The 56,149-nt window shown below is 37.9% G+C and overlaps 5 protein-coding genes across 5 annotated transcripts in view; 3 read left to right on the top strand and 2 right to left on the bottom strand.

Moving 5' to 3' along the window:
- The first annotated feature begins 6,351 nt into the window (after positions 1–6,351).
- On the top strand, positions 6,352–7,646 carry LOC144715148 (zinc finger protein CONSTANS-LIKE 3-like). The gene is made up of 2 exons (XM_078590050.1): positions 6,352–6,733; positions 7,314–7,646. Exons 1-2 carry the CDS (start codon positions 6,530–6,532, stop codon positions 7,536–7,538), a joined length of 429 nt encoding a protein of 142 aa, XP_078446176.1. The 5' UTR covers positions 6,352–6,529; the 3' UTR covers positions 7,539–7,646.
- A 780-nt stretch (positions 7,647–8,426) lies between these two features.
- LOC144716732 (Uncharacterized conserved protein (UCP012943)) lies at positions 8,427–10,581 on the top strand. Its single transcript, XM_078591968.1, has 4 exons — positions 8,427–8,832; positions 9,407–9,629; positions 10,078–10,171; positions 10,245–10,581. Exons 1-4 carry the CDS (start codon positions 8,465–8,467, stop codon positions 10,487–10,489), a joined length of 930 nt encoding a protein of 309 aa, XP_078448094.1. The 5' UTR covers positions 8,427–8,464; the 3' UTR covers positions 10,490–10,581.
- A 2,699-nt stretch (positions 10,582–13,280) lies between these two features.
- Positions 13,281–16,655, bottom strand: LOC144716731 (hsp70-Hsp90 organizing protein 2-like). The gene is made up of 7 exons (XM_078591967.1): positions 15,688–16,655; positions 15,288–15,576; positions 15,108–15,193; positions 14,800–15,023; positions 13,990–14,056; positions 13,750–13,809; positions 13,281–13,548 (listed from the first exon to the last, which is right to left on the bottom strand). Exons 1-7 carry the CDS (start codon positions 16,552–16,554, stop codon positions 13,435–13,437), a joined length of 1,707 nt encoding a protein of 568 aa, XP_078448093.1. The 5' UTR covers positions 16,555–16,655; the 3' UTR covers positions 13,281–13,434.
- Positions 16,656–34,415: 17,760 nt separating this feature from the next.
- On the top strand, positions 34,416–48,849 carry TTN1 (ARM repeat superfamily protein). The gene is made up of 17 exons (XM_078591966.1): positions 34,416–34,653; positions 34,951–35,498; positions 37,068–37,170; positions 37,913–38,089; positions 38,500–38,694; positions 44,920–45,036; positions 45,128–45,232; positions 45,629–45,799; positions 45,864–46,079; positions 46,156–46,354; positions 46,452–46,657; positions 46,746–46,970; positions 47,037–47,546; positions 47,613–47,861; positions 48,004–48,048; positions 48,155–48,340; positions 48,482–48,849. The coding sequence occupies exons 1-17, from the start codon at positions 34,471–34,473 to the stop codon at positions 48,773–48,775; spliced, it is 3,729 nt and encodes a 1,242-aa protein (XP_078448092.1). The 5' UTR covers positions 34,416–34,470; the 3' UTR covers positions 48,776–48,849.
- Positions 48,850–54,140: 5,291 nt separating this feature from the next.
- Positions 54,141–56,149, bottom strand: part of LOC144716058 (Plant invertase/pectin methylesterase inhibitor superfamily) — a 2,654-nt gene continuing 645 nt past the window's right edge. Inside the window, exons 2-4 of the mRNA XM_078591073.1 lie at positions 55,332–55,655; positions 54,564–54,903; positions 54,141–54,492 (exon numbers count right to left, since the gene is read on the bottom strand). Coding sequence (XP_078447199.1) covers positions 54,141–54,492; positions 54,564–54,903; positions 55,332–55,655 — 1,016 coding nt within the window. The remainder of the gene's footprint in view (positions 54,493–54,563; positions 54,904–55,331; positions 55,656–56,149) is intronic.

Here is a 56,149-nt window from a genome sequence, read left to right as displayed (position 1 = left end):
GAACATTTATTAAAATATTATTATATGATTTAATGTATATTCTACCTCATTTAATATATACAGCAAAATCTTTCTATTTTCTTCCATATGGGATGACACGATTTCGAGTTTATATTAAACTTAGAATCCTGTCATCCCATATGGAAGAAAATAGAAATCTTGCGCTGTATATATCAACCAAGGTTGAAAATATATCAAAAGCATACGGCGTTGATGTACATAAATCATTGAATGTAATGATGAAAAGTATTTTTTTCTGTCGGGACCAGATATCAATATCCGGATACCGGTTCTGATAACCGGATATCGAGATCCGGTATCTGATACCTGTTTCGTCCCCCCCCCCCCCCCCCAATATCCGTCTAGACCTAAAGGACAGATGTCGCCTGATATCCGATATCCGATATCAGACATTGTCCCGCTTTTTTTCAGATATCGGATATCAGTTGTCTGATAGCAGATATCGGACAGATATCGGTTGGACAATCCCTACTTTGCTGGTTACCGGATCTAGTGTCCTGTATTAAAGATAGCCTGAAATCATACCATAACCCCATACATCCTATTCTCCCATCCCAAATGCCTATGTTTGTCGCAGTATTGGATGTCAACATTGCATATCAGTTGCTTTAGTAGTGGTATTGAATATCGATACCCATTCTGATATCAGCATCTGCTTGCATCTTGAGGTTTGAATGTTCTCCAATTTAAAAATTATTTTTATTATATTTTCATAATATCCAATGCATTTTTTTTTATTAATAGTATCAACGTAAGGTTACGAAACTTTATAAGAGACTCCCCCTTCTCTCTCTAACTACTTATCTATCTCTATGTATCACTCTACCCATTGAAGTTGCTTCAGCCCCATCCCAGCATTGATAATCACAAGTAGTAATTTCATGTAGTTAACCTGTTTATTTTCATTGGTATGATAACTACTGAAAGTTATTTAAGCTTACATTATGTAATTGTATCTTTCCAGTGAAATTCTGATTTCCCTCAATTTTCTGATATTTTTCAAAATTTTATGACATTACATTCATAAGGAAAATAATTTACATGTTAGAAAATATAATTTTGGATTTATTTAAATATTTTAGAGCATTTTTTATTATTTTAGAATGATATTATGGTTTTCTTGATTTTGTGGTATTTTATGGATTTTTTACTTTCAATTTGTAAAGAATATAAGCTTTTATCTTTTAAATGGTTTATGAGATTTGATATACAATTTTATTTGATTTATCTTCTAGGCATCGCAATCAGATTCATTTGGATTGTCGCCTATGATTGATGTTGGTCAATCATTGGATAGGAAAGATTATTAAGCCCAGGTTAATAACTGACATCGACCAATGATTATGACTTGTTTTTATATAAGGTTGTTTGGACTCTTGTGATTAGGGCCTAATTTGTCTTAGTCAAAACACTGTCTATATACAACATGTCCTTGCTTTTTCCAATATAAAGACACCTTACACAATTGTGACTTGAATTGACCTCATTCAAAATGATGTATAAACTATATAAGTACTTTCAATATTAATTCATAAAAATTTACCCCTTAGGAGTACCAATTATCTATCTTGTGTATATACATGAATGGTTATGAGATCAAATATGTTCTTATAGATCTTATATGACTGTTAAGCCAATCCTGTCATCTTAATTTATGTATAAATATATATATATATATATATATATATATATATATCATTATTTTTGTATGATGTTTATAATGAAATTGTCGATTATATGTAATGAATTATGATGTTCACATATATAGTGATTAGTAATATTAAAACACCTATTGTAAATATTCAAATTCAAAGCCAACTTAAAATAGATGTCAAAATATCTCAAAAGACGTTGCACTATCTAATCCTACTTGCAATTAAAAAGGGAAAAAATAAATAATAATAATTAGGGGGTTTTTTATTTTGGAAGCATGTATTGTTTAAGGAAGTGTTCATCATCGCATTTATCATCCCTTGCATAGGTGGACACAAGTTATATTATCCATCATTTTGAAGAGGATTTTATGTCCTCATTAAAAATTATCTACCCTTATACTTTATTTTGAGTCATCTACAATTATCTTCCTTCCTTACCTATACTTCAATAAGAGCCTCGTCACCATGTTTCATTGGTAAACATTTGATATTATCTGCTTGAGCAGGATGACACAAATGTCAATATTTACCTTCAGCTAGTAGGAAGGTTAGTGGGGAATCCCAAATGCAAAGTACCAAGAAAAGGCAAAATGAGAGAGAACCTCCTGGATTATAATATAATATCCTTTGAGAAGTAGGCTTCACTCATTGTTATTTCCAAAACTATAAGGGAGTTTATTATGGATGTCCTAGTATTTTACGAGATATTAGTACTCAGAGGTGCACTTAATACTTTTTCACACGTCATGCTCATGGTTCTAGATTCTGAAGTGAATAGATAATCCAAAAAAAATCAAATAGCATTTCAAACGCAATGATCTAAGTTGGGGCGATCTGATAAAATGACTAATTGGTAGAATGTTACCCGTAGAGACAACCCTTGCTCTTCATTACAAACGCAAATACTACCCTAACTTTGAGTTCATTAGGGGACACTCATTTGAAGTGCCCATGTAAGCTAGGCTCCGCCGGCCACCACCTTCTTCTCTCCCTATCAAAATTCAATTCCTAGTGTTGTTGGATGGGGAGAATATCGCCAGATCTTTGAGAAGGGGTAAATATATTCAAAAGGAGATCCATTATTCAAGAGATCGTGTTGATACATCTTGAGGACAGCCACATGAAATGCTTGAAAGGACACATGATGTTCCTCATTAGTTGATTTAATAATAATCTAATCAATAGCTTGTTGGGTTCTAGAGGCTTAGATCTGGATGAAGAAATCAAAACGACATGCAGGAGAAGACTTGTGCAAAATCAAATGAATTACCTTTGTATGGATTGCATCCATGATTTCTTGGATCCTAGAGCGAGACAAGTCAATCTGCTCAAGTGTGCAGCCTCTAGACATATCCACACGATCCTCGCCGCATTGAATCTCCCCCTCGTTGACGAGCCCTGTTCAATCTCCGTCGTCGTCTTTATGTTGTCCCAATCGCATCGGGAGTGGAGAGAAGTCGTGTAGAGAGGGGAGAAGATGGAGAAGGCCGTTGAACAATTCTGGCGTGGTGAATTTTGTTCAGGGCCTTCCCTCATTTATACTAAGTGATTATTTTTCATAAAAAAACCCAAAACGTAAGTATCCTCCTAAAGGAAATATATGTGGTCATCTAAAAGACCATTTGTGTGACCCTCTAGGCCCTTGTATTACTCTTGTTAATGACTCCACTGGTCCAATAACCTTTATTGGCCGTCCAAACTAATAAACTCTATCATCTTATAAATTTAATTAATGTCAGATCGATTTAACCCAATCGATAGGTCTAGTCTCCAACACGTGGAGTGTCAAGCTACTGTTGGGTTCTATAGGCCTTGACATGGATGAATAAATCAAAACGATTTGCAGTGGAGGCCTTGAACGAATCGAACGACATCAACACAAACATTAAACGAAGTACCTTTCCACGAATCTCATTCATGATTTCTTCGATCACGGAGCGAGACGAGTCGAGATCCTTAAGTGTGCAGCCTCTAGATGTATCCACGCGGTCCTCGGCATGTCAGATTCCCTCCTTCTCTTTGAAGAGCCCCATTCTTTCTCCGTCGGCGTCGTTACGTTGTCTCGATCATATCGGGGAGGGAGAGGGGGTGTTGGGAGATGGGAGAAGAAGGGGAAAGGCCCATGAACAATTCTGGCATGGGTGAATTTTGCTCAAGGCCTTCCCCTATTTATTCTGGCCTAGGTGAATTTCGTTCAAGGTCTTCCCCTATTTCATAAAAACCCCCAAAACTTAAGTATATCTTGTGACGCTCAAAAGACCATTTGCGTGTGACCCTCTAGGCCCATGTATCAGTCTTGTTAATGACTCTAGGGGCCTAGTCACCTTTATTGGCCTTCCAAATTAATTAACTATATCATCATATAGATTAATTAACGTCGGATCAATTTAACCCAATCGATAGGTTGAGTCTCCAACACGTGGGGTGCCAATCTACACCTCGTGTTCTAGAAGACACAAAGGAGTGTGTATCGACTCACTCATGGAACCAATTTGTCATTGGTTACCGTGTAAGTATAATTCCTCATCCACTTGACCCTCCTTGGATGACTTAGGGCATGGTCAATTGTCAAACCCTAATCAGTCATCCGATTTCGTATTTATGCATTCAGAAACCCTAATCCTCCGACATTTAACTACTTTGGCCAAGGACTTCATTGCATCATCATCCGTGAGTTGTCACCTCTTATATCGAGGATGGACGATCCCATCTTGACCACTCAATCGTCTTCGTGAACTTCTTGATGTACCCAAACTAAGACCATTCAGACTCCCATGATTAGATATTCGTTGGCTATCGCCAAAGTACAACCGTCTGTCCACAAGACGTCTTTAGTGTCTCAGGTCTAAGGACCACTTACAAAATCGTGACGTGAATCAACCTGATAGACAATTTTATATAATACCATTCAGTGATTCGTACGGATCAATTCATTGAACTCTTTCCACCAAAGAGCACCCACTATCTATCCTTAGTGTCTCCACACGAATGGCTACGGGACCGGCCATACTCATCATATGAGTGAGGCTAGATAGTTCTATTTTATCCGGATACTTCGATGTCCTTCTCGTGTATCCTTTGAATAGGAATGTTTCAAATACATGCTTAAAGACTAGTGATCTCCGTATTATGATCTCATCATAATTTACAAAGTCCGATCATGTATTCATGGACTTCATTATAAGCATCACATGTGCACTATAATGATTAATGAACATGGAATGAGATGTGGATTGTGTGATTGGTTTGCCGGCCACATATATTTATATCATAGCTTAAATCTGATTTGACTTCTCCATTATGCAAAAAACTTGATCATTTTGGAAAGGTAACTAAGTACAAAGAACACAAAGCTCATCATACAAACAAGCATGGACAATGTTATCTGTCTAGTTATTTTTATTTTTGTTTTTAAAATCTTACGAATAGTAATATTAAATATATTCTCCACAAGTTGATCACCATTAGAGGAAAGACCAAATGGCCAACCATGGTAGGATACCAAGGGGGCGTAAAAAACTATTCAGGGCTGAAGGCACAGGAGCATAGATTGTCATTTAAGTGGTTGATTAGCGAAGATGTTGGAACAAGAGTATGAGTTAATGTCCTCCTTATCATGTGCCTCATCCTTTGGTGACACCACAGCTTAGTTAAATAAATTAATTTTATAATTTTTTTGTTGAACCTTATTCGCCTCCTTCTTAGTCATACCTCATCCACATATACCAACAATTTTCTAGTGACACAATAAATGAAACCATTAATGAGAAAATAAGCATTTGGTTCCTCAAATGTAGTAAAAATTTATCAGATCATGGTTAATGTGCAACAAAATCTTACTGTACAATAGGCACATGCATGAGAATGGTTGTGTCGAATGGTTGATAAATAAGAAAATAATCATGTCTCCTATAAATCCACAATTTGAAAACTTATATTTTGAAATTTTATTGCTGCATGATTTTCCTTAAGTTCTTAGAATAAATCATATCTCAATTTTAATAGAAATTTAGTGATGCTTTCTTCTATTGCAGGTCAATAGGGTTTGGAGAGTTCAACATTAACCAACCACTTGAGCATGATCATGAATATTGTTTATAGCTTTGGAGTAAATTGATAGTGTGGTATAATGTGCTAAAAGGTACAATATGTGATATCCTTTTTTATCTTTCTACTAGAAGTAAAGGAGATGATCCACACCAACGTTATAGAACTGTCCTTGATAATGGTGAGGGACCGAATATTCCGAAAAGGGAATAGCTGATTGGCAAAAAAAATTGGGAATTGAACCTTGGTTCTTCAAAGTTTGATTCAAGCTCTCTTAGATATAAAATTAAAATGCAATAAAAATGATTGAATATTAGTCCTGCTTAGGAGGTTTGTGGTCGAAATTGATCAAAATCTTTCTTACTTGAATATGAATTGAAGTTTTTAACGTGGAATGGTAAAAATTTACAGGAATTACTATTATCTACAGCCATTTAAATATCACCACCTGCCATAATGACATTGAATAGGACAATATTATCGCCTAATCATTATAACAATTACCGATGGTACGGCATTACAACTGGTGAGATAACTTATAATAGATTAGACGAAACTGGTGGCTCACAGTCCGCTGAGAAGGCTTTCATCGTCGACTGACCGACGACCCGCATCAAAATTTCGGCCGAGAAGGTGTCTGTGGATCCCACGATTGCGCTTTCAGCAAGCTCAGAGCTCTAATTATGGCGAGAGATCTTCCACGTTGGAACTCGTCCATCGCTCGTATAATCTGCTCCATCTAAGTCTCCAAGAACTGCCCTCGCCAGCACATCCTTCCTTTTTTCTCTCTCGCACAAAGCCCGGCGATGGCGTGGCTTGAGAGCAGCGGCAGCTTCTTCCATTCAACTGCAGACGACGGTTTCCCTGTACACGATGATGGGGTTTGGCCCCTTGACGAGAGGAAGTCCTTGGACTGGTTCTCCTTTACTTTTAGCTCTCCGTCGCCCGCTCTGGAGAGCTTGCAAGAGGAAGCTCCCATGGCGTCCTCTCAACCACCTCTCGGCTCTACCGTGAGTCTTTCGATTGAGTTTGATTGATTTTTATCGTTTATTCGTTTGATATGGGAAGAAATCTGTCAACCATTTCTGCACTCACCAGAGAGGATGATTTCTTTGTGCTCATTTGTAGATTCAGTTGAGAAGCGATGATACTCAATATCATGTATCATTACGTGAACATTTTTTTATTTTTTTATTCTTTTCATTGTGTAACGTGACTTATGTTTGTTTATGCGTATTCCGGCTTTTGATTTGTTTACTTGATTTGGGCAGAACGGTATAATACAGATTTGTAGACAACAAAGAGAATTATTTCTTTGTACTGTCCTTGAGGCATTAAAATTCAGTATCATTTATCATAGTGTAACATCACATGTGAGCACTTATTTCGAACTTTGTATCTTGAATAGTGCCTGAGAAGGGTTCCCCGATTCATTTCCATTAGCCATTAATTTCGGTATTCATATATCATAACGAAACATAAAATATGTGCAATAACTTTCGGACTTTTCCTACAACACTACCATTCAAAGTGGGACGATTTTGTTGATGGGATAATTGAAAATTGAGCGGTTGTTCTTTCTCTGTGAAGATTGGAGACGTGGCGATGAGCTTCCCGGGGACGAGTACGGAGAGGGAGGCGAGGGTGATGCGATACAGAGAGAAAAAGAAGAGGAGAAAGTTTGAGAAGAAGATACGCTACGCTTCGAGGAAGGCGTACGCTGACACAAGGCCAAGAATCAAGGGAAGGTTTGCCAAGGGGTCCGGAGAACGACAGCTGGCGTCGTCTCCCCAACTCAGCGGCTGGTTCTCGTAATGATCACAGCTTGATTATCGTATTTCATCATAAGTTCATGGGTGGAATCTATTATGTAATACCTCTGATCGAACATAGCAGAAAGAAGTGATTTTACGTTAGTTAGAATGGTCTCATTTCCCATGCTCCGGGGGCCTCTTATCATTGGCATGGGCAGGTTCTTGTTGAGATCACAGCTTGATTATCATATTTCATGACTATTTCATTGATCCAGGGAAGACTAAGACTAAGACTAAGACTATAAGGCAACTTATAAAATTAACCAAAAATCAATAAGATAAATTCTAACTTTTAAATCCGGAGAAAATGATGATGAAGAGTGGTGCTTTCTTACAACCACGGCGGTAAATCAAGAACGCGCAGGAAAACACTGGATAAAATAATGCGGGTCACCAAAGAGAGAAGAGTGAACCAAAGAGGGAGAATAACATTCTAATTGTCAAATCTGCATAGTTTACTTTGTAAACTCAGATCGAGCGGACAGCAACAAGAACAATAATTATGTATTCAATACCTCGGTTCAAAACATATCAGGAAGAAGTAAACTTCCTCCTGATGCAAACACGGTTACTCCCCACCACGAACAGGAATTCGAACCGTTCTATTCTCAATTCACAAAAAAGATCTATTCTCGTGAAATATTTCCTTCCCATCGCGATTCGTACAGACTACATAAAACGAAGAATAAAAAGATATTATCCGAAACTCCTGATTCAGACAGGACGGTAAAGTCCTAAAATTTTATCGTTATCCCACGAGTGCAGTCTCACGTTAACACGTACGTCAGGTCTCGCAGAGCAGAAAGTTGTGGCTACAAAATTTCTTCCATGACCCACGTCGGGGAGATATTTTCGAGTGGATAAGTTATAAAAGTATTTCTCTACGCGAAGCAAAGCAGTGGAACAGAGTTTCACCAGCGACGACCGATGAAGGGGCCGGCGCGCATGGGCGGTGGCAGGATGTTTCGCGCCGCCGGCAGGGTCATAGGCCCGAGCGCTGCCACCGCCGCTGCCGCGGCGGTCTCAGCGAGCGGGCCGGCGCGGCACGCTAAGTCCGTGGGTGTCGTCTCCGTCACTTCATCTTCCTCATCTTCCAGTTCTCCGGCTTTCGTTGCGTCTCTCAGCGAAAGAACCAGCTTTCCTTCACAGACTTACTTCTATGAAGAGGACGGGTGGGAACCCATTGGAGAAGATGACATGGCTGAGGCTGGCAACGTCGGTTTAAGCAGGCGGCTGTTCTTCGGCCCCCCGCCGTCCTCGGAGGAGGTCGGTGACGCCGTCTCCGTCATTCAGCAGTGAGTTTACCGTCTCCTTGTGTGGATTCTGAACAGAACGGGGTGTCCTATCTAGCTTGGAATGGAGAACGGAACGATACCCATTTCACATTCATGTTCCTCCCGACAAGATGACTCCGATCTTGTTCAATTCGATTGGCCCCTTCTGCTCGGATAGCGAAGATAGCTCGGAAATTTTTGATCTTGTTCAATTGGATTGGCCCCATCTGCTCAGATAGCTAGGATATCTCGGAATTTTGCATTCTTGTTCAATTAGATTGGCCCCGTCTGCTCAGATAACTAAGATATCTCTGAAATTTGAGATCTTGTTCAATTATATCTGCCTCGTCTGCTCAGATGACTAAGATGACAGGGAAATTGGCGATTTTATCAAAGTAGAACGGACCCATCTACTCAGATCACAAGATATCTCGGAAATATCCAATCCTGTTCAATTTACCTCATCTACTCGGATAACTAAGATATCTATGAAATTTGTGATCTTGTTCATTAGATTGGTCCCATCTGCTCAGATAACGTAGATATCTCTGAAATCTGCTATCTTGTTCAATTAGATTTGAGTCCCTTTTTGCAGGACTTTTGCGCCGTTTGTGATGGCCCAGGACTTGGAAAATCATTTTTCCCCGGAGAAGAAGGTTCTGATGGTGGATTCGCCGCTTGTAATTTCTTCCTCCGAGTCTGAGTCGGACTGGGTCGAGCCTACTCTTTACTTCAGCCGCCATTCTGGAACCGACGCCATGGCCCACGAGAAAGTGGCCAGCGCTTTCAGATTATTGCAGACCAATCCCTCTATCAAGGTTTCTTCTCATCTCATCTCCTTCTTCGAAGATCCGACTATTAACGATATAAAAACATCATAATTTTTTCTCGCCAAGGGATAAAAACCAATATGGACTTTATTCTTTATCGTTAAAATGTTACGTTTTTATCTGTGTTATGTTTGTATAATTTTAACACTGACTTCTACTTCCATAATTTTCCCTGGAATGGAAGCATTATTCGGTGATTTGGTGTCTCGCAGAAGGCTTTGGTTCCATTAATCTTCGTTTTATTTGTTTATCGTTAACATTGATTTCTACTTCCATTGTTCTTCCCTGAAATGAAGACATTATTTCAGTAATTTGGGTGCCATGCAGAGGGCTGTTGTTTCTCTCTCTGAACTCTATGTTTGATTATTTAGCGATATAACTGTCGATTTATTCCCTTAAACGGAAATATTACATCTTTGTTCTGGATTCTTTACAGAGGGCCGTGGTTTCTCTCTCATCGGACAGAGCAGTATGGGAGGCTGTGATGAGGAACGAGGCCGTGCAAGAACTGAGAGAAGCCTTCCGCGCAGGTGAAAATCCTTCTCCACTGTCATGGTGTATAAAAAAATCCAATAAACTCTCCATTTTTTCGTTTTCTCGCAGCTGAGAGCGAAGGGAAGGACGACGGAGAGCAGAATCTGTCGGCAAAGATTTATAAGGTTTTCCAGAGCATGAAAGATAAAATGGTGGAGCTCGTGGAGAAGATCGCCGAGGTCGTCGGCGGTCTATTCTGGGCTCAGAACAAGAACAAAGAGACGGATCCCTTCGACGACGCGCTTAGATCTTCTTTCATGCTATCTGTGGTCGTCTTTATCGTCGTGATCATCTCTCGTACGCTCAGATCATGATGCATTCATCAAACCGCTCTTAAAAAACTCGTCGACCTTCCTCCTCCCCTGTAAGAACATGAATTTGGAAATAAACAAGTTATTTTCTAGAAGAGATTGTCTTGAATGAGTTTGAGCGAGCTCTGAAGCAAGCTTTAGTGTTTTGCGCAGCAAAATATCCATGGTTTTAGTGTAATTGAATATCAAGGGTGTAAGATGATAATGGAAATAAAAAAAGCTATATTTTGGAAGAGATTACCTTAAATGAGTAAGAGCGAGCTCTGAAGCAATCTCTATTATTTGCACAGAAAATAACAGCTGGGGTAACCGAACTAACGGTTGGCGTTACGGAACGGAACAGTCGTTTTCAAATTCATTTTTTAATATTTTCTTTTTTCTTGAATAAAGGCACATGGAAAAGTGTATAAGAGCCCTGTCTCTTGATGTAGACAATGGTGAATTTTGAATTGATAGGTTTTCATCTTCACCCTGGGAATTGCCTATGGATCGCCGCCAAGACAGCCACCAGCATGATGCCTGCCTGTAGCCAGCTCGTGTCTACTCTGCACATGCTCGCCTGTAGTGAGTACGTATCTTCAGCTCTATTGTCCAATAGGATGGCCGCATGAGTACATAGATAAAGAATGAGTATCTGTAGATAAGACTATACAGAGGAAGCCATCTCCAGAGTAAGTGAAGATTAAGGGTCGAATACCTGCCAGAAGATATACTAACAAATCCTTTTGCAAAAATGAATCCATCTTCTTGAGACTTATTTGTTTTTGGAAGCAGTCAAATAAAGGCCTTAGACACCCCAACTAGGGAATGTTGGTTTCTATTGAGAAAAACTATTTTCAAGGACTTTTCCATTGTATGGTGGAGATTTTTCATCTGCGAGAATATGGAAGTTGCATATATCATGGAAAATCTTAATCTGATTGATGTGGAAGTTATGCTAAGTTGGGTGTAATAGGTTTTGGTGCTCTGATTTATGTTGATTCATTTTTATGGCATCATAAGGACTATTTTCTTATAATTGTATTGGGTGAACTCACATTAATTATTGTATTCACATATCCATTTGCCTATTATATTTCATGAGATATGGCTATTTTCTCCTTCAAATGATTCCTAATTACTAATTATTAAGAAAAATACTTTTATTTCAACTCAACATCTAATTTTAAAAAGATATAACAAGGCATCCATGTCATAGCAGACATCAAATTGTACATCCATAATATTATAATCACGTTACTGCATTTGTGTTTTTGGAACTTGCATTATTTTTAATATTAAAATTAAGCAAAATCATATTTAAATATTTATACTAATGCCTAAATGCTTTTAAGCTTTTATTTCATTATTATTAAGAATATTCAATTAATTACATTAATTTAATTATAGTAATGCCTAAATGCTTTTAAGCTTTTATTTCATTATTATTAAGAATATTTAATTAATATTACTTCCTCCTTTTAATCCTCTCAGAAAACTCTTAAAAGAGAAAGACTTGCAGACAAAAAAATTTTAAATACGAGTATATTCTGCACAAAAGGTATCTTTAGAACCTCTGTTAGAGTGGTCGCGGATAATATAAAAGCCGAAACATTAATTCAGAGTCAAAGCCATTAGTTCTATAATTATTCACCCATTTATATATGAAATTTGACTGTAATGGTCCAACTTGAGGGTGGACTTTTCCCACCAAATTAAGTAGAAACTTACTATTTGAAGATGTCTTTCAAATTTCATCAAAATCTTTTGAGTTGAAATAATGGATGTTTAAGAAACCATTGTACACTTCATGAGAATCTACAACAACGCAATAGACTCGCGGATAAAAAAAACACAGATAGTGAAAGCCAATACTATAAGATCACACACAAAGCCTATCCATTTATAAAATTTAGTAAAATCAAGCCGTTTGAGCTTTAGTATGGCATTTGCCAAAGATGTGGAGTCCCATTTGAATAATTTCATGACCATTGAGAGTACCAAATGGTTTGACATTTTTTAGGCATATTTATTTATACGAATAACGCAATATCAAAGTTCAGATGTCTCGCATTATGTGAGTAGATCTGTCCATATTGACTGGGTGTGTGAGATGTTCCAAAGTAAAAGGTTCTAGGAATTTCCTGCTAGACATTTGAACTTTCAACCGGTACTTAGCTGTGATATGTTCTATAATTGGAATATTCAGAAAGAGGAATAATTTTCCTGGAACAAGACTAGGGATTATTCTAATGCAAGTTTTGAAATTGTATCTCTTTTCTAATTTTCCACCTACAATTTAGTCATTGGTTTTTTGCTCAATTAAATTAGTGCCTACTTAGAATGTTTCATTCGACTTCACGAAAATTGCGAGTGTGTTTAAGCCTAAGTAACCCTTTCTAAGGTTTGGTATATGTTGACCACAGTCATGAATTGAGGTACATCACCTCAATTATCTCATAGGTGTCACATAATCATGACTGATTAAAAGTATACTCTACAAGATCGTATACAAAACATCCCTAGAAATTGTTTCGTACCTGAATATAAGGACACTATTTTCGTGAATAAAACCGACATTTGAATACAAGGTCAATTGTTCACAGTTTTAAGGTAATCTTTAGAGAATTCCAAACTAGTCCATTGTTTAATTTAATTGAAAATTAATTGATTTGAGGAATCGTGTGATCCGATTTCTCATCCAAATTCCATTTAAATTCAACGTTGGGTAATGTTCCAGAAGTAATATTATCATGCCGATTTCATCTTCTCACGTCATGCAGGTTGACACAGTCAGAGATTATATGGGCATGGATTAAACAAAGCAAGAAGCCCCTCGTTCAAAATGGCAATCTAGGGGAGAGTGCACACATTCCATACATCTATGAAAGTAAATGTAAATAGAAAGAAACGTGCAGTCAAAACAAGAGCAGGATGATCAAAAAGACCTTTCAACGGCTGAGATCCCATCATCGCATCTGCACAATTCCGGCGCTGACCAGCTTCTGGATCTTCTGCATTACGTGCTGGTTCTTCAAATGTTCCTGCGCCGCACGTGGATTCTCTTGGAAGTCCGTCAACACCTGATGCCCAACCAATTAAAAAATTAACATTAATAACTATGCAATTGACTATATGATTACACTGCAGGCGCTTGGACGGGACAAATGTACTAAATCTCTGTTTAATGATTCTTTTCTCAAATTTCCCAAACGGGGCAGGTCTTAACCGCGCACAATATTTAATATGATTATATGTGAAGAGCAAAGTTCTGAAGATTATACCTGCCGCATGATGGGGTCGGAGAGAATTGTCTGAATCTCTGGATCTTGCATGGCCTTCGCCTGGTAGAAAATCAAAGTGAGTTAATGAAATTGAAAGAAATTTAGTTTAAAAAGATGAAATCGGCCGATATCATGGCGATGCTAGGTAGGATAGATGTTACTACGGGAGTTGGTTTATCGTCGAGATTATAATTTAAGGAAACTACGGAATTTTTCAAAGAAATTTAGGGAAAGGCTCACCTGTCGCTCCTTCAGCTCATCCGCGCTAATCTCCCCGCGGTTAGTCTTATTGATTTGCTCCACGCACCTGGAGTACATCAGCCAGTGTTGGGCGTTAGAGACGCGGAGATAAATCTTTATAAGAATAGAAAAACCGGTAGAAAGAGAAATAGGGTAGACAGATGAGTAGATGGATGAGTAGAGAGATAGTTAGGAGAGACAGATGAGTACATCAGAGAAATTCAAAACATGGAAAGAAAGTGTGAAAAATAACTGGATATACAGAGAGATTAGAGTGATAGATGGGTACATAAAGAGAGAGATAGGACAGGAACAGTTTAAGATATATAGATAATTAGGTATAGAGAGAGATTCGATAAATAGACAAACAGATCAAAATGGATAACTAGATAGAGCGAGAGAGAGAGATTAGATACATCGCTATGTATCTCTTATGGTTAGACAGGAATACAAACGGAGAGATAGATAACAAGAAAGAGAAAGACATACAGATAGAGAGAGAGGGATAGATAACTAGATACAAAGAGAGATTCAAAACTAGATAGAGAGATAGTGAAAAATGGGTTAATATATCCAGTTATCTGTCAGAATAACTAGATATATTAAGAGATTTGATAAAGAGAGGGGTCGACAACCGGATAAATAGAGATCAGATTGACAGATAGAGAGAGAATGAGAGTTTTTAAGGCACAATGAAATATAGATTGATAGATGGATCGGCAACGACAAGGAGAGATGAGATAAACAGACGGACTGAAATGAAATGTACAGATAGATGGGTAGATAAAGAGATATTGATATGGGACATGCCTTCGGACTCCATCAATAAGCTCGGTGTTGTTGGCATCATGCTTCAAGCCCTCTTGGTACGTCTCCAAAGCCTTGTCATATTCCTTCATGAAGAACTGAATCGCACCTTTCCTGGTATAACCCTTTGCAAAAGACGGGTCCAGCTCGATGCACTTCTCTGCGTCCTTCAATCCCTCTGGCAAAGCCCCCAGTTTCGTATAGCATGCCGCACGGTTGCTATACACCTACAAATCAGCAAAAAAATTAAACTTTTATGAATCCCCTGTATCATAAACAGATAAAAGAGGGTTTTCAGAAGCAAATCATACTCTTGGATCCTTAGGATTTCTTCTAAGAGCCTCCGTGTAGTGCTTCACCGCCTCTGGATACTTCTGTTGCTTGAACATATCATTACCTGGATGATATAGATATAACAAAGAATGAGTAATCAGATCAATGCTCGAGGGGAAATACAAGAAGATATTGAAAATAGTGAGATACAAACATACCCTTCTCGCGTTCTTCATCGGCAAGCTTCGGATCGTACTGTTCTTGTTGTTCTAGTTCTTTCTTGGATCTCTCAGCTTCGTTAAGTTTTTTCAAGGTATCGGGATTTCGGTGCTCCGTCAGCGCTTTTTGGAAAGTTTCGATGGCGATATCATAGTCTTTGGAGGACTTGGCGAGTTTCACAAACGCAGTTCCTTTCCTTGTGAGAGCCCTTGCAATCATCTTGAAGTCGGACCGCAGCTCTCTTCCCCTTTCAACAGCCTTGTCACAGTCCTTAATGCAGTCCTCATACTGCAAAAATCCCAAATATCCACAAAAATCACCTCAGAAAACGGTGATGAAGATTAAAGCTCAATCGATCAAATCAAATATATGAACTTCTGCTCCGATCAGATAACTTACATTGCCCGTTTCCAAGTAGACAGCGGCTCTGTTCGTGAGAAACGAGATGTCTTCATCGTCGAGCTCCAACGCCTTCGTGTAATGCTGGATCGCCGTTTCAAAATCCTTCTTCTTGTAAGCGGCATTCCCCGCTTCCTTCTCCTTCTGGGCTTCCGCCTTCCTCTTCTTCGAATCGTCTTCCTCTTCGGGCAATTCCATCGGCTCCAGCTCAGCTCTCGGCGGCTCTTCTTCGGGCGACTTCGATCGAGACCCCGATTCCGCAGCCTCCGCCTCCATATCATCCGCCGTCCTCATCTTCACGTTGAGCAACACGCCAAGAGTCTGCATCATCCGCTGATCCGACACATACAAGTTCAAATTCTTCGGATTTCTCTGAATATCCTGAATCATGGACACGAAATCCGGCTGCTGCAGGAACCCCCTGGTGGTGGGATCGGCGGTGAGCTTCGCCCACATCTCCGGGCCTTGGAAGATGTTCCCAAACGGCGACGAAGGCTGAGGCCGGCTGGCGCGAGCAGCGGAGGCCTGCGCATCGGCGAGACCGGCTTTCAAGCCCTCGTTCGAGGGCTCGATCGCGAGCCCCTTCTTGTAGGCATCGACCGCGTCGTCGAAGGAGCCAAGACCGACGTAGGCGGCGCCAAGGCGACTGTAGCCCTTGGCCCAGTCGGGCTTCAGCTCCACGGTCTTCTGGGCGTCGTTCAGGGCTTCATTGTAGCGATGAAGAGAGGCGTAGGAAGCGGATCGATTGGAGAAGAGGACGTGGTTGGAAGGGGCGAGAGCGATGGCGTCGGAGAAGTGGGAGATGGCTTCTTCGAATCGGCCGGAGGAGAAGGCGGCGTTGCCCTTGGCCTTCGCTTCCTCCGCCATGATTGTCCTCGCCGGAACCCTAATTCCTCGCCGGCGATCCGCCGGAGATGGTCGGAGAAGCCGCTCTCGCTGTTTATATACGGCTCGAAGCTTCCAGAACTGTCTGGAGAATCTACGCTTCTGGAAGCTTCTTCGAAGTATATGTATTTATATAGATCACCGGCCCGTTATCGTCGGCCCAGTAGACAGACCCATTCGTAAGTAATTATTCGATGATGAATTCAATAATTCAAAATATCCACATAGAGTCATTATTCGATGATGAATTTAACTCGATGATGAATTCAATAATTGAAAATATCCACATATAGTCATTATTCGATGATGAATTTAATTCGGTGATGATTCAATAATTAAAAATATCCACATATAGTCATTATTCGATGATGAATTTAACTCCATGATGAATTCAGTTATTAAAAATATCAACATATAGTCATTATTCGATGATGAATTTAACTCGGTGATGAATTCAATAATTAAAAATGTCTACATATAGTCATTATTTTATGATGAATTTTAACTCGGTGGTGAATTCAATAATTAAAAATGTCTACATATAGTCATTATTCGATGATGAATTTAGCTCGATGATGATTTCAATAATTAAAAATATCCCCATATAGTCATTATTCGATGATGAATTTAACTCGATGATGAGTTCAATAATTAAAAATATCTACTCATAGTCATTATTCGATGATGAATTTAGCTCGATGATGATTTCAACAATTAAAAATATCCACATATAGTCTATACTCGATGAATTTAACTCGATGATGAATTCAATTATTACAAATATCAACATATAGTCATTATTCGATGATGAATTTAACTCGGTGATGAATTCAATAATTAAAAATGTCTACATATAGTCATTATTCGATGATGAATTTAACTCGGTGATGATTCAATAATTAAAAATATCCACATATAGTCATTATTCGATGATGAATTTAACTCCATGATGAATTCAATAATTAATAATATCTACATATAGTCATTATTCGATGATGAATTTAACTCGGTGATGAATTCAATAATTAAAAATGTCTACATATAGTCATTATTTTATGATGAATTTTAACTCGGTGGTGAATTCAATAATTAAAAATGTCTACATATAGTCATTATTCGATGATGAATTTAGCTCGATGATGATTTCAATAATTAAAAATATCCCCATATAGTCATTATTCGATGATGAATTTAACTCGATGATGAGTTCAATAATTAAAAATATCTACTCATAGTCATTATTCGATGATGAATTTAGCTCGATGATGATTTCAACAATTAAAAATATCCACATATAGTCTATACTCGATGATGAATTTAACTCGATGATGAATTCAATTATTACAAATATCAACATATAGTCATTATTCGATGATGAATTTAACTCGGTGATGAATTCAATAATTAAAAATGTCTACATATAGTCATTATTCGATGATGAATTTAACTCGGTGATGATTCAATAATTAAAAATATCCACATATAGTCATTATTCGATGATGAATTTAACTCCATGATGAATTCAATAATTAATAATATCTACATATAGTCATTATTCGATGATGAATTTAACTCGGTGATGAATTCAATAATTAAAAATGTCTACATATAGTCATTATTTTATGATGAATTTTAACTCGGTGGTGAATTCAATAATTAAAAATGTCTACATATAGTCATTATTCGATGATGAATTTAACTCGATGATGAATTCAATTATTAAAAATATCTACATATAGTCATTATTCGATGATGGATGTAACTCGATGATGCATTCAATAATTAAAAATGTCTACATATAGTCATTATTCGATGATGAATTTAACTCGGTGATGAATTCAATAATTAAAAATATCTACATATAGTCATTATTCGATGATGAATTTAACTCGGTGATGAATTCAATAATTAAAAATATCTACATATAGTCATTATTCGATGATGAATTTAACTCGGTGATGAATTTAACTCGGTGATGAATTCAATAATTAAAAATATCTACATATAGTCATTATTCGATGATGGATGTAACTCGATGATGCATTCAATAATTAAAAATGTCTACATATAGTCATTATTCGATGATGAATTTAACTCGGTGATGAATTCAATAATTAAAAATATCTACATATAGTCATTATTCGATGATGAATTTAACTCGGTGATGAATTCAATAATTAAAAATATCTACATATAGTCATTATTCGATGATGAATTTAACTCGATGATGAATTCAATAATTAAAAATATCAACATATAGTCATTATTCGATGATGGATGTAACTCGATGATGCATTCAATAATTAAAAATGTCTACATATAGTCATTATTCGATGATGAATTTAACTCGATAGGTCTGGGTAGTTTCAACAGATTGGACATGATCGTCTATGTTTTCCGTTCAGTTATTAGTCTTAATATTCATCTTCATGTTGTGTCATCTTGAGGACTCGATGCAAAATCAAATACATAATGAAAAACTAAAGCGAAGGGGAATTTCAAGTTAAAAAACGTAGACGGTTGCATCACCTTTACACAGATCAAATCCATAATTTTCGTAGGTTCATTGGATGAGTCTATTTGAGCTATCAAGATTTTAGCCTTTAAATGTATGTTCTAATCTTCATAGATCTAGATCCCCCTAGAAGTGTTTGGTTTTGGTGCCTTAATGATAGAAAATTGGTTTTCAATGCAACCGAAGAGCTTCTCGATTCAAAATAGATATTTAAAATAAATACATCATATGTACCTTGTGGGGAACTTGTTCCATCCTTGACTTGCTCACTTTGAGATTCTCCTGAAGCCATTCACATGATCGGCCTCTAAAATTATCCACATGATCAAGTTGCTCTTGGATTTCTACTTCTTCTTCTCCTACTCTTCTTTAAAATCGTAAAGATATTCTCACCATGAAGACTATCTCTTTGTTTGAGTGGAGGGGTATTTAGAACAAAGAAAGGGGGGCATCCATATCTAGCTGGCCTAAGTGCCTAAAATGGTGACCTTCCCCTATTTATAATTTGCTTAAGATTTTTTCCAAAAGCCCATCAAGTAAAACATATTCACCAATGCCCCTATGATATTATGTGTGTTACTCTTTAGGCCCATGTATCATTATAATTAATAACTTTAGTGGCCCAATGAAAATCATTAGTCAACCTTATTAATTATCTATATCAATATATATATCAATCGATAGGTTTAGTTTCCAGCCCGTGCGGTGCCAAGCTACACCTCGTATTCTAAAAGATACCGAGTAGTGTTGAACTCTCTCGTGGAACCTTAACCGCCATCAGTTACTATATATATATATATAATCCATCATCCGCGTGAGATTCTTGAACAACTTTTGATTTTTCCTCACTACTCTATCCAGGAATTTAGGTGTGTCGTCTTCCTTGAGTCAATCTCGTTTAACGCAGAGGGCAAATGATCAGATATTGACCTCTCAACCACCTCCATGGGCTTCTTTCTACATCCGAGCTATGGCTTGTTTGAATCTTGTGATTAGAGACTCTAAAGTTGTAGTAAAAATGGAGACGCTCATCCATGAGATGTCCTTGGTGTCTGATAAGCCAAAAATAGGGGTAAATTTTATGCAATTTTAAACCCTTGTCGTTGTCAATTTTAGCTTATACAATAAAATTTATAAAAACTCTACTTAAGATGTGTAGTGATAAGTACGAGTGTCGTCAAAGGGAAGCTAGTAAGGAATCCAATCGAAGTTCTTCTTGAATAATTTGAACCCTAATTAGAGTTAATTTGATCTTCAATGAAGATCAAATCACCCTAATTAGATGAGAAATTTAGAAAGGAGGGTAGAAAAGATGGGATGAATAGAAGAAATTGGGAGCTCTAATTTGGCTTCTTTGATCCAAAGAAAAGGGTCCAAATGGTCAATTAGAGAGGTTGAGAGGTAAATTTTGATTTGAGTTGGTTGGTTTTGTAGGTCTTATAATTCAGAAATACTACATAATTTTAGTATAATAAAAAAGAAATTTAATCTCCCAGAAATTGAAGTTTTTTATAGTTTTTAATGTGCACTTGGAATAGCTAGGTAAATCTCTCATTCCCTCCTCTCAATCTCAGTAAGGGCTTGTATATTTCGCTCAAGCCTAGTGATTTAGAAGTTCAGACCAAGATCAAGAAGAATGAAGAAGAAATTTCACTAAAACATCATCCAAAATACATTAAAAGTTAAAATACAAACAAGAAAAAAGTACCAGATAGGTTGATCCAAGCTAGAGCTCCTCCCTGTCTTGCAGCTATGATAGAGCACCATCAAGAATAACCCCCTCCTCTCGAAATTCGGCTTTTATACCTAGGTAAAATGGCAAAGATTACCATTTTACCCCTAATGAGTAATTAATTTTTATCTATCAATGCAGGCTTGATTCAATAATCCAACCATAGAAATAGAAGGAGGGAAGAATTACGAGCAAATCCATAAAAAAATCATCTCAATCGGACTTCTGGATCGAAAGTTATGAATAAATGAATTTAAACCAATATCAGCCATTGGATTAATTCATTTATTTAATTTGTTTCTTCTTCTAACCGCTCGCTGAGGTGTCGTCATTTCATTGGCGGCGGCATTTCAACTTCTTCAGTGGTGCTTCTCTGCGCCACGTACTGGCAAAAATAAAAATAGAAAGAAAAAAGTAAAACAAATAAGGGGTGTAAATTTAGCACGCACCTGGCGCATGCGTTTCTCGGCGGGCAGGCGAATCCGCAAGCGCCACGTCACCGCCCTTGCGTGCACGTTGTACGCGCCGTGTGGGCGGTGAACTCACCTCCCGTCGCTGACCCCTCCTCAAGCGCCGTCGGATTCTCATCCGACGGCCACAATGACGCCATATCGACGCGCGAAAAGCTCTTTGGACCTTTTTTGCGGAAAAACCCATTTTAAACGCGCAATTACAGATGGACGCCGCCCAAAAATATTCGTGTATATGCCCTTTGTTCATTCTCTCTCCTCCTGTTTTTTCCTAAAATATTAAAACAAATATTAAATCATTTGCAATAAAACCCTATAAAATTTTAAATAACATCTTTACGCCTGCAACCACGACCGAGAGCTGTTTTGAGGGGTATCATTGCAACAAAATTTTATAAAAAACCCTTCAAAGTTCAAAAATTATCTAAATACTAATTTGTTTCCTTATAAACATATCTTTTTTCTTAGAACAAATGCATTTCCTCTTCAAATAAATCTCAAAAATCCTAGAAAATTCACTGATTCATCCCCGTACTGATAAATCTCGAAATCCAATATTAAACTTGCCATTTTCATTCAAAAATAGTTATTTCGAGCTCAAATAAATCCTTTAAAATTCATAGAATTAACAGAAAATTAGGGAAAAATCAGAAATCACTTAAAAACAGTATTTTCATGTAAATAGATGTTAACAACCCCATTTTAAGCTCTTTGAAGGCATAAAATTATGCTCATAGCATGAAATAAAGACTGAATTTAGGGTGTTATCAGTGTCTTAGGTCGATGGATCATTTATACAACCTTTATATATGGATCGACCTATGCGACGTTTAGGTATAATAACATTCGGGGATTCTTCAGATCAATTCAGTGAACTCTTTCTCCAAAGAGTACCCACTTTTTGTCCTTAGTGTTGCCACACTAACAACCACAGGATCAACTATACTTATCATATAAGTAGGATCAGATAGTATTATCATATCTAGATAATTTCATTTCCGTCTTGTCTAAATTTTCCTATTCATATTGAGTATGAATATTTTTAGAATACATCTTTAAAGACACATGCTCACTCTATTATTATCTCATCATAATTCACTATGTCATTGCATGTATTTATGAACTTCATAACAAACATCACATTGGAATTATAATGAACTAATAATTTATATATATATTTGTATTTTTGGGACTTTTTTTTAATAAATATGAATTTTTGAACTTATTTTAGTTCTTTTATTTTTTGATTCTAAGTGTCGCCATTCGATTCGTTGAACACCAACAAATCAGAGTTAGCGCTAATTAGTTTCTTTCACCTTTTTGTGGCGTAGGTGACATGGCCCAATCACAAAAAAAGACAATTTTTTTCGTAATAATTACAATGCGTGGACCAAGGCTCAATAATCTTTAAATTAATGACTTCTTTCTTCTTTTGGCCGGTCAACAATGATGGTCGCACGACGTATCAGTAACACATGGCTCCACGTGTACACATGGCAGGCACATGTCCTATTTTCATTGAATAGAAAGGGAAAATGGCTGATGTGGCATGCCGACGAGGCACCACATCAGGTACAAAAAAGCTATTAAACATCATATGTAATTTATATACAATTATACCTATTTTGTCTTTTTTCTCTAGGGTGCCACATGGTGTGATGAGAACCATCAATCATTGATGACGATGCAAAATCTCAACCAATCATCGTATTTAATGCTCATGCGAGATAAAACCCTAACCGAACGTCATGACAGTGCTTACGAGGACAACGAGAAAGAAATATTTGAATTAAATCAATGGCTCGAAATCGTCCAACTTCCAGGCTTGACATCCAACGATCTAGAACTTGGATTTAGCTGAAGTATTAAAGGCAGCTTCATCTTTTTGTTCTTTATCCATCCATATCCATATCCATAAATTAAACCCCGGATCTTTGTTAAAAACATCTTTAAGCTCACTTCATCTAAGATAGGAAAATTGAAAGAAAGTGAAGTTTTGAAGGTCCATCAAGTGTTCCTTGGTATCTCTAGTGCTGGGAGAGGTTCAACAAAGAAGTGGAGAGGTTGATCTGCAACAAGAGATGCATTGATCCTAGCATAATATAAGGATCTAAGGTTAGCCTCTTGCCTTACATTGAATTTTCTCCAGCACACCTTGTTAGTTTACCAATCTTCACCATCCATTACCCTCATTCGTCTGCCTCCATCATCATCCATTATCATCCACTCTCATCCATTTCACGTCTCCTCCTACATAATGACGATCTCATCATCTACCTCTCGCCTCATTTAAGCAAAAACATATCACCATCTCTCTCAATTCTACCATCATTCTACCTCATTCTCACTACCTCCATCACTATATCCACCACTGACAACATCACTATATCGTCGACGTCACAATCCCAGCTAGTCTCTCCATCTTCATTCATCGCAAAACCTAACTAATAAAACCATAATTAGCCATCTCTCATTTTATTGTTCACTCCCATCTTGTCTAACGACCTCATTTCACGCTACCACTCATGTCCACCTTCCTCCTCTCATCTTACTGTACCTTCCAGTACTACTACTAGCACGATACTCACATCGCTATGATCGTCATCATGATCACTATCGTCACACATTCACTACCATGTATGCTATACATAACTATTCTCATCTTCGTGACTTCACCCAATCGAGATCATTTTTTCCCTAACATTTGTTCCCCATGGAGACGACCCTTATTCGTCACTAGCTATCTAAATTATTTACGAGTATAGGTTTATAAATTTTATTGATTAAACTCAAATTCTCAACGACCTGATTTCACTGCTAATTTTGAGCTTATCAGATATCAAATAAGGGATGTGCAATTGGCTTGTAACACACATGTATCACCAAGAATACCATTTTTGATTCCTCTTCCTTGAAATATTACAAAATGAATTAGGGCATCCTTGTTTGTTAAACCTTAAAAGATCATTGGATCATAAACCTCATAATAAATAAGTATATTTTATTTATTATTTCAGATAATATGGAATATGATGCATTATGTACGATTGGCTTGTAGGCCACATATATTTCCAATAAATTGTCACTCTAAATACCTCATTCACATGAGACTACCAAATGACTTAAGGCATGGTTAACCATCAAACCCTAATCAGTCAAATTGACTCACATGGGTATCAAACCCCGTTTATTTATACTATATGGGAATTTTTATGAAAATCATCTGGATTTTTTTGAAAAAGTTCTCATCCTTGAGAATAATTAATATAAGCCTCCATACTTATATTTGATTAATTGTTAAACCCTAATCTGTCATTTTGGTTGGTACGAATGCAAGGTGAAATCATCAAAGAACAACTTCTATGGCATTTCATAACCTTTGCTAGGGATTTAACTATGTCATCTTTCTTGAGTCAATCTCCTCTAATTCCAACAATGGATGATCCCATGTTGACCACACAATCAACTTTGTGGACTTGTTGATGCATTTGAGCTAGGATAGTTTAGAATCTCCAAATTAGAGACTCAAATGTAATAGTCAAAACACGATCATTCATCCTTAAGGAATCTTTGGTGTCCTAAGTCTAAAGATTAATATGATGTACTAATTATAGTGCACATGTGATGCTTACAATGAAGTCTATGAGTAATTGGGGAATTACAGTAAAACTACAAGATAAAGGGTATTATTCTTTGTGTGTGATCTGACTATTTATATTTGAATGATACTTTAGGAGGTTATCAAGGTATCTAGATAGAATAATATTATCTATTGTTATTCATTTGATGAGTATGTCTAATCTCGTTGCCATTAATGTTGATATACTAAGGAAATATAATGGGTGCTCTTTAGCAAAAGAGTTCACAAAATTGATCTGTATGAATCTATAAATATTATAATACCAAGATGTTAATCAGGTTGATTCATGTCCTTGTTGTTTATGTGGTATCTTAGGCTTGAGATATCAAAGACTATGAATTACAAGTGGATAGCCAAGTGTACATTGATTATGAATTACAAGTTCTTATTCATGGACTTCAAGATAGTGGTAGTTTAGGTGAATTAAGAAGTTCAAGAAGATGATTGAGTGGCCAAGAATGGTTTGATTCCCCTTGATGTAAGAAGATACAACTCAAGGAAGGCAATATGATGAAATCATTGGCCAAGGAAATAGAATATCGAAGAAGAATTTTTTGATAATTTGGAATTCATGATTACTTATTCGGATGATCGATTAGGGTTTGATGTTTGACCATATCCTAATTTGTTCTATGAGTGTCAAGTAGATGATGACTATAAGTACACAATTACCAATGACACACATGTTCCGCAAGTGAGTTAATGCACTTGGTATTTTTTACAACACTAGGTGTATATTGGCACTCAAGGGGCAAGAGACTTAAACTATCAATTGGTTAAAATCAACCATTCATGATATAGTTAATTACTTTGTAAGACTAATAAAAAGTATTCATCCATTACAGCAGATAACTAGACTGACACATGCAAATGGTCTTTTGAACATTAGAAGATATACTTAAAGTTTGGGGTTTTTTATGAAAAATACTCACTTCGTGTAAGAAGTGAAAGACCCCAAATGAAATTTACCCTGAAAAAAATTAATCAGGGCCCTCCCCTTATTCTCATTCCTGATGAGATCATAATGGGGTAACAATGTCGACAAGCGTGAATGAGGCTCGTCAAGATGAAAGAGGAGATTCAATGTGCCAAGAATCATGTGGATACATATTTAGGTTTTACACGTTAGGAGCTCAATATATACTCAAGGATCGAATAAATCATGGATCTGATCCATGCAAAGGTCATCTGCTGAATGGTTTTATGAATGCCGGTATTATTATCTTCAAAGTCTCATAGTACATGAATCCCTTATGTTTCATCCCATTCAAGGCCATAGAGCCCTGAAGTAATGTGATTAACTGATTGTGAATTGATCAATTATGTATTTATTTACACCTTATGCTGCATGAAATTTAATTTGATTAAATTAATCAAAGCCATCAAATCTCAATGTGTGTAATCTTTTATCCGTGTTAGATCCCCAAATGACTAAAGGTATGGATAACCATCAAACACTCACTAGTCATTCTACTACGCCTGAATGCATGATGGAAATCACTACTATGTATTGTTCCTTATACCTAAAAAATAAGATACGCATTATGGATGGATGGTTTTTTTTTGAATCTGACCTACCAATCTATATCTATGATACTCAAATCATTCTTTAGCTTAGATGCAACAACAAATCAACAAATGTAACTATGTGGTTACAATGAGATTGTATGCCTTGGTATTATACGATATTGACCCAAGTAATAAGAAACCCCTATTTTGGGTATTAAAGTATTTTGGATATAGACACTTTCATACAATGTCATATAGGGATTCATACAGATCAATTTAGTGAACTCTTTCTCCAAAGATCACCAATTATATGTATTTAGGGTCTCCACACTAAAGGTATGGGATCAACCATACTCATCATTTGAGCAGGACTAAATTTGAACATTCCTTTTGTATATTTTCATGCCCTTCTTCATGATTCTTCAAATATGAATATTTAGGACATGTTTAAAGCTTCATGACCACCATACTATGATATTGTTACAATTAATGTAGTGGAGTATGTATTTATGTACTTCACATATAAGCATTACACATGCATTATGATGAATATATTATATATTGTAATACAAAATGATACATGGAATGTGAGATTGACTTATATGACATATATATTTCTAACAGATACTTCCTTAAAGGGAAAGTATTGTTTCACCAACTGTATTGCACACTTAGTTAAATAAAATTAGGTATTTTATCTATTATTTTTATAAAATTAAATCAAAATGTTACCAAAGCAACATCTATTTATGATAGTAGAATTATGTGTCTTAAAAGACAATTTCTATCCTTAATCTTCTTTTAGATAATTGGAATAAATCTTGTTCATTATTCAGGCGATATATTGTTTATGATATGATCATCAACCATTTGTACAGCATGAGATAACCTGAAGGAATAAGATGTCATGAAATCCTTGGCTGAGGTGGTGAAAATATCAAACAATGAGTTCTATGATGATTCCTTGTTCGTTAATACTAATTAAAATGAATGGCTGAAATTTGCTAGCTGACCATATCTGAAGTCCGTCTAGGAGTTTCTTGCCTATGATAGATTATATGTACACAATAACTAATAAAAAATGGCTTCATGAAAGAGTAGAGAAACTCCCTTATACCTTCTAGAGTATGTATTGTAGGTTGGCAACTCACATGTTGTCAAATCAACCTAATGATTGGGATGACTTGATTTATGATTAATTAATCTAAATGTTATGTATTATTAACTAATTAGGTTAGCCAAGAAAGAGTATTGGGATTTTCAAGTTATTCAATAGATTGGGGCATGGGTTTAGTGGGTCACATTCATTAAATTTATTTGATTTTGGAAGATATAACTAAAATATAAGGGCTTTTAAAATTATTAATTAATTATTAAATTAAAATACCATCTTTTAGAAACAACTGTGGAAGTTTCAAAGGGTTGACAAATTCTTCTTGTTGTTCTTTTATTAGGCACCCTTGCTATCGTTAATAGATTTACATCATGACTAAATCATCAGTGATCTTTAGTAGTGATATTCGGAAGATGACCATGAGATTTGACATATCGAAGACTGCATGCATGTCTAAATGTCATAAATTTGAACTGTTTAATTGTGGAGTCTTCTTAGAGTATGGTGATTTGATATTAAACATGCTTTATTTTCTTTTAATGAGATTTTTTCATATTTATTTGTGATGTGTAAATTAGATGCAAAATGTTAATCCTTGAACACAAACTAATAGTCAAAAGTTTCTTTATTAGAATACCAAGACAATAGTGTGTCTGTGGATTATTTTTGGCCCAAAGGGAGATGTGTATTTGGCCAAAAAATATTAACACTAGTTGTTGGCTTCTAAAGTCCTTGATTTATATGAACAACTCAAAATGATTTGTAATGGAAGTCTTTAGGAAAATCATAATGACATCAGTAAAACATGAAACAAAGAAGGTATTCATGGATCTCATTCATGATTTCTTGGATCCCAGAGTGAGACAAGTCAAGCTGCTCAGGTGTGCAAACACGCTCCTTGGCACATCAAATCTCCTCCTCCGCACTTGCGAACTCTATTCACCTTTCATTGTTGTCGTTACGCAATCCCAATCACATCGGGAGTGGAGAGAAGGCGTGGGGAGAAGGGAGAAGAAGGTGAAGGCCCCTGAAATTTTTTGGCCTAGGTTAATTTTGTTCAGGGTTCCCCTATTTATACCAAGTGGGTATTTTTCATAAAAACTCCCTAAACTTAAGTATGTCTTCCAACATCTAAAAGACCATTTGCGTGTAATCCTTTAGGCCTATGTATCAGTCTAGTTAACAACTCGAGCAACCCAATAATCTTTTTTGAACTTCCAAATTAATTAACTATGTCATCATATAGATTAATTAAAGTCGGATCGATTTAACCCAATCGATAGGTTGAGTCTCCAACACGTGGGGTGCCAAGCTACACATTGTGCTCTAGACAATACAAAAGAGTTTGTATTGACTCACTCATGAAACCTGTTTGTCATCATTTATCGTGTACATGTAGTCCCTCATCCACTTGATGCTCCTAGGATGACTTAGGGTATGGTCAATTGTCGAACCCTAATCAATCATCCGAGTTAGTACTGATGCGTTCACAAATCATCATAGAACTCTTCTCTCGATATTTCTCTGCCTTGGCCAAGGACCTCATCGCATCGTCTTCCTTGAGCTATTACATTTTATATAGAGGGTGGAAAATCCTGTCTTGATCACTCAATCATCTTCGTGAACTTCTTGATGCACCCAAACTAAGACCATTTAAAGTCTCATGATTAGGGACACGTATGTCGTAGTAAAAGTACAATTGTCAATCCACAAGACGTCTTTGGTATCTCAGGTCTAAGAATTGCATACACAACCGTGATGTGAGTCAACCTGATTGACAGTTTGGTATAATATCATTAATGAAATTTTATAGATGAATTTAGTGAGCTCTTTCCACTAAAGAGCACCCACTATCTATCCCTAATGTCTCCACACTAATGGCTACGAGGCCAACCATACTCATCATATTAGTGAGGCTAGATAGTGTTATTTTATTTGAATACATCAATGTCCTTCTAGAGTATATTTCAAATATGAATATTTAGAACATATGCTTAAAGACTAGTGATTTTTGTATTACGATATCATCATAATTTACTAAGTCAGATCACGTATCCATGTACTTCATTATAAGTATTATACATGCACTATAATGAATATGCTCTATTAATGAAAATGGAACAAGATATTTAATGTGTGATTGGCTTGGTGACCACATATATTTCCATTAGACTCATGACCCTTAACACCATGAAGAGAACTCATTATGCCTCCCTCTTTAATGTTCCACCGTAGAGACATGCCCACAGTGCCTCATTATGTCTTCCCCATTATGAGGCGCACCCATCATTAAACATTGTGAACAAGCATCATGATGATTAACATACACATCCATCATTAAAAACCTATGAGTATATACCAAGTTTTGGCCATTGATTTACCCTCTCACTATTTATGGTTATTATACCAACTGATTCATCTTGGTGGATTACATCAACAACCATGAATGCATGGATGGTGGGTGGATGACAGATAGATATACTAACTGATCATCACTCAAATAATGCATGACGGATGATGGATGGGGATAGAAGATGTATGTATCATAGACCAACAAATGGATGGATGGATGATGGATGATAAAGTGAATAGTGGATTAATGGATGGATGGTGCATGATTGTTACATGGTGATAAGCTCAAAATTTAGGATTTCAATTCATCTTTGGTATCTTTGAGATTAATTAATAGAAATATAAGTGTGGGCTCACTTAATAATTTTAGCTCGTGATGTGTACGGGTCTTCTCCATAGAGAATGATGGTTAAAGATTTAATATTCTTAAAATAATGAATATTATGATGAAATGAGATACATATGAAGTACAAAGTTGAGTGATGAGAATATGTGAAGGGGGATAGTGAAAATTAGTATTATAAGTAAGATGATGATAGTAGTTAGCATATAATAATAATTAAGATTTGAGAAGATCAAGTGAGTGAGGATGAACTGATGATAATGTGAATAATGGTGGGAGCAAGGCGAAGAGTGAGTCATATAAGGTGAATAGTGAGTAAATTAATGACAAAAAGATGATGTGAAGGTGGTAAGACATGATTAGAGAGTGTACAGAGGTGATATGCTGTCAATACGTGATAGTGAAATCAGTCTAAGCTAATGATGATGTCAAGAAAGAACAACCTAAGATTATGATACTTACTATAAATCCTTACATCCTTCCAAGATCACGAAGATTTGTGAGTGAGGGTAAGTCCTCCTCTTCTCTATTGCCTCTTCCCACACACCCAAGACACTAAGACCATACTTTATGGATTTCAGAAAAGTACTAACTTTCAATCAGCCCACATGAGCGAGAAGGAAGTTGAAGGATGAATTTGATGGGGATTCACACTGATATTTATAAATAAGAGGATATGGATGGAAGAGGGTGAAGGCAAAGCATCCCTCAAAATTTCAGCTCAATCAGACTTCTCGATTGTCAGAGATGAAGCTTTGAAGTTGGAACAATCCCAACCATCTATTTTTTCTCTCTCCTCATTGTTGCTTCCAACACTTCCTTGTTTTTTGTTGGCGGTTAAAGCCCTGAAATATTCCTCATTTTCCATTGCCAGAATCTCCTCGTCATCTGCGAACATCAACTCCAACGATGTCACGTGAACAAGTGGAAGAAAATGACAAAAAAACTAATTAAATATTACAGTTATTCACTCCTTGTGACGTGGTGGCAAGTGACCACGTGGTACATCACAATATTCCCCTTTTTCACTGATTTCTAGTGAATGACATGCTGATGTGTGTCATTCACGTCATAAAAGGAGAAAGATTCCCTAATTGTTCCTTGACTTGGCACATGTTTCTATGTGCCATGTCAGCATTTTAATCTTTTTAAATCAATTGTAGCGGTACACATGCGCACCACATGTATTGCTGCAATGTTTCACTTTTCACTCTATTTTTATTATTTTTCTTCTTGATCCATGAATCACATTTATGCAATTTAAATCCTTCCTTTTTCTATTGGTCCATGCCAACCCTGCAAAGAAAATTCAAACTGTAAGTTTATGTTGGTGCATTATAGCATCAAGATTCACTATGCCATAATTGCAACTTTTTTCAATGATTAGTGTAGCTAATCATTGTTGACGCCTTTGATTGATCTGCATTTGATGAATCTAATGATGGCACATGGCAAAATATGTTTTGACATAGAAAATCATATCTCCATGAATATAACATCAAAAAATTAAAAATACATATTGTTAGTCAGAAAATTAATTTCTTTAAGAATTTAATGTTTAAAAATCCTAAAAATAAAATTAAATACAGAAAAATTAGAATATCATTCTAAAAATAGATTTAATTATTTAACATCTGATAACACACATTTATAATTATTTTATTTCATAAAAATATGTAAATGTCACATAAATAACCCAATAATTTACATTTTGTCAGATGGGTTCATGGATGGATGGATCATACATGGATGGGTGGATAGAGCATAGAGTGACTAATGGATGTATAATGGACATGTAGCCATAAGCATTCATAAAAAGAGAAAAAAATCAAAAAATCATTAAAAATAATTATATCAAATAACTCACAAGAGGGTGCCCCGCACAATCAAGGATAACCACAATTGGAATGCACAACTGATAATCGTCAAACTGATGATATATACCCTCGCTTTTAGTATTGTGTCGATGCGTGCAAACAAGAAGAAAAAAATTAAATTTTAAGTTTGTGCAGCAAACATTTGATTCACTTGTTACGCCTGCGAACATTTGATTCATAAAATATTGAAGTGAAGATCTCAAAATGAGTCCTTAGAGCAAAACTGGATTAAAAGAGTCATTATCATAAAATATTGAACAAAATCATATCGAGAGGAAAATACGCATTGATACATGCATTTAAGTTTGACTTTGAATTTTGAACCTTTTCTGATAATGACTCTAGCAGCGTACTAAAATATTTTTTAAGTGTGTAACAAGGTTGATAAGGATAGAGTTCGTACAACGTGATGAATGATGACAAATACTTTGAAACATTGGCATCGATGTCCTAAGACAAACATAAACATGTCCATGAACTTGAATTGTTCGGTTAACATCACAATTATCAAATTATCTATATTTATGGATATTACGATCATATGACATGGACATATTGCATAGATAGAGAGTCTGAAAAAGAACAGGGGACACATGGATAAACAGAGCGATTGAGAGAGAGAGATACATAAGTAAGAGAGATGATAGGAGATATCTAAAGAACCAAGAGAGATAGATGGATGGATATTGAAGAGATATATACATAGAGATACGAGAGACCAATAGATGGATGGAGATTGAAGATATATATACATGGAGATATGAGAGATTAATATGAGGAAGATTCAATAGAACATATAGATAGATAGAGAGATCAATAGATAGATGGATAGATTACAGAGATAGATGGACCTAGAAAGAAGAGAGGGAACACATAGATACACGGATAGACAGAACCCACTAATCCGAAACTCCAAATCTGGCAAAAGCCGTTCTCGAGGAAGAATCAAGATAGATTGATGGATGGATAAATACACATAGATAAGTACCCTGGGGTTGGGAAAGTCTTCTTCAAAGGAGAGTAAGAGAGAGAGGAAGAGGGGAGAGAAATCAAAGGAGAGCGAGAGAGAGAGGAAGAGGGGAGGGAAAGCAAAGGAGAGCGACATAGAGTGAGAGAAAGGAAGAGGGGACAGAAATCAAAGGAGAGCGAGAGAGAGAGAGGAAGAGGGGACAGAAATCAAAGGAGAGCGAGAGAGAGGAAAAAGGGAGGGAAAGAAAAGGAGAGCAACAGAGAGCAAGAGAGAGAGAGGACGAGGGGAGAGAAATCAAAGGAGAGCGAGATGGTTGTGAAAAATTCACAAAATCGCGATGCACAGAGATCTGTTTGGTGTCTGGTGCAAATGTTCGAATATTCTGTGCGATGTGCGGTGCGGTTTTCGCACCGCACCGCACAATGGCACAAAAGCGATTCGGTCGCACAAATGGACCATCTCTACCTGGACAGGATGGGTTGTGGACGGGACAGTTATGCATGAGACTGTTTTGTATGGGACGGTTCCAGAATAGAATGGTTAAGGACGGCCCCAAAAATGGGATGTGGAACCAGAGGTGATGAAAACTCCCAAACCAATCATGCACAGTACATCTTGCCTACAAAATGGCAATCAGGGGTCAACGTCCCATTTTTTGATTTCATCCTAAGTCATCCATTTTATTCTCCACATTCCTTCTCCACACTGTCTTCCTTAAGTCTAGTGCAGGGACGCTGACGGGACAGTTTTTTCATCCCAGAACGAAAAAATAGTCCCGTCTGCGCGGTTGGACGAAAATTGGTCCCAAGTCCTCCAAACGGAACGGTTTTCGTCCACTCAGACATAAACCATCCCATCCAGAGGTCTCGGACAAAAAAAACAGTCCTGTCCACACCCGTCCACGGATTCCAGACGTCAGACGGGATGATCTTTGTCCCGTCCCGTCCATCGTCCACATCCCTGACGATCCGGAACTAGAGTGTGCAGGGAAGTGGACGGAAGGATTTTTTTCATCCCAGGACGAAACAATCGTCCCCTTCGCGAGGTTGGACGCGGACGGGATGGAAATTTGTCTTGGGACCTCTGGATGGAATGGTTTGCATCCATTTGGACGAAAAAACCGTCCCGTCTGGAGGTCTCTGACTAAAAAACCATCCCGTCCGCGTCCCTGCACTGATTCCGGGCGTCCAACAGGATGAGCTTAAGAGACATTACCGTCAACGTTTTCGTTGCCATATCGTCAACCAACGGATGACGATAACGAGCTCGTCATCGATCGCCAACCCTACTAAAGTCGATGGAAGAAAGAGAAAGAGAAAGAGAAAGAGAAGAGAGAGAAAGAGGGAGAGAGGAGAGAGAGAAGAGAGAGAAGAGAGATGGAAGAAGCAGCGAGCGCGCTTGGAACGGAGGGAAGAGACGACGACGAGTACGAATCCAAGGAAAGAGTGTTGATCAAGTGCTTTTTGAAAGAGTGGGAGCTCGTCAAGTCACTGCTGGACGGGATCGCTTCCAATGGCGGTGTGGTTGATTCAAGCGACGTTCAGAAGATCCGCTCCATTGTACGTTTTTCACTGCTCTGTCTTACGCCGAAGTTAGTCTCTATTGTCTTTGGTGTGATCTTTGTTTTAATCATTGATTTAATTAATCTCATTGTGCCAATGCGTGTTGAATCAGTTGTAAAGCTGTTTGTTCAAAAAAATTAATGGCTGGGACTGTCGTCCGATTTACCCATTCATCATCTGTCCGAGAGCACAAAAGAAGAAGTTTGAATGATTAAATAGTGTCTTATCGTCTTTTTTGAATTGGAATTCAACGTGTTTGAACATAATTTGAAGTGGGTTATCCTCTTCGTGCAGCTGGATAAGTACCAGGAACAGGGAGAGCTTTTAGAACCATACTTGGAGTGCATCGTGTCACCCTTAATGTATATCATCCGTACTAAAGCCGTCCAACTGGGGGTTGATTCTGGTGAAATTCTAAAGATTATGAAGCCTCTATGCATAATCATCTACACGCTGGTCACTGTTTGTGGTTACAAAAGCGTCATTAAATTTTTTCCTCACCAAGTTTCTGATCTGGAGCTAGCTGTATCTCTTCTTGAGAACTGCCACTCATCAGTGTCTAATTCATCATTGCGCCAAGAAAGCACTGGGGAGATGGAAACAAAATGCGTAATGCTTCTGTGGCTGTACATACTAGTTTTGGTTCCATTTGATATATCTACAATTGACACTAATGCTGGAGAAAGTACATATCTTGGTGGGCTAGAGCCTCCTCCTCTGGTCTTGAAACTGCTGGGATTTTCAAAGGACTATCTTGGGAGTGCCGGTCCCATGCGTAGAATCTCTTGTCTTCTGCTTGCTCGGCTTGTTACCCGTCCAGATATGTCCATTGCATTCAACAGGTTGTTACCTCTTATATTACTATTTTTGCAATGGCTGCCGACATTATGAATTTTTTTATTTTTCTCTTCTTTAAGATGTACGGAATGTATGTGGTTTACCTAATTAGCTTTTAAGTTTGAATTTAATTAGCTCCGTGTACATTATTATTTGAAAATGTAACTTATTTATTGAATTATTTCGGGTTGATTCAGTGCTTCGATACTGATTTCTCACTACCAAGAAAGCATCTGATTGATCTTTTCAAGAGTTCACTTCGGTTCATAGCAATAGAAACCTTATTTTTCATGGAACAACTGTCATCAACGTTAAAACTTTTCCCTTATGGTGCGGATTAACTTATCCATCGGGATGCTGAGGTGTTATTAGTCTATAGATCAATGCAAGCTATACTCAGAAGAAAGTCTGAGTATGCAAGGGTCAATTGTATGCTGTCGTATATACTAGTAATGGGCTAAATGTGGAAATCAAGTGCCTTGTCGCTAGCCCTTTCTTCAAGAACTTTCTGAAAATTTTGTCTCACAAATTTTTTCTCTATTTATTGCTCTCCGTCTACAAAATTGCACTGTGTGGAGGGGCATCTTATTCTCTAAACATAAGTTAGGGACATTCTTGTTTGAAAAAAAGAAAAGATGGGGACATTCACAATTATGTCGTCAGTTGATTGTTATGAAACATATCGTTTTTATTGCTGGTGTTAAACAGATTGTGAATCTGCGATCCAGTGACGTTTTTCCTCCTTACTAGGGTTACACTTCAAGAAAAATTATTACACTTCTCCCCTGTTTAATAAAAAGTTAAAATAAGTAATGCTCTTGGTCCAATAAAAGTACACATTATCTAGATCCTACTAGGATAAATTGAATTCGCTCTGGCTTGTGTGCACAGTATGTGAAACAAACGAAAATGTAAATAAACAAAACAGAAATAGGAAAAGAAACCACAATCCCCCATTATTTCAGAAAAAAGAAACCACAAACTCCCAGTTATTATACATGGATATCTGATGAGTCGGAATGAAATAAATATTTGGATAACTGCTGCAAAATCTGCTGCAGAACTCGTTTAGCAATTTATTTCTGTCCGTCTTAGAGATATTTTGTGTTTTTTGGTCTACTGTTTGGTGTTTTTGTGTGCATATGCGGAGAAAAACTATATTGAGCCTTATTATAATTTATAACCATTCTCTGTGTGAGTGCTGAAAAGCCTTGCTTTTTAGTCTTATTCATCCTTGTTCAGATTTTCGTATCTTAAGTTGTGTTTTCTTTTCTTTTACAATAAAAGGTGCGACACAACTTTGTGGCTTCCTGTGGTGTCACGCTTAGTAAGTTACTTTAAATGCACAAAAAGTTCTTCATTGACCATTCATTTTGTAGCTTATTTGAAAATTTCTGCGCTGATCATCCTTCAGCACTCCAAATTTCAGAAAAAAAGCACTCCAAATTTTAGTGAAAATTTTGGCACAGTTAGACTTATAGGAGAGCCTGCACCCTAGTTGGATTTGCTTTACTTTTTAATCTGTTAAACCTAGTTTCCGTTTTGCTTACTTTAAAGTTGACTTTTTATCTCAGTTTTCGGGAATGGGGAAACCAAGTTTATGCTGACGCAGCAGAACAACAAGTGGATCATTTTCGACTGCTTGGTGTTGTGGAAGCTTTTGCTTCAGTTTTCAAGGTTTGAGTTCCCCAATAAATTTTTCCCAATTATCTTAGTCATGACCTGAAGGAATACTTACATTTATGGCTTTTAACTTACTCGTTGTTGCACCGACATGTGGATATTTTTCTACTGTTTAAAATGGTCTCGGTGCTAGAATGTCAACATATCATTTTTTTGATCCCTCAAATTTCTTTTCTGCTTCTCTGCTTAGCCATTCCTCATCTCTTGGTGCCTAGGTATCCTATGCTAGCCTTCTCTTTTTTGGACCTCACCATTTGTCTTAACGCTGTGTCATCTAAAAGTGCAACCAAATGGAGGGATCTTAACAACGCTATGGATGATTTCTTTTACTTAATCAATGAAAAGTCAAGGTTGTTACTTCAGTGGTGCTATATAAATTTTTGAATAATTGTTGATCTTCTCTCTAAAATGGAAGCGATTCTATGAGATGTATGCTCTCTACTAATACAACCAGAGATCTATTGTTATTCCTCACCCTTTTTTCTGCTGAAATATAACGGAGTTTCCTCACATACTACAAAACGAACACTGAGAAAAAGCTATTTGAACGAAAGGGTGAGAGGGATGGGAGACATGACCACATTTGATACTTGCAAACATAGTGGTGAAAAATGACTAATTTCAGGACGAATTCATATTTTTAACATGTACTCTTTTTGCCGCAAAGTTTGTTTTAGAAATTTGGTCTTGGGATGATCATATCCTTTCGCAATCTGATTTTCTCTGCACCTCACAGGTTGGTTCTCGAAAGACGTTGATAAATGTTTATGCGGAAACTTGGAAAAAATCTTCAGTTTTGCTGAAGTCAACTGCTGCTTCTCGAAGTCCTCTTCTACGGAAACTCCTGATGAAGTTATTTCAGAATATTGGTCTTGTTTGTTTGCGGCCTCGATCACCTTCATGGCGCTATAAGGTGACTGGAATACACAATTTTTCATGACTAACGATGATCATTTTTAGTGTATTTGTTCTTAGCTGTTTGGCTATTCAGTGTTTGGGATGAGCCATCTATCATTGAACGAACACTATATTGTGAAGGATTTTGACTGTACGATGCCATATTTTTCAATTAGCTCATCCTATTTTAATGAACCCTATTCTCCTAAGTAGTTTCTTTTCTTTTGGCAGTTAGAGAGGCTCTATGCCTCTCAAAAGGCACTATAAAAGACATGGAAAAAATAGCCATTGATCAAGTATTTGACCAGTCTTTTATGATTTGTTGAATGATCTTTAAGAATGGATATTAATAGTTTATATGATATTGAGTTTCTTTAAAAAAATCATACGATATTGGACGAAGAGGTTGCTCTCTTTTTATGGCAGATAGCAAACAAATCATTTGGAGGAGGATCGCTCTTGGGTCATGCTGGCGCAGATGATACAGGTTGTTTATCCTGTCCTGGAAAATATAGTGGAATCGATGTGGCTGGCGAAGGATATCCTGAGGAAGAGGGAGAGGAGATTCCTGACATTATTGAAGAAATTATCGAACTTCTACTCTCAGGATTGAGAGATTCGGTATGAGTTATATTTTTCAGATAAGGCTAATATTGTTCGTTGTCGTGCATAACGTTCCTTTTCCCTAAAACCTGTTTCTTCACAAACGCTTCGGTTTACAATCTCTATGGAACCGTACCGTACTTTGTGATGGAAATTGCTTTTTTTTCCTTTAAGTTTCGATAAGCGTGTAGTCGCTCCTCTGCAAGGTTGTAGTTTTAAATAAATCATTAATGAATCTTTGCATACTAATCAAACAAGTTACTAGGGGGAAGGATTAAGGGAGGAACAAGAGTGTGCGTGTGCCTGTGTACATGAATGAAAGATGGATTGGATTAGAGAAAATCGTGGGCTAACAGGACGTCCAATTCCAACCAATGAGTGATATAGCAGGCTACAATGCTGAGGATTTGGGAACACACATTGGGACGGTACTCATGCGCTACCTGGGATTTCCATTGATGAGGGGGTGAATGTCTGAGTGTGGAATGGGCACCAGTGACCAAGAAAGTGGAGAGGAGACTGGAGGGATGGCAGAGATGTGTGCTGCCGGGTGCAGCGGGGCTGGTATTTCTGTGATCGGTCCTCTTTGCAATCCTGATATTTACCTCTCGAGTTTCAAGCTGCCCAAGGGGGTTGGGCTGCGCATGGAATCCTAGATGAGGCATTTTTTGTGGAAAGACGCTGTGGTGGGAAATAAGTGGATCAACTATGGTATCCTAGGAGGTGGTTTGCTGACTGGTGGAGCAAGGTGGCTGGAGGTATGATAGACGCTACTCCAAGACCTACCGAAGGAGGACCAGATCTGGTCAACGGACGTTTGACCAGACGAAGTGAATTGGGCGGGAACTTCCGGCAGAGTCCTATAAATAAGGCAAGAGTCTCCCAGGTAGAGATATCGTTTTTCTGGATCTTGAACTCATTTCCTCAGAGGGGAAACGGGGAGCTGCGATCGTGGCTCAGTTGCCTGGCTTGGAGGGGAGGAGTCCACCTCGTGGAAGGAGGGCCGCCTGATTGTGAAGGAGCTCCTGCGGAGGAGGAGTCATCTGGATCAACTCCGAGATTTGTTACCTTTCTTTTTCAGCATTGTTAGACTATCCACTTCAGTGGAGAACACTACTATATTGATTCAATCTTTTGATACTACGTATCAAGGTACTACACCTACAAGACATGAACATGATATTGTTGACAAAATGGGTGGGCAGGATTATTGGGCCGGAAGAAAACATGGCCACGAAGGTCTTGATAGACAGTTATGGGACGGAATGAGTTGGGAGCAGCCATCGACCCCAGTCACTTTCTGATCAGCTTGAGAAATATTTTTCCACCAATTCAGAGGTTTTTTGATGCCAAACTGGGGATGGAGCTTTTCTCCGCTATTGGACATGACTGGTTGGCTCGAGGCCGGTTGTGCTCTGTCTGACCAGAGGGTGGAGTTTCTGAACATGCAGCGGTCTGTTATACACTTGTGGCCCATATAGGGGACATGAGGCAGCTGGGTGTGGAGAGGCCCACCTTTTTCAGTCTGAGAAGAATACACGAAGATTAGAGTGAATTACAACGGAGGAGGGGTCAATCACTCTTACCTATAGATGTTTATGGAAGCAGAAGGTTTTCTTAGAAGTGAGGATTTTTGGATGGCTGCTTCTTACTAGATGAGTTATGACACAATTCCTCCGGAAGCATATGCTCCCAGACACATTGGCTGTGTGTCCCGTGTGTATCTAGGGTGTGGAAGACTGCTCTCATCTATTCTTTGAGTGTTTGTTCGCCTGTGTTGGAGGTGATATCTGATGAGGCATGTTTGGGGCTCTATCCTGGGTGGTGCATACAGAAGACATTTGGCTTGGAGAAGGCTCCTTGTGGTGCTCTGGGTGATATATCTGCACTACATTATTTTAAAAAAAAAGATATATCTGCACTGCAATGAGGTTGTGTTTAAGGGAAGTGCTGTTTCGATAGATGCTGTCCTGCATGATGTGAAGAGTTTGATTTCCTTCTGGTTTAGTAGGGAGTGAAGGACAGAAAGAGGACCATTCTTGTCTGTTTACTTTTCTCAATCATACATATTATTCAATTTGGGTTGATCACTGGTTTCGGGTGATCTTCCTTATTTTTCTTCAAAAATAAAAAACAGCAGAGGGGGAAGAGAGAAGGGAAAGACAGGGAGAGCCGCTGTTGATGCCCCCTGTATCATGTTGTCTGCAGACTGTTGGAGACTGCAGCAGAAGAGAGATATGAGAGAGGTTAAGAGGGTGAGATAGAGGGTAAGGGAAGAAATGACGATGATGAAAATGGGAGGATTCCTCCCTTGACAGTCTTGCCTCCCTGTATTCATACCAGTTGAATGTTGCTGGTCTGGGCCTCCTTGGGTTGATAAAGGCCCTGACATGCTACTGGGCTGACATTTGGTGTAATAACAGCTCGGTATCATATCAGTTTTGAATATTAGTGGGCTGTGACTCTGAATGAATGAGTATGTTGTCAGCGCTCTTAAGTTATGGAAAAAGAATTCATTGTTTCTCTAACACAGTTTTCTGTTATGCTGACCCCTAGTTGAATATTTGCCCTGTTTATTTTTTCTCCTAATTTTTGTGCCATTTATCTCTTTTCTCATCTCTTTTCTCATTTTTGTGCCATTTATCTCTTATTGGGCCTAATACTAATTGGGCGAACTATTTAACTTGCAATAACACAAATTGACGGAACCTATGTCTTCTTGCAACTATATTTCTTGCTTCCATGGTGTCTTTCCACTCTCAAGATCTCGCTCCTATGTTCTGAAAATTATCAACACATCATTATCGTAATGCACCGTTTGGACCTGAGTTGTGCGTATGCATCTTTGGTGTGCTGTATGAATGCCAGCTGCAGAGTGGTTTAACAAAATTGGATCGTCTACCTATTTGTTAAATTTTCGTGGGAGATTCTAATACTCGGGAAGGGTATGAATGCCACGATCCCAACTCTGGTAAGTCTAAAGTCATATTTGATGTAGGGGAGTCATACTTTCAACATCTTCCATCTCAAGGATGTGTCCCACTGGATCCCAATTGAATCCGGAGATGCTTTATGGCGATTTTGTTTGTAGCAGTATGAATGATGGCTTGCAGGTCTCGTTCAGTGAGTTCCCTGTGCCTCAATTGCCAGCACATTTCTTTTTTCTGACGTACTATCAGTGAGAACCAAGATCAAGACTGGAAAATGAAAAAATCCGCCTTTGAGTTTAGCCTTGGTCGCCGTAGCTATTGTGTGAAGGAGACTATGAAAAGGAGACATGATCAATTCTTCAACGATGAAACATTTTGATTAAGAGTTTCTAAATAGGGTCCTTTCAGGCCAGAACTCGAAGGGTCGCTTACGAGACCAAATCATGCTCATAGTAGCTCAAATGCAAGACCAAATCATGCAAAACCATAACATTTAGTGCTGGAGAAAATTCACACCAGGCTTGATAGGCAACAAAATCATCAAGAGGCTGTTAGGACTCTGACTCAGCCATGCTTGCGGAAGACAGTCCTAGGTTGAGTCCTATTGACTTCAGCTTAGAATGACCAGTCCCATCAGAGACACCTCCCAATATTGACTGTGAGGTAACCTATATACAGGTAGGGGGCGATATTGACAGAAGAACGAATTACAGGGTAAATTCTGCCCGTATTCTCCCTTCTGTTAACCCTTGCTCTGGCCTAAACCCTACCCTTATCCTCCCGCCACAGCTCAACAAAGATGATACTTGAAGGACTGTGGCTGGATGGTGATTCCACCTCTGTGACGACCTCTCTTCTCTATCTCCCTTCTTCCTGGTATCCTTCACTTGGTTGTGGACATTGTCAGGTTTGTGAATGAACTTTTTGATAATCTTTTGGGAGTTTGAATTAAATTGGGTTTTGGATTATTCCACGTGATGCTGAAGTTTTTCATGTCCCACTGAATGAATACAGCGGCACCTGACAACCATTGTGGTGATGTTTTTAATGCCAGACGAGCACTCATTGGAGTGGGGGAATAATCATCAGAGTCTGAGGAGTCTCTTGGAGTGATAGTCTCTTCCACCATTGCCGTCCTTCCTAATTTGTTTGTTGACCAATGACCAGTCAACATTTGACTGTCTGACAAAACTTGTTGGCCTTCCACAGGGTGTCTCAGACCGAGTTGATACAGGGGTACTCTGCAGGTTGAAGCTTGGTTGACTCATTGAGTAGATGTTGTAGGTGTGCAGTAATCTGGGCCCAAAAGACTACTGAAGATGGAAGAACGGTAGGTTTTGGCAGTCGCATGTGCCACATAAAGAAGCACGTGAATATTAAACATAATGAGAGGGCAAAGCCGTGTCTGTGAATAATGGCGCTTAAAATTCAAGGAGCTGATTATTTTGCGAAAGTGAATTGTGGGAGCAATTGGCTGAAAAGAGGGAGATCCTCCCTATCCAGAGGGGCAAGGCCAATATGGCAGAGTTCCAGAGCCTTCTTCTGTCCTCTATCTCTCATCAGCCATCCTCCATCACCTTCGTTGTCTATTCACTCTCCCACCTGCTGATACTCTGAACTTGTTTCTTACAACCTATAGTGTTGGGGAAGAGAAGAAGAAGATAATGACATAACTTGAACAGAGTACATGTAAGGGTATATGTACCCTAAGAGGGAGAGAGGATAATAGGGCTAATGGGCTTATAGAATAGGGCCCATTAGCCCATGAGGGATAGTCTATTACTGACATATAGTGTGTTTCTTGTGACGGAATTTGAATGTTCTTTCATTGCTTGCATGATGATGAATGGTGATGATATGAAGCAGATTGTGATTATTCAACAACACCTAGCTGCTAACTATGATATTTCAGTGCAACTGAAATATTTTACTGTGCAAGGGGCTAAATCTAGTGGTAATATATTCATCTCACAGTGCAAATTAACTTCTACCTTGTTCCAAAACGGCATGAGCACTCCATTTGATCCTAAACATTACACTGAGGGCTCACAAAATCAGCGACCAAGTGTCCTTTCGGTGTTTGGTTTGGAAGTTGATTTATCTATCTCATTGACAAATAGATATTGCTCATGCTATGTTATTTCTTGGCCAGAATATGGGATAATGGGAATTAGAATCCTTTTTAAACAAGGCAATCCTCTTTAATGTAGAGCCTACAGGGATGCAAATTATGCCGGGTCTATTGATTACAGAAGATCCACACCCGGTTACTATTGCTTTACTGCTGGAAATCTTATTACTTTGAAGAGCCATAAGCAGAGTTTGTTCGATCTAATGCCAAAGTAGAATTTTGGATGAAAGGCGTACTTGATGGTTTAGTAATACTTGATGGCCTTATTACTTCATTTTGCAGTCTGCCCGGTCAACATGACACTCTCATAATGTAGCACGTGTGCCTCACATGCTACGCACAATTTCAGGCAACAAGGACCGTTGCACTAGCGATTGTACCTCAAATTGGCCCATGACTGATTAAGCCCAATATTTTGTACTTGCATATATCTTTTGTAACCTAATATCCACGGTGAGATGTTTTTGATTCTCTTCACCTTACACTGTATTCTGCCCTCTCTCTCTCTCTGTGCGATCCAAGTGTTATGTCGATGGTAACATATTGAAGTTGGCAGTCATTGTTTTGAAGAGTGACTTGAGTCAGGCATGTTGTACCCGACTTATATGACATGGCCAATCATTTCATTTCTTCAAAAAAAATGGCCAATCAATTCACGGATATCTGGGCTTGAGGCATCCAAAGAAATATTTCTGTAAGCTTGAGGAACTAGCTATGCATGGATGAACTCCATTCTATATTTTAATTGCCTCAAGGAGGTGTGGTATGCAGTTCTATATTTTAATTTTTAACCTTAATATCTTATTCTCTTAATCTTTATTTTCCGTGCATCTCTTTTCTTATCTCTTACGTGTCCTAATTCTAATTGGACCGAAACTCTTCCATTGGCCAGTATTTTTCTGACGTTGACATTCATTGAACTATCCATTATTTTCTGACGAGATTCAGCAATCATGTATCCTGCCTCTATATTTTCGTCCGGCTTGCAGCGTCAAATTAAGGATAGTGTTGATTAGTTTAGTCCCTTGTTTTTGTTATTTATGTCACATGATTAGAGTTTGAGAAATAATTTTCTAAATTTGTGTTTTTTATTTCTCAATTAGATCATTTTATCAAGGTTGTATATCCATAATTATACTTCACACTTTTTTTTTTCAAAAAAGTTCACTTTGTATAATGCAGGACACGGTAGTGAGGTGGTCTGCCGCTAAAGGTATTGGGCGCATTGCATCACGTCTTACGGCTGCCCTGTCGGAGGATGTCCTTTCTTCCGTGTTGGAGCTCTTTTCCCATGGCGAGGCACTAATCTTATCTAATATCCTGAAATTTCATGATGGGAATTATTATTTACTTTTATTTTTCCCGCAATGGCTTCTGTGTGCATTCTTAGGGGGATGGATCGTGGCACGGAGGGAGCCTTGCATTGGCAGAACTTGCTCGAAGGGGTTTGCTGTTGCCTTCTAGTTTTCCTCGTGTTGTCCCAGTGATTGCTAAGGTGTGAGTCAAGATTTTATCACATATATATTTCCCGGAAGTTTATTCAATGTAAAATTGTTTCCTTCCATGTGATACGACTAATTGAAGCAAAACTGATAAAATCCTATCGTCTTTTCTGACTATCAGAGGAACTTACGCAGATTTCATCTTTTGGTTTGTTGCTTTTGAAATGCGGCATCCAGTCCTGTCTCTGCTACCGTCTCTACTTTCCCAATGTTATACCTTGTCCATGTGTGAACTACCTTGTCTATGTTGGAACTCTTTTCCCGTTCAGGGGTATTTTTATTGGAGTCACTAATGTTTTTTTTCTTTTATTAGGCTTATGTGTGATAATTCGTAATGGGACTTTAATATGATCTGGTCCATGTTTATTGATAATATCTTCATTTTCTAGGCACTGCACTACGATGTAAGACGTGGCCCACATAGCATTGGATCGCATGTCCGCGATGCCGCAGCCTATGTTTGCTGGGCATTTGGCCGTGCTTATTCTTTCATGGACATGAAGGCCGTCCTTGGTCAACTTGCACCACATCTTTTGACGATTGCTTGTTATGACCGTGAGGTTTGGCTTCCATTATTTCTCCAGTTACTGTATTTTTATTCATTTTCTTGATGATTTTTATTAGGTCAATTGTAGGAGAGCTGCTGCTGCTGCTTTCCAAGAAAATGTTGGTCGCCAAGGGAGTTTTCCTCATGGGATTGACTTAGTCAACACTGCAGACTATTTTTCATTGGCATCACGGTCAAACTCTTATCTTCATGTCGCTGTACATATCGCCCAGCACAAAGAATATCTCTTCCCTTTTTCTGAAGAGCTATTGTTCTGCAAGATATCCCACTGGGTAAGCGCAAGTTTATTGTTGTCAGTCTGTTTATTGAAAACTCTGTGCCTAATTTTTAGTTTCTTTCCAAAACCAGGAAAAGAGTTTGAGGGAGCTTGCTTCTCAAGCTCTTTCCTCCCTCGTAAATTACGACGTTGAGTACTTCGCAGAATGCATTCTGGAGAAAATATTTCCACGCACTCTCTCCCCAGATCTCTGCATGCGTCACGGCGCAACTTTGGCTGCTGGAGAACTCATCTTGGCCTTGCACTGTTGTGGCTTTGTCTTTACTGCTGGTTTCCTGCTCCCTTCCACTTATCAATATCTCCTATATTTGTGGCCCGTAGAGATTTATTTAACCATTTCCAATTTTTTTCTTGCATTTGTACACAGAAAAACAGAAGAAAATTTCTGTTGTTGTTCCTTCAATTGAGAAAGCGCGTCTATACCGCGGAAAGGGTGGAGAGATGATGCGCGCCGCAGTTTCACGTTACATTGAGTGTATGTCTCTGGCGGGCATTTCTCTGCCGCAGAAGATTAAAGGAACATTGCTTGAAACCCTAAATGAGAACTTGAGGCATCCTAATCCTCAGATACAGGTTTAACTTCCAAAGCTACTCAATAAATAAATTAGGAAATCATTATTTACTCTTCCTTTTCACTGAAATCATGCTTTTCAATCTCCAGAGCTCTGCTGTTAGTGCCCTCAAGCACTTCGTTGCAGTGTACCTTCTTAAGAGCGATAGTGATGACTTCGCCGCTGTAATGCATAAGCATATCTCCCTGTTAAAGGATTCTAATGTGGCAGCAAGAAGGGGATCAGCACTTGCGCTTGGGGTTATGCCCCCTGAGTTTCTGACAAGAAGCTGGGAAGTTGTCATTAGAAAGCTTTGTGACGCCTGTGAAATTCAGGTATTTTGTCTTATCTGAAGCCGAGATATTTTTTATTTTTTTTTACAACTTAAACTTTGTATTTAGGATGATCCCGAGGACCGGGATGTGGAATCACGGGTCAACTCAGTTCGGAGTCTTGTCAAAGTGTGTGAAACATTAACACAAGTGGAGAATTGCGAGTTCAAATCGAGACTTCTTCTGTTAGTGAGAAATGAAGTGATGAAGACATTGTTCATGGCTCTTGATGACTATAGTGTTGATAAGCGAGGTGATGTTGGCTCCTGGGTCCGCGAAGCTGCGGTGGAAGGCCTTGAGAGATGCACTTACATCCTTAGCAGTAGAGATTCTGGTCAACTTTCCGGCGGTGATCCTTCTAGCAAGATTGAAACTCCCGATCTGTTTGATCAAGAGCTTGCTGTACGTTTGGTTGGAGGAATTGCTAAGCAAGCTGTCGAAAGATTGGACAAGTTGAGGGAATATGCAGTTAGAACCTTTCAAAGGCTCCTTCACAATAAGAGTTGCTTCGTTCCTTGTATTCCTCACAGAGAAGTACTCGAAGGGCTCATTCCAAATGATGCTGGCTTTCAATCCAGTGTAAGTTTAAATGCCCTATCCTCGTTAAGAATTTAGAGCTGATATGTGGCATTTTGATTGGTCCAGGCGTCTACCTTATATTTCCCTCGTCTAGTCCAGTTGCTTCAATTTAACTGTTATAGCAAACTAGTGCTCTGTGGGCTTGTGATTTCTATCGGTGGACTGCAAGATTCCTTAAGAAAGACAGCGGCTTCATCATTGCTGGGTTACCTTCAAGAATCTGACTCTGACAGAGAGAGAGCTCTTGGCGTTGACCTTCTATGGATTCTCAGGCGACACAAAAAATGTGACAGAATTATACTGCCTACTTTGAAGGTGCTTTGGCCAAAAATGTGACAGAAATCAGATTAAAGAATCTAATTTCTTTTCTCGTTTTTTCCCATCTCGTCCCAGCAAGTTTCTCTTACTGTAATTTTCTTGAGCAAAGTTCGAATGAAGGGCTTTTTTCTTCTTGCAGACAATTGAAATCCTTCTCAGCAAAAATTTCCTCATGGGAGTCGAGGTCAGATATTGGAGAGCAATCTTACCGTATATTTTGAATAATTCTATTCTGGACTGATGACAGTATGTCCATCAATCTCTTGCTTTTTTTATTTTTGTAAAAGCAGGACAACACAAAGGAATTTTTCGTACCCCTGATTGACATACTGGCAGTCGAGTTGAAGGGCACTAAAGACTTTTCCAAGCTTCATGCTGGCCTTTCCATTCTTGGATACGTTGCCCCACTTCCGGAGCCTGTCAAGTCCCTATCTTTGTCGAAGCTTATCTCATTCCTCGCCCACCGGTATCCCAAGGTATTCTTTTTTCTAATCATATGAAGATATATTCTGTTCGGTTTCCGTTTTTACAATTCTAAAATTAGTTAAATCGGCCATTCTTATTAGAAGTTATTGTAAAATTCGACTAAAAATTCCCAAGTTGGTCTCAACTTGCAGATACGGAGGGCAGCTGCAGATCAACTCTATCTTGTTCTGCTCCAAAATGGGAGTCTGTTGCCGGAAGAGAATCTGGAAGAGGCGCTGGAAATTCTTACTGGGATCTGCTGGGAGGGAGAGCTTGACTCTGCCAAGAGCCAGCGGCTGAGATTGTGCCAACTGGCATGCATTGATTCGTCGGCCGTAGCACTGGAAACCGGCCAGGGAGGGGGAAAGAGTTCTATCAGGGACAGTGCATTGTTTGCCGATGAGAAATTTTCATATTCCGAGTTAGTCGAATCGTCTGGATATTAAGAAGTAAAGCTGTTAATTTTTGCCATGCAGCTTTTGACCACTTATCAAGGTAAGGCGATATCAGAGTTGACCACTGGGTAACAGACAACTGAGGATATTTTTGCGGCCTCCGAGGTAAAAGTCTTGAACACGTTTCAAGAGTTTTTGGTATTAGGGACCATCAGATGACCATGTCATCAACTTAATGCTCTTTTTTCTGATCAGTTTACCAGTCTCTACATGAATGAGAGAGAACAGATTAACGGATTGATTACAAACTCTGTCAACAGGTCTCCTCATCATTACATCCTTTACAAGGGGTGAGACTATTGAACATTTTTATGGACTTAATTAGAGCGAATTTCAGAAATTTCAGGCTATCTAATGATCCTTTCATCAACAATCTCTTACGTCTGCTTACCTTATCAGTTTATACTAGTGTGAATGATAAACAAATGGCAGTCTGATAACAAAAATCTTTGCATCCATCTGAGGGGGTGGTACTATTGAACTTTCTCAAAATCATTCTTTTCAAAAAAAAACTTTCTCAAAATCATGACCATTTTTGAAGCAATTTTTGTGTATTTGAGGTCATACAATGATCGTTTCATTAACTTCCACCCTTATTCCTAGTAATTTCACCAGTTTCGACATGAGTGCAAGATAAAAAGGATTGACAGATTGATTCGAAACTATCTGTCAGCTTTTCCCTGCATGATTACTCATCTCAGAAGGAATGCTTCTTTTGAACATATTCATATGTAACTAACCTGTATTTCTTCTATGACCGGAGAGTCAAACGATCACTTCATATCATCAATTAAGATTCATTTTAGATACTTGATTTCCATGATTATTCTCATTCTAACAAAATACCCATTATGATTGTCCAGTGCCTCCCCCTTTTCTACATTTTTTTTTCCAATTCTGGTAAAAACGAGAAGATTAGGTGTGTTTGTGCCTAGGAGACTGAAAGATCCCAGATTTTCTTGGTTTCATTAATTTTGTATAATCTACCACTCAAAGGGGATAGAAAAGGTTCCGTATTTTCTGTTTATCCGTTCTTTTCACTTCCGTGGCACTTCTACTGTATTCGCCTCTTCCCTAGGTTAGTACCTCCTGTTCTTATTATCAACAATACTATATCATAGACATTCAGAATAGTATACCTGCACAAGTTTTGCGTGGGGTCTGAAGTTATAGTTCACTGTTCTTTCAGTAAAGCAATAAACCTGGTTTGATGCATGTCCTATAACAATCTATTCTGAATGTCCTTGTGTCTCATCATCTTTGGATCCATTTTGTTGTTCCGTGGATCTTAGAAGTTTGCCATAAAATCCCATCGGTTGTCCAATTTAAAGAATCTATCGTGAAAATAGGACTTATTTCAACAGTATACTAGAATGTCATACTAACCTAAGAACTTATGTATTGACAAAAAAACTAATCAATCGACAGCCATCCCACTTTCCATGAGACCATATTTTGCTGAAAGTATACAATTGACCAAAACAAGAGGAATATACTCTTCTTTCTCACACTGCAATTTTTTCTCTGTATGCATAATGTACCAGAACAAACTTTTTAAAGCTTAATCTAGACAACTACAATGGAGCGCAGAAACACAAACTAGAACCTCATTTCCTATTATTTTTATAGATTCAATATGAATTTGAATTTCCTGAGTTATAAATATATGCTTTATACAAGCTAGCTTGAAGATAAAATCAGATTAGAAGAACAACAAGGAAACGAACAAGAAAAACTAGAGAAAATTCAATATTGTTAATGACTATACTTTGATTTTAATATTAATGTTTGGTCTTTATTTTTCATAAACTGAATTTTCATTAAGGATTATATTGATTACGTCATTATTGATTAGGGATTTGGTGAAGACACTTTGAAGAATTGATGATATATATATATATATATCAAACATAATTAATATACTTGTTAAAAGAGATTGACTTGGATTGAAATTGAATGGTAATAAAGATTCAAAGAGAGGTAGTTTGATGGACCTTGATGAATTGGGATAAAGTGACTAAGATTGAGTTTGAGGATTTCATATAAATTGAGAAAGAGTGCCTTAAATTCCTATAAATATTGACATTCAGAACTAAGAGAGTGACTTGGATTAAAAAAGTGGACATGAATGTATTTGATTAAATGGATTTAGCCATGGATGACCTGAGCTGAATTTTGTACTTGGATCAGAAGTGAAAGGCATTGGAGTATATACAAAGTGAGGTTTTCTCCATTGTAAGAGTTAGGAATATTTCTGGATAAAATTTTATTAGGTTTAATATCTGAAGGAAATTATTAAGGAGAGTTGATTCTATTGAACCCCAAATCAGAAAGGTTAGAATTTATTTATAATGGGAAGAAAGGGGCTGATCCATAGGATATGGTTACATATATGGTGACACCAGAGATTTTTATCAAATTCAATATAAAGCTATGTTATTTGAAGTTTGTTTATTGGAGTGAACCAATTAATAATGAATAGATAAATGGTGGACCAAAAGTATTTCCATTGCCCTAAAAGGTTGAACTTTATCTACTTATACGTTGTACTTAATGATGCATTTATTTCAGATTACCCACTTTTGCGATGTGCCATCAACATCTAATAAAATTTTCGCTGAAGTGAACCAACTATTATTTTAATGGTGGTGCCTCTATCCTGTTCTTGTACAGTTATCCCATTACGTGTTTAGCCCCTTTACGTTAAGATGATGATTCTTTTATTTTTCGCCTCCTTGAGACCCTGATAACATGCCAATTCATGAATTAAAATTTAATTAATGAATGGCATTAAAAATGATTATATATGCACGAAATCATATTTAAAATGATTAAATCTATTTTTAGAATGATATTCCAATTTTCTTGATTTTTTAGTATCTTTATTGGATTTTCTGACAGCAGATTCATTCAGAATCTAATTTATATTTCAGAATATATAAGACACTTATTTAAAAATTTAATGTTGAACTTTATATCCTGTAATACAACTCATTCGTATTGTTGCAAATGATTGGCCATGCCAATCGATGCAAAAAGCACAATTATGGCATCAGAATTCTCGACACCATAATGCACAAATCAAGGACTGACATTCTCATTATTCTTGGAGCAAAGGGTATGTGACCACTGGAGAAAATAGTGCGTTAAAATTACAGTAAATGCAGTGAAACAATCTGAATATTTGATGATACATGACAAGTCGTAAAATTATGGGTGGTCTGAATGAAAATTTCAATATATAGATGAATCTTTATTTTATTTAAGATCAAACTCAAAGATATCTTGTGATGCCATGATGAAGGTCAAACACGGAGATGAGGTTATGCATGCATGGTGACCAGTAAGTCATCAGGTATGAACAACACCAAGGCAAGATCATACTTCTTGGAGACTTCAAGGATGGGAGTTTTGGAAGGTAACATGACACATGTCGGATCATGATTAGTACAGACAAAAAACATGGATTTTTTCATAGAGAAAGAGATGGAAAGCTCTAACTTGATGAGGCATTAGTGTAGTTGAGAGAGAAGGGAGAAGATCACCACCCAAAGGTCTAGAGCACCGAAAACTAGTAAACAAGTTATCTTGGAATTATGCCTACTTTTTATGCCAAATGAAAGGGGTATTCTTGAGATCCTCTAGGTTTTTCTTGGTGTTCTTGATTTGATTGAAGATTGAAGACAAAAGAAAAGCCGAGATGTTCATCTTTAAGCATCAAAAAACCTGATCCTTGAAACATATAAGGGTTCAAATTGAGTTTTCGTGTACTTACATTGCCACCAATTTCTCAACATTTCCTTTGTTTAGATGTGTTCATTTCACCCATACAAATCCCGTTCAATCACATCATCGACGAGTAATTTCTTCTATAATTCGATCATCCATCCATTCCAATCTGCACAAATCTGTAAACGATTTATTTATACATATATCTTTGCATCTCTATTTGGTCAACTTCTAAACCCTTCATCCTTCCTACAATTACATTCTTATCCATTTGTTACTGTGAATTTCTAAATACACATCTTTTTATCTTCTAAACACATTTTATACATAAATTCACAATCACTATTATTAATAATTATCATCTTCTTGTGTCACAATTGGCCATTTCTCTATCTCTGACCTTATATAATATGCCTTCTCCCCTTTATTACTTTGTATAAAAAATATAATTCTTAATCTGTGTTATCTTTAGACACAACCCTTGCCCATACTATATATTCATATTATTAGAGTCAAGTGCAGATTTAAACATGATCTTGAACCTAGAAATATTTAATTGAGCTTATCCATGTCTAATCTTCCTGAAAATTGAGCTCATCACCCCCACAAAACCTAACATTCATGTTTATACGAGCCTAAGTCTGAGCTCAAGATATTGTTATGCATGGTGTGAAATCATTCAATCAGGAAAATAAGTCATTCAAGCATAAAACACTTTAGAAACCAGACATTTAAAAACCATCTCGAAACCCATAAAATTTTACATTGATATCAGAATCATTCCTCAGAAAATAAATATCAGAAATAGTTTTGAAATTCCTCACCAAATCAATAAAAATCGCACTTGCCATGCAAAATTTCAGATTATTATTTACCCTATTTTGTGCATAATTTTATGGATAATAATATTTGAAATATAAATATTAGTTTATGAACGAATGATATCAATATAATTAATATACATGATAGTGTGCATTCTACGCATTAATTTGATGCATAAAATGATGACAAATATATAATCTAAAGTTGTGCTTCGAGTCGGTAAACATATCCCAGACATGTTTTCAAACAAATCCAAAGAATAAAATAAACATGAAATTTCCCAATACACATTTACATAAAAGATCATACTCTGAAGATAAGTAGATAAATAGATTAGCGGAGGAATGTATATATTTACATAAATGAATTGAGAGATATACATGGAAATCTTTACATAAATACATAGAGAGATACATAGATACATAGAAAAATACATAGATACATAGAGAGATACATAGAAAAATACATAGATACATAGAGAGATACATAGATACATAGAGAAATACATAGATACATAGAGAGATACATAGATACATAGAAAAATACATGGATACATAGAGAGATACAAAGATACATAGAGAAATACATAGATACATAGAGAGATACATAGATACATAGAGAAATACATGGATACATAGAGAGATACAAAGATACATAGAGAAATACATAGATACATAGAGAGATACGTAGATACATAGAGAAATACATTGATACATAGTGAGATACATAGATATTTTTATAGTATTAGATAAGGGATAAGCAAGATTAATTAATCGAGAAATATTTATAGAGAGATATAAAGAAACTACAGTCCGCTCAAGAACGGCACCCCGGACGCTGGAATCCAGGCGTCCCCTTGAAGGAAGGCGCCGACGGTAAAAGGGATAGCCTCTCCTGCATCCTTCATCACATGAAACCCAGCCCATCGCACTCTACCGCCGGTATTAGCACCATCACCCGTGTTCATATACTCTCCATAGAAGACAGTATCAGGCGCGGAATCCCCAACCCAAGGCGCCCAACCCCTGCCATTAACCAACCCATCAAGCTCCGTCTCCATGACCACCACCCTCGCGTACTTCTTCCAAGGCCTTCCGAGAAAACTCGAGAAGCCCCTCTTCACCCCCTCAAACTCCGAAGAAGGCAAAACCCTGGAACTGTGAAGAACAACACTAAAACCTCGTAAATGGGTGGGGAGATTGAGCGAATTCGAAAGCGCTGACAGTACCTATGCACGACCGTCCCCGTAGTCTCGTACTCCGAATCTCTTCCTTGGGCTGTGACCATGTTGGCCTGGTGCTCCATAGGTTTTCTCACGTAGATGTTGCAGTTTTGGAGCGCCGCGGCCGCGTTTCCGAAGACGAAGTCTATCGTCCCGTAGACGTCGCAGTCTCTGTAGAACTGCCGCTGAGAGTGCACAAAGAGAGTGTCCTGGTAGCCGCGGAAGCTGCACCGGTAGAAGACGGCGAGATCCGACGCCACGCGCAGCGCCACCGCCTGGTGCTTTCCCGGGCCCGCCGTGTTCTCGAAGGTCATGTCTCTCGCCCAAAACCCGTCTCCTGCTACTCCTGAGACCAAGACGAACAGCATCCACTTCAATTTTGATTTCCAATGAAAGCCAAAGTTGTCAATGACGGTTGAATTTGATGAACAATTTCAATCTCCACGTTGAAGATCTTTGACGATACGGGTCCTGCAGAGGGTCGACGGATCTTCGCCGTTCAAGAGAAAGTTCTGCTAAATTTTAAAAGAAAATATCAACATGATCCCATCCGTTGTGCCCCCGTCATCGTTAACGAATTGAACGGAATGGGTCTTCCTTGAACTTGCCTCTTTCACGACGGAATGAATGACAGGGGGGGGGGGGGCAGTAAAACAGCCTACTGGGAATTGGCAAAGGTTCGTTCCGTTTTCCGTTGCAAAATCAGAACGGGACGAGGAATTGGCTTCTTTCCTGTATGTTTGTCGTTCGTTTATGACCTAAAGTCTTTCTTACCGAATGTGGCGGAACCGTAGGTGGTGTAGCCGTCAGGAACGCTCCTGCTGCCGGTAACTGTCGTCTTGTCTATGCCGTCTCCCACAAACATCAGATTTCTTAGGGTTCTGTCGATCTCCACGTTCTCCACGTAAATCCCAGCCTTTACGTAGATAACGCGTCGCTGGTTCGGACTTCGCCTCTGGCGAGCGAGAGTGGCCAAGGCGTCGTTGATCGTGCGGTATCCGCTTGAGCCGTCCTTTGCCACCACAATATCTGGCACCCACGCATCCAGCATGCCATCGAAGCTCGTCAAGTTCGTCTCCTTTGGTTTGCGAAAGGGTTCTTCTCGCGCCAAGAACAACAGTCAAAAGATCAACCAGTAAATAGGTCGACAGATTAGATTAGTAAGCTAAGTAAAACAAGGAATCAAAAGATACAACAGCCAGGACTTAACATTAAAAGGCGAACTCATCGAACGGGATGAGTCAGCTCCAAGTTCACCAATAACAAACTACTGATTAAAATCATCGACTCCAAGACTTACGTTTTTCCCTTGATTTTTTTTCAAGAACTTTTATGTATATCAGATATATGTAACAGATTGATTAATGGGTTCAATGATAGTTTCATTTCAACAACTCTGTCCCGGTTCTCATCTCTCTGTACCTTTCTTCTCTTCTCATCTATCTTCTTCACTTCTTCTTTATACTTGGTACTGTTCGTTCTAACCCGGCTCTTCGCCTCGAGATCCAGAAGACTTTTCTTCGATGATCAAGGTTTGCCATGGGAATCTAAAATAGGTTAGACGCGGATTTCAATCTCTCCTCTCTGTTAAA

This window comes from Wolffia australiana, chromosome 2 (genome assembly GCF_029677425.1).
Source record: "Wolffia australiana isolate 7733 chromosome 2, ASM2967742v1".
NCBI classification, from domain to species: Eukaryota; Viridiplantae; Streptophyta; class Magnoliopsida; order Alismatales; family Araceae; genus Wolffia; species Wolffia australiana.
Note: the sequence above shows the minus strand (reverse complement) of the source record. Positions and strands in the feature narration are given on the sequence as shown.

Excerpts from the sequence above, each read along its gene's own strand:
- LOC144715148 (XM_078590050.1), top strand. The coding sequence starts at position 6,530 with ATGGCGTGGCTTGAGAGCAGCGGCAGCTTCTTCCATTCAACTGCAGAC. Across the intron at positions 6,734-7,313 it reads AACCACCTCTCGGCTCTACC|ATTGGAGACGTGGCGATGAG; the intron begins GTGAGTCTTTCG and ends TTCTCTGTGAAG.
- LOC144716732 (XM_078591968.1), top strand. The coding sequence starts at position 8,465 with ATGAAGGGGCCGGCGCGCATGGGCGGTGGCAGGATGTTTCGCGCCGCC. Across the intron at positions 9,630-10,077 it reads AGACCAATCCCTCTATCAAG|AGGGCCGTGGTTTCTCTCTC; the intron begins GTTTCTTCTCAT and ends GATTCTTTACAG. Across the intron at positions 10,172-10,244 it reads GAGAGAAGCCTTCCGCGCAG|CTGAGAGCGAAGGGAAGGAC; the intron begins GTGAAAATCCTT and ends GTTTTCTCGCAG.
- LOC144716731 (XM_078591967.1), bottom strand. The coding sequence starts at position 16,554 with ATGGCGGAGGAAGCGAAGGCCAAGGGCAACGCCGCCTTCTCCTCCGGC. Across the intron at positions 14,057-14,799 it reads CTTATTGATGGAGTCCGAAG|GTGCGTGGAGCAAATCAATA; the intron begins GCATGTCCCATA and ends GATGTACTCCAG. Across the intron at positions 13,810-13,989 it reads ATGAGCTGAAGGAGCGACAG|GCGAAGGCCATGCAAGATCC; the intron begins GTGAGCCTTTCC and ends ATTTTCTACCAG.
- TTN1 (XM_078591966.1), top strand. The coding sequence starts at position 34,471 with ATGGAAGAAGCAGCGAGCGCGCTTGGAACGGAGGGAAGAGACGACGAC. Across the intron at positions 34,654-34,950 it reads TTCAGAAGATCCGCTCCATT|CTGGATAAGTACCAGGAACA; the intron begins GTACGTTTTTCA and ends CTCTTCGTGCAG. Across the intron at positions 37,171-37,912 it reads CTTTTGCTTCAGTTTTCAAG|GTTGGTTCTCGAAAGACGTT; the intron begins GTTTGAGTTCCC and ends TGCACCTCACAG.